Genomic DNA, 72,089 nt, shown 5'->3' with positions numbered 1-72,089 from the left:
GCTGCGTTGGCGAAGTGTTGCGGCGGCGACGGTGTGAAGCTCCTGGGACGGTGTTGCCCAATTCCTGGTGGTGTGTTGAGGTGCGACGCGCGGATGAAAATCTTGCTCGGCTTCCATCGGGCCGGCGGCGATGGCACCCGAGGTTTTCATCCCCCTCATTGGAGGCGTTGTCGAGGCGTGTTCGTCATGTCCCTCGCTCACTCGGAGTTGTGGCTGTCTCCGGGCGAAAGCCTCGATTCGGTTTTGGATCGGCATAAGGGCGGCGTCTTCGACGTCGTTTCTCTGTTGGGAGCTTTGTGTTGGAGACATGGCTAGTTCCTTGACACTCTCCTCCGGTGTTCGTCGTTGTCCTCTCTGTCCCACGACAGCGCTATGTACGCCCATCGCCTGCGTGTCCAAGACGGCGTCTTTCTCGGTTTGGATCAAGTCCTGCCACCCACTTGCCACTTCCTCTTAGGCGATAAGAGTGGATGGTGCGTCGACAAGTGAAGCTCTGCGGAAGTTGGTGGTCTTTGGAGGTGTCCGGCGTCGGTCGAGACGCGGTGTTGCGTTTCAGTTTGGATAGGCTCTTTGTATTGTAGTTTGCTTGCAGTGTTGTTCGTCCTTGGTGTGGTGTTGTGCTACTCTCGTTGTTCGCAGCGAGTGTAGTTTCTTGTAACTGAATTTCTGCCTTCTATAAAGCTATGGTACGCCTAGGCGTACTCGAAAAAAAAGTCATTCATAAATTTAGTACAGTAAGTTTATCACATGCATATCATTTTATTACATAGAACAACAGATCATCAACCCACATCGACAATGAAGATACATTATCTATACCTACTAATAAAAGAAATAGGTATTCTTAGTCCGTCAAGCTATTTTATAGAAAGCCCCCTGATGTTTTTGACATTAAACCCGCAGTACATATCGAATGTTTTTTAAAACACTCATATCTTCTAAACTGTAACTCCAAATTTAACATGTTATATATGGAATTTGATTAGAAAAATATATAAAATCTGAATATAATGTTATTTTATCTGTTAACCATAAAAAAAATACTATTTAGGGCATAATCTCAATCAATAGTGCACTATCCGTCTTTCTTCCATATCACAGGATTGGAGACAAAATTAAAGAACACTTGCCCGTTTCTTTGTACGTATTAAATCTACATGCAAGCCGTGTGAAATAAAAGACATGTGGAATCTTGAACTTGGGCTTTTGTAGGTAAAGACCATCTTTGTTTGGGCCGTAGCTACAAATACTCCGATTATAGACTTTTTTGTAAATTAAGAGTGTGTGGTATTCTTTACTCCCGTTGCAACGCACGGACCGTTTTGCTAGTAAATACTAAAGTTTTCACCACACAACAAATAACAAGCCATGAAATGAACTTCAACTCAACCATTCCGCGGCGTTGGAAACACTTGCTTTGTACCACAAGTGATTCTCTGGGACGGGCCATCCGTTGTCGATCTAGAGACCAATGCGGGACTGATCATCCAGGCTGAAGTGGCCTACCATATCAGTACCAGGGTAGGGAACCACCCAAATGTCCGAGGTATAGACACAGTTGCTTCTCATAAATGTGTCAACAACAGTTGGATCACCTTTCACCATCATCAGATAGTTTTGTCCAAGGAAGAGCGAGTTTTCTCCAAGACTATCAATTCTGTGCCAGGGAGAAGGAGTTGGCGCTAGCACCCTAGTATCCATCCCGAATACCATGCAACGGGTGTTGGAATAGGTCCGGAGAGTGCGACCATGGGAGACTACACCTGCTTCCTTAGTAGTAACATCAATAGTGGGCTGTATACACACAAGAAGAGGTGATCCATCGGAATTAGTTGCCAGGCGCCACAGAGTATATCGGCGCTGCTCGTGATCATCACCATCGTCATATCCCCCTTGGTTATAAAAATCTTCAAGTATAGGTGGTGGGATGTTCACAGGACCTTGGAAACACAAGAAGAAGGTTAATTAGTAAAGGGAAACTTGCTAACCCGCATGCATGTGGATGAAACAATTATAATTACGGTGGAAGACAAACGTACCGAAACAACGAGGATGCCATGCAAAAACAGTGCCACGAGTGGTGGCAGCAAACACAAGGCCCTTGTATTCAATTGCATCACAGTACTCATCCATGTACAGAAACTGATTTTTGAGCAATATCCATCGAGTGAAACCATCAAGGACGGCAACAAGCTTGTCGAAGATAGCAACAACATCATAGTTTTTGTAATTCCAAGAGCGGTTGGGAACTCGACAAATTGCTATCTTCCATAGACGACAGTCACGATGATCATATTTGAACATGCGTACATTATCGGTGTGCTCAACCTCTGGGCAGTGTGCTGAGATTTTTGGAAGTGGAACCCGGTGACGAGTGTACACATTCACAAGTTCCCACTCGCAGTTGGACCCAATGTAAACAACCCAATCTCCATTTGCGCCCGCCCAAGCCTTGCCCTCAAGCGATGGCATCTTAACATCACGCGTATCATTATCAAGCGACATCAACTTGCACAGGGCGAGGCCTCCGTCGTGCCGGCGCCAGTCATCAGGGTCACGGCGAAGAAGATAGGGGAGATCAAACCGCTCCTTGACCCTTGAGTTCCTTGCAATGATGTTATTAGTTGAGTCGAGAATGGGCTGGAACGAACCTGCCATGCTAGCCGAGGTGATGACGTCGCACCGATCAATGAGTTCCTCCACCACATCATCTTTCAGATCGGGGCAAGAATAACGAGGTTGTTTCCAGCCTGTTCCCTCCATGGAGAAGACGATCGAACAATGGCAGAAGAAAGGGTGAAGGGCTGAAGGAAAATGGAGGAGGGAGAGGAAGAGCGTGCGAAAGCAGTTCCAAATCGAGAGGGAAAGGCGAAGAGTCGGTGGAAGGTTGCGAGTTTAACACGGTTCACGAAGAGGCGTCCCGGCCTACACGTCCGTTCGGAAATACTCCTACAACTCGCCGTCGTCTCACTGATATGTTGGAACAGGACCACATGTCAACGAAACATGGTGAGTAATTTCTCGTGCAAAATGCGATCTGGCCGCGTTGGCCCGAGGTGCCACATTAGTTATCAACCTTTATTTTTTTAATGGCGTGTCGATCAGTTTTGAAGCACGACTAATTGGTATTGTACGCAGAGAAAATATAAACTACTCTACCACTACCCCACCTCCAGTACTAGTAGTATAAAAAAGATATATATAGGTTGGAGCTTCAGCGCTTTCTTGCTAAGGGTTGCCCACTTGCTTCTCACACTACCACCCTCTCTCCAGATGTAAAAAAGATAGCCCCTCTCTCCCTCCTCACCGGTGGTCACAAATCGGCCAGGGAAGAAAAGGACGTGCAGCGTTGACGCACTCGTCGTCGGCGAGCGAGGTCACGCACTAACGACAAGGCCGTCCTCTCAGACCTAGCGCCCGCGTGCGATGGCCTCCGTCCCCAAGCTCGCTGCCGTAGTGTGTGCGGAGGACGACAACCACGAGCGAAGCCACTTCCCGCCGACCCTCAGGTATGCTACCTCTTTTCGAGCCATAACCTTGTTCTATTGCCCCATCTGCTACGTCGTTGCACGTGGATCTTTTTCCACTCCACCATCTTCCCAATTTGCTATCCTCTACTCTGCTGGCCACGCAGACGAAAACCATAATTTGCACTATTAAAGTAAACCCTACTTCATGCAGACTAATCCATGTCTGGGTTGAATAAGGAAAGGAAGGGAGACTGTACTGTCCAAGAGAGTAGGCATCGAACCTGCATCTAGGTTGAAAAGGGGAAAATCAGTAGCTAATGAACGAGTCTCGTGTCTCTTGGTTGAAGAAGGGTAGAAAGGCATGACAACGCAATAGAGAATGACCAGGTTGATCGGTTTGTTGTCCTCGCATAGGAAAAAGGTGGCTAAAGAGAACAAAAATGGGACCGTAATTCACATATGCTGCCTGGATATTTGTTGCTCTGGGCAACCATACCTCCCTCACCACTCTGCGTCCGTGGAGGTACATCGTACTGGTGCCTCCCATGCTCTTATTGCCACTTTTTTTGCTGTTAGTATAATGCCAGCAGTCAAGTCAAGCAATGCTACTGCTAAAGTGATGCCACATTTAACTAATGCCGCTCTCAGTCTAATGCCACCCATAAATTTAAGCAATGCCATTTAATGTCACTGGATTATTTCAGGGTTAGCTGTTGATTGTGGATGTATTAAAGATTTTTCAGCTATAAGGCATTCTAATGCTGTTGCACAGCCAGTATACCAACGATGAAACTTGTTACTCCCGTCAGATTTTTGCACTGTTAATGCTTATAGATTACATACCTCACTTTCATGAGATAAGTTAATTTTTTTGTACAGTGTCACCAAAATGCCAAGGCGCTGATGTCATTTTATTTTGGTTAAACTGCACAGACAATTATGAAGACAAGAGGAAAGGTCAAGAGTGGGCACCTCCTCCTCCGGCTGTTCTCTTGAGGAGGTCTGTATGTTTGTCTCTAATGCCTGTCGACTACATACCTGACATCATGATGTAATGTTAAGTCATTTCCTTTTGTACAGTGTCACTGAATTGTCAAGGCGGTGATGGCATTTTATTTTAGTAGAACTGCACAAAATTTGCTTAAAAGAAGAGGAAAGGTCAGGAATGGCTCACTTTTCCAGAAAAAACTATGTATGCCTTCCTCACATCAGCCGCTGTTGCTTTATTTATTCCTTCAAACAGGTGGTTAGAAACAGTCTTGCTACCTTTTCCCATTAAGAAATTGGAATGCTTATATTTGTGAGTCTATGCTTCAACTAGTGCCACTTTTAGAGTAATCACACTTTCAATATCTATGCAAACAGGGATGCTCGATTTTAGTGGAACTGCACAAAAAGTCCAACTGGTTCAACATTAGGAGCATGTTTTTTCCCAACCTTTATATCCAATTGGTGGCACTATGAGCTGTTCATTACGAAGGTACATGGTTTGCTACTATCTTGCTACTCTTTTTGTACTGTCATTAGATAGTAATACTAGTGGTTTGCATGTGAATTTATTGGCAGGGTGGACCTACATTGGAGGTGCAGGACAGGATTCAATGATTGGATGCTCAATTTCGGTTGTATCGATTTCACCTCTTCCATCACTGCGAACATGGATATCCTTGGTCTGATGAAGAATAGGCGCTATATTTCTGCTCTGAACCAGCAAATCAATTCAGTATGAAATTGTCCAGGGCAAAACATAACTGTATCAGATTGTCCAGTGCAGAACATGACAGATGCTAAGCGGAAGAGACATGTTTAAACCGAAAATACAAGGTGTGGTATATGTTTACTAGCTGCTTGATATTTGTGCAGACAGAGATGTCTGCCCGTTGCTATTTGGCAAACCAACAAAGTGCCCGCAATTTTGGTTGAACTGCACAAGAGAATAGTATAGTCACTGCATGCAGTGCCATTTGAAAATAGACACAGAAAGATTGGATAGTCACTTCATGGACTGCAGAAAAGTAGTACTGTACTATTTATTGGCCAACACTAGGTGCTTCATTGCTTTGGTCTGATTATACAATGGACATCATTTTGCCTAAGTTAAAGTTTGTATTCCGAAAATAGTCTCGCAGTGTGATCGAGGGAAGACCAAATCATATTGCAGTGCATGTTCCTCCATCATGTCTGGTTCATTCTCATGGTTCCAGCTGTTGGTGAAACCACTTATGTTTGCAAGAGGAATTGTAGACTTCACAAACAAATTTGTCTTTCAGTCTGTACTGAATGTTGGCCAATAGAAGCATCCATGTTAGTAGGAAGAACAGATGTTTTTTCTAGATCTTTGCTTTTGGAGCTACATATTTGTATATGATCTGTGAGTCATTGAGATGCATTAACATGTTGATCTTATGTATGGGAATCGTACTAGTTAGTTTTAGTTGCGACGCAAGATCCGAAGTGGCTGATCTTTGCTTTTGGAGCTACATATTTGTATATGATCTGTGAATCATTGAGATGCATTAACAGTTACTTATTTCTGTTCGCTCAGTGTTTACAAGTTACTGATCGATCACTAGCTAGCCTACAAATGCGCTCCTGGCAGTTTTATTTGCGACGCAAGATGCGAAGTGGCAGTTTTTTGAATAAAAATGCCTACCTCTGAAGAAACTGACAAGCTCGTACGCAAGCAAGTGCCTCCTTATTTCAAGCCAATAGAAAAAATGGCTCCTCCTAGTGGATTTCTGACATCTGGGTCCCATGCCATTGTCAACGTAGTCAATAAACGAGAGAATTGCACAACGAGCCGCTGACACCAGGGACCCAGCAGCTCGCCCAGTTATTTTTGTTTTGGGTTAATTTGATAAATGCCACTCCAAATCTGGTGTATCCGAGAAATGCCACTGCAATTTCCAAACTTTGAAAAATGCCATTTCATGCCATTTCTAGTGGCATTTTTCGAAGTCTGGAGTGGCGTTTTTCAAAGTTTGCAAACTGTAGTGGCGTTTTTCAAAGTTTGCAAAAATTGCAGTGGCATTTTTCAAAGTTTGGAAATTGCAGTGGCATTTTTATGAATCGCCATAATTGGAGTGGCATTTATCTAATTTGTTTTTGAGACGGAAGCAGGGTGTCAACTGGGCTGTGTGGGACACTCTGGCCTGTCTAGACAGCCTTTTCTTTTATGTTTACCACATACCAGCCCAGTAGTTTTTTTTCTTTCTGAAAATGGCTAGCCCAGTTTTTTTGTGATTTGTCAAGTAAGTCGCTTTATCAGGCCTGTTCGGATGCAAATCTTTCCAGACGAGGAGAGCTTCATTCGGCTGGCCGAGAAAATGGCCTATCAGTAATGAGAAATGGGCTATACATTTTCAAAACACATCAAACCGGCAATTATTTTCAAATATCTTTTTTTCATTTCGAGATTTTAAATTGCATTGATTTTTATGCGTGGACAATTTATTGGATTTTATATTGATATACATTTATTTTTAAGATCAGTCTGAATGTGACTCGAAATTTCAGGATTAAAAACTGTTCAGACCACACCGACGTATGCAAAATTTCGTATAATTTTTTAACTGTGGCCACAATATGGGTTGTAATGCTAACATAAAGAATATGGGCTCCAAAAAACCCGTAAGAATTAGCAAATGGGCTGTAAATTATTTGAAATAATGGCAGATGGGTTGTATGTTGTTTTCCACATATTTGAGGCTTTCCACAGATGGCCTGTATACTGTTGGATGTCCATCCAACGGCCGTCGTGCTTCTTCAATCTCTGCTCTTCCTGCTCCAGCTGCTCAAACAAGCACTGGCGGGACTGCCTGCTCCCTCCTCCCCGCGGCCGACTGTGCTGCCGTGCACGCCCCACCGCCCCACCGTACTCCCATCGCTGGCCTAGCCATCCCTCTACTCACCCACACCTGTTGTTATTCTCCGGCGACGGCAGACAAACCAGTAAACCCTCGTATAGTCGTACTCCCCTCCGCATGGGAAACAAAAACAACGGTCGAGTCTTCCCTGCCTCCGTGTCGTTCCCTTCCTAGGCCTCGCCGTCGTCCACCGCCCTGGTGCTCTCGGCGTGGCGTGGTCAGCGTGGTCAACGACCGACATGCATCTGAAGTGGACTGTACGTGGAGAGGCTGACAGTTGGGTCCATGGCCGCACGCAAGGAAATGCCTCCTTATTACGCGCAAAATAATGATTTCCTCCACCTGACATCTGGGACCCACCGAAACGGCCTCTGTATTTCGCGAAAAAAACATTACCGCCGCTGACAGCTCGGACCCACCAGCTATATCTTCGCACGCAAGGAAGTGCCTCCTTATTACGCACAAAAAAATGAATACTCCCCTGCTAGCTGGGACCCAGTATAGTGGGCCTACTAAGTTGACGGGGACGAAGGGCTTTGTCAACTTAGTCAATATGCACGATTCTAGCTCGACTGACCATACGATGTCCATCCAACGGCCGTAGTGCTTCTTCAACCTCTGGTCTTCTTGCTCCAGCCGCCCAAACCAGCGCCGATCGTGCTGCCTGCTCCTGCCTCCCATGGCCGGCTATGAGCCGCGGAGGCCTCACCGCCCCCATACCACTCCCACCGTTGGCCAGGCCATCCCTCCACTCCACTCACCCACACCCCCTGTTATTCTGCGGCGACGGTAGCGCAGCCGAACCAGCGAACCCTCGTACTCCACTCCGCATGGGCATCCACTATCGCGTCTTCCCCGGCTCCACGTCGTCCCCTTCCTAGGCCTCGCCGTCGTCCATCGCCGTGGTGCTGTCAGCGTACTGTGGTCAATGTGGTCAACGACCAAATTCCATCGGAAGAATACTGTACGTGGAGAGGCTGACAGCTGGGTCCAGGGCAGCCGCAAGGAAGTGCCTCCTTATTACGCGAAAAATAATTATTCCTCCACCTGACAGCAGGGACCCACCGAACGGGCCACCAGTATTTTGTGAAAAAATCATTTCCCCCTGACTGCTGGGACCCATCGGACGGGCCACCGTATTTTGCGAAAAAACGTTCCCCTCGCTGTCAGCTCGGACCCACCGGAAGTGCCTCCTTATTACGCACAAAAAAATGAATACTCCCCCGGCTAGCTGGGACCCACCTTGCTGGGAGGCTGACTTGTGGGCCTACTAAGTTGACGAGGACGGAGGGCTTTGTCAACTTAGTCAATATGCACGATTCTAGCTCCAGTGACCGTACGATGTCCATCCAACAGCCATAGTGCTTCTTCAACCTCTGGTCTTCTTGCTCTAGCCGCCCAAACCAGCGCTGGTCGTGCCTCGTGCTCCTGCCTCCCGTGGCCGGCTGCGATGCGGCGGAGGCCTCACCGCCCCCTACTACTCCCACTGCTGGCCAGGCCGTCCCTCTACTCACCCACACCCCCTGTTATTCTGTGGCGACGGCAGCCTCACACCGCAGCGAACCAGTGAACCCTCATACTCCTCTACGCGTAGGCATCCACTGCCGCATCTTCCCCGGCTCCGCGTTGTCCCCTTCCTAGGCCTCGCTGTCGTCCACCGCCCTGGTGCTCTCGGGGCGGCGTGATCAATGTGGTCAAGGAACGACTTCCATCGGACGTGGACTGTACGTGGAGAGGCTGACAGCTGGGTCCACGGCCACAGCAAGGAAGTGCCTCCTTATTACGTGCAAAATAAGTATTCCTCCACCTGACAGCGGGGACCCACTGGACGGGCCACTGTATTTCGCCCCCTAACTGCTGGGACCCACCAGCTACATCTTCGCAGGCAAGGAAGTGCCTGACAGTCAGGACCCACCTGGTCGAAGCGTATGTAGCGTTGTCATTCTGGTCGCGAACGTGTACGTACATATATACTGGTGGATGTAGAGGCGCGCACGTGTCGTAGTAGAGGCGCGCACGTAGCATGTACATGTACGTACAGCGGCCAGGGTGCAAGAAAGAAAATACGTCCACGTATGTGTACATACGGGCGGGGTCTCCAACGCATACTCGTGCATACGTACGGCGAGGGCTCGTGTACATGGCTGGGTCGGAAGGGAGAAACATCATCGTCGTCATGTTCATGGGTCGGAACAGAATGCGTGGTCATGTTCATCGGGAGGGCTTGGACGGAAGAGGCGATGGAAACGAGGCCTGGCGTACCGCAAAACGGAGGAAAGGACCTCCTACGGTCGAAACGGGGGTCCTGTTGATCAGGAGGGGTGTGGCGTACTGCAAAACGGAGGAAACGGACCTCCTACGGTGGAAACGGGGGTCCTGTTGATCGGGAGGGGTGTGGCGTACCGCAAAACGGAGGAAACGGACTTGTGTTGGAGCGCTACGGTCGAAAAAGGGTCCTGTTCATCGGGAGGGGTGTGGCGTACCGCAAAACGGGACTCCACGGGATACTGTTCATCTCCACCGTTGACCCCCTCCAGCGTCCACGAGCTACTGTTCATCCACCGTCGACCTCCTCCAGCCTCCACGGGCTCCTGTTCATCCAGCCTCCACCGCGCGCTACTCCACCGGCTACTGTTCAACCACCCCTCCACCGTCTACTGTTCATCCAGCCCTCCACACCATGGGGTCCTGTTCAAACACCCCTCCACGGGCACCCCTCCACCGTCTACTGTTCATCCTGCCCTCCACGGGGTGGTCCTGTTCATCCAGCCCTCCACGGGGTCCTGTTCATCCAGCCCCAACCGGCTCGATCGATCGGGGTCCAGTTCATCCAGAGGCAACACCACGGGGTCCTGTTCATCCACCCCCACCGGGAACTATTCATCCAACCCCCCCCCCCCGCAACACTCACTGTTCATCCAGAGACAGCATCGATCGGCTTCAGTTAGCAGCAGTAGCCAAGGAATCGCTCGATCGGGTTCAGTTAACAGCCATCGATCGATCGCTCGGGTTCAGTAACGCGTAGCCTGCAGTGCAATCGCTCGGGTTCAGTTAGAGCCCAACGCCTCGCTCGGGTTCAGTTAGAGCCAACGCCTCGCACACACACGCGTACGTGTACGAGAGAAACGCGCATCGCTCGGCCCCCGACCTCCCACCGTAACCGGGAACTCCCCGAAATTTTCCTCCCCCTCGCTTCTACCACGGTTTTTCCGTCATGGACGGCCGAAAGAATATCATGCAGCTGCGTCTCCGCCCCGCCCAGGACGAAAAGCCCATTTTCTGTCATGATTTTTTGTCATAGAAGTAGGAGCCCACCACATCTACGATGATACTGGGTTTTGTCACAATTATCGTCATAGAAGTGTCATATGTATGACAGAAAAAAATTTCATTCGGCCCAAAATGTCACGGATGTGTCTTTTTTTGTAGTGTAGCTCCGTGATATGAGGATTATCCTCATTGCTGCATAGAAGAATTATGTCCTTAATGCACCGCTAGGTGACAGAACTATTGCAGGAGCAGATACAGACGTTATGAACATTTTGACAAAAGCTCGGTATGATGACTACTTGATAGTTTAGTGCACCATGCTTTACGGCTTAGAACAGGGACTTCAAAAATGTTTTGAACGCCACGGAGCATATAAGATGTTCCAAGAGTTGAAATTGGTATTTCATACTCATGTCCGTGTCGAGAGGTATGAGACCTCTAAAAGTACTTTGCCTACAAGATGGAGGAGAATAGCTCAACCAGTTAGCATGTGCTCAGATTGTCTGAGTACTACAATTGCTTGAATCAAGTGGGAGTTAATCTTCCAGATAAGATAGTAATTGACAAAGTTCTCTAGTCACTATCACCAAGTTACTAGAACTTCATGAAGAACTATAACATGCAAGGGATGATGAAAACAATTCCCAAGCTCTTCGCGATGCTAAAATCGGCGAAGGTAGAAATCAAAGAAAAACATCAAGTGTTGATGGTTGACAAGATCACTAATTTCAAGAAAAAGAGCAAAGGGAAGATTGGGAACTTCAAGAAGAACGGCAAGCAACTTGTTGCTCAAGTGAAAAAGCCCAAGTCTAGACCTAAGCCTAAAATTGAGTGCTTCTACTGCAAAGGGACTGGTCACTGGAAATGGAACTTCCCCAAGTATTTGGCAGATAAGAAGGATGGCAAAGTGAACAAAGGTATATTTGATATGCATGTTATTGATGTGTACTTTACTAGTGTTCATAGCAACCCCTCAATATTTGATACTGGTTCAGTTGCTAAGAGTAGTAACTCAAGACGGGAGTTGCATAATGAACATAGACTAGTTAAGGGTGAAGTGACGATGTGTGTTGGAAGTAGTTCCAAGATTGATATGATCATCATCGCACACTCCCTATACTTTCGGGATTAGTGTTGAACCTAAATAAATGTTATTGGGTGTTTGCGTTGAGCATGAATATGATTTGATCATGTTTATTACAATACGGTTATTCATTTAAGTTAGAGAATAATTGTTGTTCTGTTTACATGAATAAAACCTTCTATGGTCATACACCCAATGAAAATGGTTTGTTGGATCTCGATCGTAGTGATACACATATTCATAATATTGAAGCCAAAGTTAATAATGATAGTGCAACTTATTTGTGGCACTGCCGTTTAGGTCATATTGGTGTAAAGCGCATGAAGAAACTCCATGTTGATGGGCTTTTGGAATCACTTTATTATGAATTAGTTGATGCTTGCGAACCATGCCTCATGGGCAAGATGACTAAGACTCCGTTCTCCGGAACAATGGAGCGAGCAACAGACTTGTTGGAAATAATACATACTGATGTATGAAATCCGATGAGTGTTGAGGCTCGCGGCGGGCATCATTGAAGGTCTGACCTTCACAGATGATTTGAGCAGATATGGGTATATCTACTTGATGAAACACAAGTCTGAAACATTTGAAAAGTTCAAAGAATTTCAAAGTTAAGTGGAGAATCATCGTAACAAGAAAATAAAAGTTTCTACGATATGATTGAATAGGTAAAATATTTGAGTTAACGAATTTTGGCCTTCTGTAAAAACAATGTGAAATAGTTTCACTATTCACGCCACCTGGAACACCACAGTGTAATGGTGTGTCCGAACGTCGTAACCGTACTTTATTAGATATGGTGCGATCTATGATGTCTCTTACCGATCTACCACTATCGTTTTGGGGTTATGCATTAGAGACAGCTACATTCACGTTAAATAGGGCACCATCTAAATCCGTGGAGATGACACCGTATGAACTGTGGTTTGGCGAGAAACCTAAGTTGTCGTTTCTTAAAGTTTGGGACTGCAATGCTTATGTGAAAAGTTTCAACATGATAAGCTCGAACCCAAATCGGAGAAGTAAATCTTCATAGGATACCCAAAAGGAACTGTTGGGTACACCTTCTATCACAGATCCGAAGGCAAGATATTCGTTGGTGAGAACGGATCCTTTCTAGAGAAGGAGTTTCTCTCGAAAGAAGTGAGTGGGAGGAAGGTAGAACTTGATGAGGTAACCGTACCTTCTCCCTTATTGGAAAGTAGTTCGTCACAGAAATCTGTTCCTATGACTCCTACACCAATTAGTGAGGAAGCTAATGATGATGATAATGTAACTTCAGATCAATTTACTACCAAACCTCGTAGATAAACCAGAGTAAGATCCGCACCAGAGTGGTACGGTAATCCTGTTCTGGAAGTCATGTTACTAGACCATGATGAACCTGCGAACTATGAGGAAGCGATGATGAGCCCAGATTCCGCGAAATGGCTTAAGGCCATGAAATCTGAGATGGGATCCATGTATGAGAACAAAGTTTGGACTTTGGTTGACTTGCCCGATGATCGGCAAGCCATAGAAAATAAATGGATTTTCAAGAGGAAGACGGACGCTGATAGTAGTGTTACTATCTACAAATCTCGAATTGTCGCAATAATGTTTTTCGACAAGTTCAAGATGTTGAATACAATGAGATTTCTCACTTGTATCGATGCTTAAAAGTCTGTTTGAATCATGTTAGCAATTGCCGCATTTTATGAAATTTGGCAAATGGATGTCAAACCTGCATTCCTTAATGGATTTCTTAAAAGAAGAGTTGTATATGATGCAACCAGAAGGTTTTGTTGATCCTAAAGGTGCTAACAAAATGTGCAAGCTCCAGTGATCCATCTATGGACTGGTGCAAGCATCTCAGAGTTGGAATATACGCTTTGATGAGTAGATCAAAGCATATAGTTTTATACAGACATGCGGTGAAGCCTGTATTTACAGGAGTGAGTGGGAGCACTACAGCCTTTCTGATAAGTATATGTGAATGACATATTGTTGATCGGAAATAATGTAGAATTTTCTGGAAAGCATAAAGGAGTATTTGAAAGGAGTTTTTCAAAGAAAGACCTCGGTGAAGCTGCTTACATATTGAGCATAAAGATCTATAGAGATAGATCAAGATGCTTGATAAGATTTTTCAATGAGTACATACCTTTACAAAGATTTTGAAGTAGTTCAAAATGGAACAGTCAAAGAAGGAGTTCTTGCCTATGTTTTAAAGTATGAAGTTGAGTGAAGACTCAAAACCCGACCACAACAGAAAATAGAAAGAGAATGAAAAGTCATTCCCTATGCCTCAGTCATAGGTTCTATAAAATATGCTATGCTGTGTACCAGATCTATTGTATACCCTACATTGAGATTGGCAAGGGAGTACAATAGTGATCTAGGATTAGATCACTAGACAACGGTCAAAATTATCCTTAGTGGAATAAGGATATGTTTCTCGATTATGGAGGTGCCAAAAGGTTCATCGTAAAAGGTTACGTCGATGCAAGTTTTCACACTGGTCTATTGTATACCCTACATTGAGATTGCCAAGGGAGTACAATAGTGATCTACTGCAAGGGGGAGACTGAAGGAAATATGCCCTAGAGGCAATAATAAAGTTATTATTTATTTCCTTATATCATGATAAATGTTTATTATTCATGCTAGAATTGTATTAACCGGAAACATGATACATGTGTGAATACATAGACAAACAGAGTGTCACTAGTTTGCCTCTACTTGACTAGCTCATTGATCAAAGATGGTTATGTTTCCTAGCCATGGACAAAGAGTTGTCATTTGATTAACGGGATCACATCATTAGGATAATGATGTGATTGACTTGACCCATTTCGTTAGCTTAGCACTTGGTCATTCAGTATGTTGCTATTGCTTTCTTCATGACTTATACATGTTCCTATGACTATGAGATTATGCAACTCCCGTTTACCGGAGGAACACTTTGTGTGCTACCAAATGTCACAACGTAACTGGGTGATTATAAAGGTGCTCTATAGGTGTCTCCGAAGGTATTTGTTGGGTTGGCGTATTTCGAGATTAGGATTTGTCACTCTGATTGTCGGAGAGGTATCTCTGGGCCCACTCGGTAATGCACATCACTATAAGCCTTGCAAGCATTGCATCTAATGAGTTAGTTGCGGGATGATGTATTACAGAATGAGTAAAGAGACTTGCCGGTAACGAGATTGAACTAGGTATTGAGATACCGACGATCGAATCTCGAGCAAGTAACATACCGATGACAAAGGGAACAACGTATGTTGTTATGCGGTTTGACCGATAAAGATCTTCGTAGAATATGTGGGAGCCAATATGAGCATCCAGGTTCCGCTATTGGTTATTGACCGGAGACGTGTCTTGGTCATGTCTACATAGTTCTCGAACCCGTAGGGTCCGCACACTTAAAGTTCAATGATGGTTATATTATGAGTTTATGTGTTTTGATGTACCAAAGGTAGTTTGGAGCCCCGGATGATATCGAGGACATGACGAGGAGTCTCGAAATGGTCGAGACGTAAAGATCGATATATTGGACGACTATATTCGGACATCGGAAAGGTTCCGAGTGGTTCGGGTATTTATCGGAGTACGAGAGAGTTACGGGAATTCGCCGGGGAGTATATGGGCCTTATTGGGATTTAGGGGAAAGAGAGAAGGGAGGCTGCGCGCCCCCCAAGGCCTAGTCCGAATTGGACTAGGAGGAAGGGCTGCGCCCCCTCCTTCCTTCTCTTCTCTCTTCCCTTTCCTTGACTCCTACTCCTACTACATGGAAGGGGGGAAATCCTACTCCGCGGTGGGAGTAGGACTCCTCCAGGGCGCGCCATAGCTAGGCCGGCCCTCCCCCTCCTCCACTCCTTTATATACGTGGCCAGGGGGCACCCCATAGACACAACAATTGATCCCTTGGATCTCTTAGCCATGTGCGGTGTCCCCCTGCACCATAATCCACCTTGATAATATCGTAGTGGTGCTTAGGCGAAGCCCTGCGTCGGTAGAACATCATCATCGTCACCACGCCGTCATGCTGACAGAACCCTCCCTCAAAGCTCGGCTGGATCGGAGTTCGAGGGACGTCATCGAGTTGAACGTGTGCTGAACTCGGAGGTGCTGTGCGTTTGGTACTTGATCGGTCGGATCGTGAAGACGTACGACTACATCAACCGCGCTGTGCTAACGCTTTCGCTTTCGGTCTACGAGGGTACGTGGACACACTCTCCCCTCTCGTTGCTATGCATCACCATGATCTTGCGTGTGCGTAGGAAAATTTTGAAATTACTACGTTCCCCATCAAAATATTCCCTCAAGTTCTATCGACCACCGACACAACTCTACGCACGCTTGACGTTCGCTTTACCTAGAACAAATATAAAACTAGAAGTACTTTGTAGGTGTTGTTGGATAGATTTGCAAGAATATAAAGAGCACATAAATATAAACTAGGGGCTGTTTAGGTAAAGAAGCAATAAAGTTAGTATAGCGAGTGTGGAAAAGTGGTGGTAGGAGTTGCAAAATTTTCCCTAAGCAATTGACTACTTTACTAGACCGATAGCAAGTTTTATGTGGGAGAGGCCACTGCTAGCATGTCATCCCTGACTTGGAATTCTATGCACTTATGATTGGAACTATTAGCAAGCATCCGCAACTACTAACGTTCATTAAGGTAAAACCCAACCATAGCATTAAGATATATTGGTCCCCCTTCAATCCCATATGCATCAATTTCTATGCTAGGTTGAAGCTTCTGTCACTCTTTCCCTCCAATACATAGTCCTATCAACATACAACTAACCCTATGGTGTGATCCACACGCGCACTCATATGATGGGCACCAAAGGACAGCAACATAACCACAAGCAAATTAAACCAATCATAGCAATTCACCAATTACCGATAGGACAACGAAAATCTACTCAGACATCATAGGATGACAACACATCATTGGATAATAATATGAAGCATAAAGCACCATGTTCAAGTAGAGGTTACAGCGGGTTGCGGGAGAGTGGCCCGCTGAATATAGATGGGGTAAGGTGATGAAGATGTTGGTGAAGATGACGGAGGTGTTGGTGTAGATCATGGTCACACGATGATGGCCCCGGCGGCGTTCCGGCGCCACCGGGAGAGAGTGGGAGAGAGCCCCCCTTCTTCTTCTTCTTACTTGACCTTCTCCCTAGATGGATGAAGGGTTTCCCCTCTGGTCCTTGGCTTCCATGGCATGGGAGGGGCGAGAGTCCCTCCGAGATTGGATCTGTCTCTCTGTCTCTCTCTGTTTCTGCGTTCATAGATTCTAGCCTTTCACCATTTCTTATATTCCCGGAGATCCATAACTCCGGTTGGTCAGAATTTTGGACACGATCTCTATCTGGATATTAGCTTTCTTGCGGTGAAAGAAGGGCACCAACCGCCTTACGGGGTCTCCACGAGGGCCCAGGGCACGCCTAACCATCCGTGGCGCGCCTCCCTGCCTCGTGCCCTCCTCGGGCATCGTCTCACGTTGATTCTTCTTCCCAAAAATCATAAATATTCCAAAAGAATCTCTGGCGGTTTTTATCCCGTTTGGACTCCGTTTGATATGGATTTTCTCTGAAACAAAAAACATGCAACAAACAGGAACTAGCACTGGGCACTGGATCAATATGTTAGTCCCAAAAATAGTATAAAAAGTTGCCAAAAGTATATGAAAGTTTTATAATATTGGCAAGGACCAATCAAAAATTATAGATACGACGGAGACGTATCAGCATCCCCAAGCTTAATTCCCGCTCGTCCTCGAGTAGGTAAATGATAAAAAGAATTTTTTTGATGTGGAATGCTACCTAGCATAATCTTGATCATGTAATCTAATCATGGCATGAATATTAAGACACGAGTGATTCAAAGCAATAGTCTATCATTTGACGTTAAGACAATAATACTTCAAGCATACTAATAAAGCAATCATGTCTTTTCAAAACAACATGGCCAAAGAAAGTTATCCCTACAAAATCATATAGTCTGGCTATGCTCCATCTTCACCACACAAATTATTCAAATCATGCACAACCCCGGTTTTAGCCAAGCAATTGTTTCAAACTTTAGTATTCTCAAACCTTTTCAACTTTCACACAATACATGAGCGTGAGCCATGGATATAGCACTATGGGTGGAATAGAATATGATAATGGGGGTTGTGTGGAGAAGATAAAAAAGGAGAAAGTCTCTCATTGACGCGGATAATCAACGGGCTAGGGAGATGCCCATCAATTGATGTCAATGTAAGGAGTAGGGATTTCCATGCAACAGATGCACTAAGAGTTATAAGTGCATGAAAGCTCAAACTAGAAACTAAGTGGGTGTGCATCCAACTTGCTTGCTCATGAAGACGTCGGGCATTTGAGGAAGCCCATCATCAGAATATACAAGCCAAGTTCTATAATGAAAATTCCCACTGGTATATGAAAGTGACAAAATAAGAGACTCTCTATCATAAAGATCATGGTGCTACTTTGAAGCACAAGTGTGGAAAAAGGATAGTAACATTGTCCCTTTTATTCTTTTTTTTATTTTTTTGCGGGCTTCTTTGGCCCCCCTTTTTTTATTTAGGCTTCTTTGGCCTCTTTTTTTTTCCGGGACAATGCTCTAATAATGATGATCATCACACTTCTATTTACTTACAACTCAATATTACAACTCGATACTAGAACAAATATATGACTCTATATGAATGCCTCCGGCGGTGTACCGGGATGTGCAATGATCTAGCGTAGCAATGACGTCAAAAAACAGACAAGCCATGAAAACATCATGCTAGCTATATTACGATCATGCAAAGAAATATGACAATGAATGCTCAAGTCGTGTATATGATGATGATGGAAGTTGCATGGCAATATATCTCGGAATGGCTATGGAAATGCCATAATAGGTAGGTATGGTGGCTGTTTTGAGGAAGATATAAGGAGGCTTATGTGTGATAGAGCATATCATATCATGGGGTTTGGATGCACCGGCGAAGTTTGCACCAACTCTCGAGGTGAGAAAGGGCAATGCACGGTACCGAAGAGGCTAGCAATGATGGAAGGGTGAGAGTGCGTATAATCCATGGACTCAACATTATTCATAAAGAACTCACATACTTATTGCAAAAATTTATTAGCCATCGAAACAAAGTACTACATGCATACTCCTAGGGGGAGGTTGGTAGGAGTTAACCATCGCGCGCCCCCGACCTCCACACAAAGGATGGCAATCAAAAAATATCTCATGCTCCAACTTCGTTACATAACGGTTCACCATACGTGCATGCTACGGGAATCACAAACCTCAACACAAGTATTTCTACTAATCCACAATTACTCACTAGAATTACTCTAATATCACCACCTTTATATCGCAAAACTATTGCAAGGAATCAAACATATCATATTCAATGATCTACAAGTTTTATGTAGGATTTTATGACTAACCATGTGAATGACCAACTCCTGTCATCTCTCTAAATAGATATAAGTGAAGCAAGAGAGTTTAATTCTTTCTACAAAAGATATGCCCACACTATAACAAATATAAGTGAAGCAAAAGAGCATTCTACAAATGGTGGTTTTCTATGTGAGGAGAAACAGGCAATCCAAACTTCAAATGATATAAGTGAAGCACACGAAGCATTCTATAAGGCCATACTCAAAAGATATAAGTGATGTGCAATGAGCATTCTATAAATCAACCATGGAATATCTCATACCAGCATGGTGCATAAAAGAAAAGTGAAAACTAAATGCAAAAGATGCTCCAAGATTTGCACATATCGCATGAACGAAACGAATCCGAAAACATACCGATACTTGTTGAAGAAAGATGGGATGCCTTCCGGGGCATCCCCAAGCTTAGATGCTTGAGTATCCTTGAATATTTACTTGGGGTGCCTTGGGCATCCCCAAGATTGAGTTCTTGCCTCTCCTCCTTCTCCTCATATCGAGACCTCCTCGATCTTCGAACACTTCATCCAGACAAAACTCAACAGAAAGCTCGGTAAGATCTGTTAGTATAATAAAGCAAATCACTACTCTAAGTACTGTTGCAAACCAATTAATATTTTGTTATTGCATTTTAGCTACTGTAATATAACTTTTCCATGGCTTAATCCACTGATATAAATCGATAGTTTCATCAAAACAAGTAAACAATGCATCAGAAACATAATATGTCTTAAACAGGGCAGTCTGTAGTAATCTGAACATTCACCATACCTATGGTACTCCAAAAGTTCTGAAAAAATAATAAAAATAAACAATTTGTATAGAAAGACAGTGCAAAAAGTTTCAGAACCGTTTGGTGTTCCAGTAAAAAATGTAAAATCGCGCACTACAACCAAAGTTTCTGTCCTGCACCGCACAAACCAACAAGCATTGTAAACATCCTAAAGGAAAACCTTGGCACATTATTTTTATAATACAATAGAATTGTACAAGGGGATAATTTTTTTTTGAAAAGTTTCTGTAATTAAGATTCACAAAGTTTCCGTGAGCATGAACAAAGTTCAAGGAGCTCCCCCACTTCAACAATGCTTGTCTCTTTCACTTTCACTTTCCTTTTTGAAAAGTTTTGGGTTCCCCTCTTTATTTTTTTTGTTTTTAAACTTTATAAAAGCACTCAACAGAAATAAATGACTCTCTAAAACTTTCGGGTTGTCTCCCTGGCAGCGCTTTCTTTAAAGACATTAAGCTAGGCATATAGTGCTCAAGTAATGGATCCACCCGGATCCCAAGGTATATCAAAGCCAATTTTAATTAACAATGATTTGTAATTTAGTAGTGAGCACAAAGCAACATATATTAAGCAATGACGAAGTATAACTCTCTTCCTATGCATCGGCATGTCATAAAAGAACAATTCATGCACACATAGTAAATGCCAATGTATAGTATAAACAGTTTGTTGTAATTTTATCGTGTTGGAAACATGGAGATGCGAAGATGTAGTCCCTCTCTCATAATAATTGCAAGTAGGAGCAGAAAGCACATGCATATTATATCTGTCAAAATCATCATGTGTAGTAGTAAAATGCAACCCATCAATATAATCCTTAATAAGGGCAAACTTCTCCGATATAGTGTAGTCGGGAGAATTCAAAAATTTAATAGTACTATCATGTGTGGGTGCAATAGCAACAATTTCATGTTTAACATAAGGAACTATAGCAAGTTCATCTCCATAAGCATAATTCATATTGGCATCTTTGCCATAAGCATAGCAAGCATCATCAAAAAGGGATATTTCAAAAGAACCAACGGGATCATAACGATTATCATAGCAATCATCCTTCAGTAAGCACGAAGGGAAATTAAACAATGTATGAGTTGAAGAGTTACTCTCATTAGAAGGTGGGATCAATCCGCTCCTCCTCCTTTTGTTCTTCGCTCTCCTCCTCATCTTTTTCATCTAATGCGCTCACAGTTTCAGTAATTTCTTCTTCCATAATTTCCTGCAAAATATTAGTCTCTTCTTGGACAGCGGAGACTTTCTCAACAAATGCATCAATATCGGAATTGTATTCATAATTCTCATAACAATATTTAAGTATAGCAAAATTTCCAGGTCTGTAAACAGCATCATAAAGATTTTCACACTCTTTAAACAAAGATTCAATTTCATAAGCACCCATAAAAGCAACGAATTCTTCTATTCGTTCCACATCATAATAATCATATATACCATTAGCATAAGAAGCTAAGGTTTCATTATCACTAAATTTGCATGAAAAGGGAAGATGTGGAGCATTCATCCTAGAGCAACAAGTATAATCATATCTCAAACATAGTTGCCGAGCATACCAACGCAACATATAAATTTGATCCCATAATAGTTTCCCTTTTTGTGTCAAGCGATAATCCCTAAAGTATTCACGTTGATCCAACGTGTCTCCCATTATAAAGTTGAATGGGGTTTTCTTAGGATTATCAAAGTAGTACATAATATCTTTCACATAATGAGCATCGAGGGTTTTAGGAGGTTCCCCATCTCCATGAGTAGCAAGTACACCTAATTTTTTTTGGTATTTCGTGTTCCATATCCATAACTAAAGATAGAGAACAACTTAGAACAGAAAATAAAAAGTACTTAGTGATAAAGCAAACAAGCACACACACGAGAATATTCACCCCACGCTAAAACTCCCCGGCAACGGCGCCAGAGAAAGGTCTTGATAACTGTCGGTGTCAAAACCGGCGGATCTCGGGTAGGGGGTCCCGAACTGTGCATCTAGGCGGATGGTAACATGAGACAAGGGACACGATGTTTTTACCCAGGTTCGGGCCCTCTCGACGGAGGTAAAACCCTACTCCTGCTTGATTAATATTGATGATATGGGTAGTACAAGAGTTGATCTACCACGAGATCAGAGAGGCTAAACCCTAGAAGCTAGCCTATGGTATGATTGTTGTTGGTCCTACGGACTAAACCCTCTGGTTTATATAGACACCGGAGGGGGCTTGGGTTACACAGAGTCGGTTACAAGGAAGGAGATCTACATATCCGTACTGCCAAGCTTGCTTTCCACGCCAAGGAGAGTCCCATCCAGACACGGGACGAAGTCTTCAATCTTGTATCTTCATAGTCTAAGAGTCCGGCCAAAGGTTATAATCCGGCTGTCCGGATACCCCCTAATTCAGGACTCCCTCAGTAGCCCCTGAACCAGGCTTCAATGACGATGAGTCCGGCGCGCAGATTGTCTTCGGCATTGCAAGGCGGGTTCCTCCTCCGAATACTTCATAAAAGATTTTGAACACGAGGATCGTGTTTGGCTCTGCAAAACAAGTTCCACGTACCATCGTAGAGAGAATAATATTTTCACAAATCTAATCTGCTGACGTATCCCGTAATGTGACATCACACCATAGCCAAGCCCTTATGCGAATCGTTTTTTTTACAGCCAACCTCAGCACATTTTGCAAGGCGGTTTCCTTGGCACGTCTTGTCGAAGCAGAGATCGTGTCCCCTCATTGCGGGATTCTCATCAATACGGACATGGGTAACCCAACAACGCCATCAATTACGGCGCTTGGGGGATAAGAGAGTTTTACCAGGCTGGTGGGGATGCATAGTTTCGTCCGCCCATATAAAGGGATAAGGATTCACCTTTTTCCATCCATGCCTTCATCCTCCTTTGCTCATCCATTCTCGCACACTCGAGCTCCAGCGCCCAAGTCCACATTTTCTTCCTCAACCTTCTCCAACCATGTCTGGAGCGGGAGGCAAGTGGATGGTTTCCTTCGTTACGGAGGGACACATCAAGAGGCTGAGGGGAGCCGGATATGTGTCCGATGATATCGCACACCGGCTCCTAGATGCGGGGCAGCTCATCCCCACCCCTAGGCCCCACGAGAGGGTAGTGTTCCTTACCCATTTCCTCTGCGGACTGGGATTCCCTCTCCACTCATTCGTCTGAGACTCATGTTCTACTACGGCCTGGACTTCCACGATCTGGCCCCGAACTTCATCCTCAACATCTCGGCGTTTATCCTCGTGTGTGAGGCCTTCCTCCGCATCAAGCCCCACTTCGGCATATGGCTGAAGACCTTCAATGTTAAACCGAAGGTGGTGGGCGGCCAGCAGGCGGAGTGCGGAGACGCCATGGTGGGCAAGATGCCCAACGTCACATGGCTCGAGGGCTCCTACGTGGAGACCATAAAGGGGTGGCAATCGGGGTGGTTCTACATCACCGAACCGCGTGACCCCAAATGGGCAGCGGCCCCCGAGTTCCGATCCGGAATCCCCACGCGGCTCACCTCCTGGAAAGAGAAGGGCCTGCCCTGGGGTAGTCCGGGAGAGCTAACCGGACTCCAAATCTGTATCCAGAACATGGTGAACAAGAAGCTCAAGCTTGTCAACATAGTCCAGGTCATGCTCATCCGCTAGATCCTCCCGTGTCAACAACAGGCGTTCAACTTGTGGGAGTTCGACCCGGCCCAGCACCAAACTCTGAGCGAGCTCTTCGACACAACACACGAGGATGCTTGGAAGGTGCTATTTAAGGGCGTCGAGGTTCCCCCTCCCCTTACCGAGCATCGCGGATTCAGCGCGAAGCGCCAAGCTAGCACGGTAAGCTATTTTATCTCTTTATAGGGTATTCATTTTTCATAGTTTAACTATGTGCGGGATCTGAGCTTCCATGCCTTTAACAGGAATGGGTGGAGACATCGGGGCAGATTGATAGTCCAGCCCCCTGCCCGAAGACCTTGCGGACGCTCTCCTGATGGAGATGCTTACTTCGACTCCTTATGAGGTGCTGGAGAAAAAGGTCAAGAAGAAGGCTACGGGAACCCGAAAGAGTTCCTGGCGCCAGGTGTTATCAGACTCATCGTCCGATGACTCCGAGACACACTCCTCCCGTGCAAACGAGGAGGAGGCAGATAAAGGTTCTTCCCCTCCAGCCGGGGAAGATAAGAAGAGGAAGGCCACCCCAACTGGGGAGGCCGGAGGGTCGAAGAGGGGAAGGACTCTCCCTCCGGACTACTCCGCCACCGCCGCCGACAGCGAAGACGAGTGGCCACCCAGGGCCAAGCCCCTGGCGAGATCGTAAGTATTCGGACACCAGAGTAACTCGTGGCACCGTTTAATTGCACAACTTCTTCTAACGCCGGACACGGTTATGCAGTCCGTCCTGGGCCCGTATCAACGTATCCTCGTCGAGCGGTTCTTTGGACCCGTCGGCCATGAGCAGCGGAGGATCACTTCCGACCGCCTCCACCCCTCGCCCTACGGACAATGCCGAGGTGTTGTCTCAAAGTGCACCAAGCCGAGGGGAGGTAGTTCTGGAGGCGCCACAAGGCAACCTTCCGGACTACAGGCGCAAAGGGAGCAAGGCTCCCAAGGGCTCCAAGTTTGGACCTGGGTCGAATACCGCACCGGAACCTCCAGTGGTTCCGGACTCCGGCAGGCGGCCCCAACTAAGAGGGGCAAGCCTACCGTGCCGGTGACCTCCGTCTAACTGGAGGCACCGGATAATTTCCTGGAGGTGCTTAACGGCGCCTCCATCGACGAGGAGCACCGCACTATTATGAGTGCGGTGATCCAGAAGGTTCAGTCCGCCAAGAGCGGACTGACTGAAGCATGTGCCAGCCTTCTAACAGGCTTTGAGGTACGTATTTAAAATATATGAAAATCTTACCGCATAGACAGTAGCCCCAGATGCTCTGTTTAGCGTCCGTAAAGAAAAGCCGAATAGAGGATCAAAATAATATTCACAGGAGTCTAATATCAGTATGTCGATATGCGTATGCAGGCTTCTCTGCTGACCTCTGCCGCACTAATTGCGGAGGATGATCCGCTGAAGCAGAACCTCGAGCGGTCCGAGAAAGAGCTCGGCCTTGCCAAGAAGCAGCTCGAGGAGAACCAAGGTAAGTAATGCCTTGTCTATATGTGTGTGTATGTATATATATATATATATATATATAAAAAAGATGCAGTTGCAAAAATGATAGGATTGTTATTAATGTGCCAGGGGCCACGATCGAGGTGGCGACCCTGAAGCAAGCACTGTCCGAGGCCGAACACAAAGTGGCCACGGAGCGCACCGAGCGGGGGAAGCAAGAGGCGTGGGTTGCTGAGGTGCAGCAAGAGCTCCAGGCTCTCGTGAAAAAGCATGAGAGTTTGGAGCTCGACTCGAAGACGTGAGAGTCCGAGCTTGCCTCGGCCCTTGAGAGCGCCAAGCATGCTAAGGCCGAAGCCCAGAAGGCCCTCCAGGAAATTGAGGCGATGACGAAGATAGCGGCGGGTAAGGCATTCATTATGCAAAGCAAGCATGTGAAAGTAAATTACTTGTTACTTACCCGAGTCCGGAGCTCTCCAGGAGCTCCAGGAGCATTCGCAGATTTGGCCCGCAATGTGTCGGATGCTGCAAAGCACTACCGAGCCGAGGAGGGGAGCTCGACGGAGAAGGTGTTCTGGTCTCAGTATACTGAGGCCGAACACCCAGTGCCCTTAAGCGACCAGCTGAAGCAATTGGTCAAGCTCCATAAGGCGGCCGAACAGGCCATGAAGGGTGAGGGAGTCCTGGATTAGGGGGTGTCCAGATAGCCGGACTATAACCTTTGGCCGGACTCTTGGACTATGAAGACACAAGATTGAAGACTTCGTCCCATGTCCGGATGGGACTTTCCTTGGCGTGGAAGGCAAGCTTGGCAATACGGATATGTAGATCTCCTCCCATTGTAACCGACTCTGTATAACCCTAGCCCCCTCCGGTGTCTATATAAACTGGAGGGTTTAGTCCGTAGAAGAACAACAATCATACCATAGGCTAGCTTCTAGGGTTTAGCCTCTCTAATCTCGTGGTAGATCTACTCTTGTACTACCCATATCATCAATATTAATCAAGCAGGAGTAGGGTTTTACCTCCATCAAGAGGGCCCGAACCTGGGTAAAAACATTGTGTCCCTTGTCTCCTGTTACCATCTGCCTAGACGCACAGTTCGGGACCCCCTACCCGAGATCCGCCGGTTTTGACACCGACATTGGTGCTTTCATTGAGAGTTCCTCTGTGTCGTCATCTTTAGGCCCGATGGCTCCTCCGGTCATCAACAACGACGCGGTCCAGGGTGAGACTTTTCTCCCCGGACAGATCTTCGTATTCGACGGCTTTGCACTACGGGCTAATTCGCTTGGCCATCTGGAGCAGATTGAAAGCTACGCCCCTGGCCATCAGGTCAGATTTGGAAGTTTAAATTACACGGCCGACATCCGCGGAGACTTGATCTTCGACGGATTCGAGCCACAGCCGAGCGCGCCGCAGTGTCACGATGGGCATGACTTAACTCTGCCGCCGAATAGTGCCCTGGAGGCCGCACCCTTATCCGCTCTGACCCTTAGCTCGGAGCCAACTACTTGTATCGTCCTGCTTTAATGCACCTTTTCGAATAAACAATGCATAACTTCAGTCTATAATTGCATTCTCTATTCCTTCCCTTTTTATGTATATATGTTCATTCATGACATTTAGCACCCATACACTTTGGTACGGCCAATACGCCAGGGGCTTAAGCACCCCATAATACGGCGTGAGAAGTCCGAACACTTTCACAAGTGCGGCACCCCGAACTTATAGCATTATATGCATCAGCTCCGAATCATGTCTTGGGTCAATAGTTGGGTTTGCCCGGCTCCCATGTTTTGGTACCTTACGTTCCGTTATATCGGCTAAGGTAGCGCTGGGAGAACTATTGCGATTGTGCCCCGGTTCAGCTGGGCTAAGCACCTCAGTAGAGAAAGCTAAAACTGACTGTCATGATAGGGCGAGAGCTGGTCGCTGTTCGAGAGGTTTCGAGTCCTTAAAGACTTATGCCTCTTAGAGCGAGGAGTCGGCTTTGTCCGGCCTAAGGCATGTATAGCGCCCCGAACTCGGTCTTCCAAACACTAGGGGCTTCGCCGAAATTTAAAATTATAGAATTCTCTGGCTAAGTGAGAGTGATAACACACAATAGTCCGATTGCCTTGTTCGCCGTGCTGAGCACCTCCCTCGAAGGACCCAAGAATGGGAAAAAGAGTGCTCAGGTTTATCCCCGAACACCCCAGCACTAGTGGCATGGGGGTAGAAGCCGACGACTCTCCATCTCTCGGATTTAATAAACGGCCGCATAGAAGGTAATATTTTAAATTAAAACAAGCGTTGCATAGCGCATATGAACAAGTTTTTAGCGCACAGGATAAAACAAACAAGTTTACTGAAATATTACATCCTTGGAACATTCATCTGCCACAAGGCGGGCACCCTTCAGGATGCCCTCATAATACATCTCGGGGTGGCGATGCTCCTTGCCCTGCGGTGGCCTTCACAAGCTTCTCAACATCCATCTTGCCCCAGTGCACTTTAGCACGGGCAAGCGCCCTACGGGCACCCTCGATGCAGATGGAGCGCTTGATGACTTCAAGTCGTGGACATGCATCCACCAGCCGCCTCACCAGCCCGAAGTAGCTCCCAGGCATGGCCTCTCCAGGCCACGGCCGCACTATGAGACCCTTCATGGCCTGCTCGGACACCTTATGGAGCTTGACCAGCTGCTTCAGCTGGTCGCTCAAGGGCACAGGGTGTCCGGCCTCAGCATACTAAGACCAGAACACCTTCTCCGTCGAACTCCCCTCTTCGGCCCGATAGAAGGCGGCGGCATCTGACACACTATGGGGCAAATCTACGAATGCTCCTGGAGAGCTCCGGACTCGGGTAAGTAACAAGTAATTCACTTTCACGTGCTTGCTTTGCATAAATAATGCCTTGCCCGCCGCTATCTTCTTCATCGTCTCAACTTCCTGGAGGGCTTTCTGGGCTTCGGCCTTGGCAGACTTGGCGCTTTCGAGGGCCGTTGCGAGCTCGGACTCTCGCATATTTGAGTCAAGCTCCAAACTCTCGTGTTTTTTCACGAGAGCCTGGAGCTCTTGCTGTACCTCGCCAACTCGCGCCTCATGTTTCTCCCGCTCAGTGCGCTCCGTGGCCGCCTTCTTTTCGGCCTCGGAAAGCGCTTGCTTTAGGGTCGCCACCTCAGTCGTGGCCCCTAAGATACCAATAACGATCCTGTCATTTTTTGCAACTGCATCTTTTATATACTTACACAAGGCATTACGTACCTTGGCTCTCCTCGAGCTGCTTCTTGGCAAGGCCGAGCTCTTGCTCGGACCACTCGAGGTTCTACTTCAGCGTGTCCACCTCCGCAGTCAGTGCGGCAGAGGCCAGCAGCGAAGCTTGCATACGCATATCGACATAATTATGTTAGACTCTTGCGAATACTATTAGATCCTCTATTCGGCTTTTCCTTGTGAACGCCAAACAGAGCATCAGGGGCTACTGTCTATGCGGTAATATTTTCATATATTATCTACATACCTCAAAGCCTGTTAACAGGCTGGCACAGGCTTCAGTCAGCCCGCTCTTGGTGGACTAAACCTTCTGGATCACCGCACTCATAATAGTGCGGTGCTCCTCGTCGATGGAGGCGTCGTTAAGCACCTCCATCAAGTTATCAGGTGCCTCCGGTTGGGCGGAGGCCACCGGCGCAGTAGGCTTGCCCTTCTTAGTAGGGGGCCGCCTGCCGGAGTACGGAATCGCTGAAGGTTCCGGCGCGGTGTCCGGCCCAAGTCCGGACTCAGAGCCCGTGGGGGCTTTGCTCCCTTTGAGCCTGCAGTCCGGGAGGTCGCCTTGGGGCGCCTCCAGAACCACCTCCCCTTGGCTTGGAACCTTTTGGGACACCACCTCGGCGTCGTCCGTAGTACGAGGGGAGGTAGCGGTCGGAAGTGAAAAACTATTCACATCGGACGAATCCAGGGATCTGCTCGACGATATGTCGACTCGGGCCCAGGGCGGACTGCATAATTATATTCGGCGTCAGGGGAAGTTGTGCAATAAAGGAACGCCACGAGTCACTCTGGTGTTCGGATACTTACGGTTTCGCCAGGGGCTTGGCCCTGAGCGGCCACTCCTCTTCGCCGTCGTCGGCGTTGGTGGTGTAGTCCGGAGGAAGGGTCCTCCCCTTCTTGGACCCTCCGGCCTCCATAGTTGGGGCGGCCTTCCTTTTCTTTTCTCCCCCTGCTGGGGAATAAACCTCTCTTTCCTCCTCCTCATCTTCATGGGAGGAGTGTGCCTCGGAGTCATCGGACGATGAGTACGACTCCACCGGGCGCCGGGAACTCTTCCGGGTTCCCGCGGCCTTCTTCTTGGCCTTCTTCTCCGGCACCACGTAAGGTGCCAGAGCCAGCAGCCCCGCCAAGCGGGCATCTGCTGGGTCTTCGGGCAAAGGAGCCAGACAGTTGATTTGTCCGGCCGTCCTCTGCCAGTCCTGTCAAAGGCATGGGGGCTTAGACCCCGCATAGAGTCAAACTATGAAAGACAAATATCCTGTAAGAGGTAAACAGCTTACCGCGTTGGCTTGACGCTGCGTGCAGAATCCGCGATCCTCGGTGGCGGAAGCGGGAGCCTCGGCGCCCTTGAATAGCACCTTCCAGGCATCTTCGTATGTTGTGTCGAAGAGCCTGCTCAGAGTTCAGTGTTGGGTCGGGTCGAACTCCCACACGCTGAAAGCCCGTTGTTGGCACGGGAGGATCCGGCGGATGAGCATGACCTGGACTACGTTGACGAGTTTGAGCTTCTTGCTCACCAGGTTTTGGACGCATGTTTGGAGTCCGGTCAGCTCCTCCGAACTACCCCACGGCAGGCCTTTCTCTTTCCAGGAGGTAAGCCGCGTAGGGATTCCGGATCGGAACTCGGGAGCGGCGACCCATTTAGGGTCACGCAGCTTGGTGATGTAGAACCACCCCGATTGCCACCCCTTTATGGTCTCCATGAAGGAGCCCTCAAGCCATAGGACGTTGGGCATCTTGCCCACCATGGCGCCTCTGCACTCCGCCTGGCGACCGCCCACTACATTCGGCTTGACATTAAAGGTCTTCAGCCATAAGCTGAAGTGGGGCTGGATGCAGAGGAAGGCCTCGCACACGACGATAAACGCCGAGATATTGAGGATGAAGTTCGGGGCCAGATCGTGGAAGTCCAGGCCGTATAGAACATGAGCCCCCGGACGAATGGGTGGAGAGGTAAGCCTAGTCCGCAGAGGAAATGGGCGAGGAACACCACCCTCTCATGGGGCCTGGGGGTGGGGATGAGCTGCCCCTCGTCTGGGAGATGGTGCGCGATGTCGTCAGACAAGTATCCGGCTCTCCTCATCTTCTTGATGTGTCCCTCCGTGACGGAGGAGACCATCCACTTGCCTCCCGCTCCGGACATGGTTGGAGAAGGTTGAGGTGGGGAATGCGTACTTGGGCGCTGGAGCTCGACTGTGCGAAAATGGATGGGCAAAGGAGGAAGAATGCGTGGATGAAAAGGTGGATCCTTATCCCCTTATATGGGCGGACGGAACTATGCGTCCCCACCAGCCTGGTAAAACTCGCTTATCCCCCGAGCGCCGTAATCAATGGCACGGTTGGGTTACCCACGCCGTATTGATGAGAATCCCGAAATAAGGGGACACGATCTCTGCTTCGACAAGATGTGCCAAGGAAACCGCCTCGCAAAACGCGCTAAGGTGGGACAGTAAAAATGATTTGAATAAAGGCTTGGTTGTGGTGTGATGTCACGCTACGGAATACGTCAGCAAATTAGATTTGTGTAAATGCTATTCTCTCTACGGTGGTATGTGGAACTTGTTTTGCAGAGCCGGACACTATCCTTGTGTTCAAAATCTTCTATGAAGTATTCGGAGGAGGAACCCGCCTTGGAATGTCGAAGACAACTTGCGCGCCGGACTCGTCGTCATTGAAGCCTGGTGTGCATCGAGGGCGCCTGCAGGGCGCTTGCCCGTGTTAAAGTACACTGGGGCAAGATGGACGCTGAGAAGCTGGTGAAGGATGGGCCACCGAAGGGCAAGGAGTGTCGCCACCCTGAAATGTACTATGAGGGCATCCTGAAGGGTGCCCGCCTTGTGGCGGATGAATGTTCCAAAGATGTAATATTTGAGTAAGCACGCTCGTGTGATCCTGTGCGCTAAAAACTTGTTCATATGCGCTATGCAACGCTTGTTTTAATTTAAAATATTACCTTCTATGCGGCCGTTTATTAAATCCGAGAGATGGAGAGTCGTCGGCTTCTGCCCCCATGCCACGAGTGCTGGGGTGTTCGGGGATAAACCTGAGCACTCTTTTTCCCATTCTTGGGTCCTTCGAGGGAGGTGCTCAGCACGGCGAACAAGGCAATCGGACTATTGTGTGTTATCACTCTCACTTAGCCAGAGAATTCTATAATTTTAAATTTCGGCGAAGCCCCTAGTGTTTGGAAGACCGAGTTCGGGGCGCTATACACGCCTTAGGCCGGACAAAGCCGACTCCTCGCTCTAAGAGGCATAAGTCTTTAAGGACTCGAAACCTCTCGAACAGCGACCAGCTCTCGCCCTATCATGACAGTCAGTTTTAGCTTTCTCTACTGAGGTGCTTAGCCCAGCTGAACCGGGGCACAATCGCAATAGTTCTCACAGCGCTACCTTAGCCGATATAACGGAACGTAAGGTACCAAAACATGGGAGCCGGGCAAACCCAACTATTGACCCAAGACATGATTCAGAGCTGATGCATATAATGCTATAAGTTCGGGGTGCCGCACTTGTGAAAGTGTTCGGACTTCTCACGCCGTATTATGGGGTGCTTAAGCCCCTGGCGTATTGGCCGTACCAAAGTGTATGGGTGCTAAATGTCATGAATGAACATATATACATAAAAAGGGAAGGAATAGAGAATGAAATTATAGACTGAAGCTATGCATTGTTTATTCGAAAAGGTGCATTAAAGCAGGACGATACAAGTAGTGTGATAAGAAAAAAAATGTGACTATTTGACATGTCCCCTCCGGGGGCAAGCTGCAGAATGGTATTTAAAGCAGGTATTTTGCTCGTTATAGAGACCACCTAGGAGTTCCATGGTGTGACGTAGCTTTTCTGCCTCCCGGGTTGTTGTATCGTGTGTTCGGCGATTATACTGCCGAACAGGGCTTCCGGAGAGTAAGGTCCTGAAAGAGAGAAAAAATAAGAAAGTGGGAAGTCCCTAGTGCGGTTGAGCCGCGTTTTGGGGCGTTCCGTGGTCGTGCCCCTCCCCCTATGCCCATGGTATTTTCAGAGCGTAATTATGTACACGTGGCACGGATTTCGCCGTTTGGCTGGGGCTGGGGTTGGGGCCGTATTGCTACGCTTGCTCGAAACGTGCCAGGCGGTCTTGTTGCAGATTACTCCGAGCGCGCTTAACGGCGTCCAGACGTTTGATCGCCGGACTGGAGAATTGCCTTGAGAGGCTGCTTTGTGCTTCTGCTGCGAGGGCCGCAGTGTGCTCCTCCATTCGGAGGGAGCGTTCTGTGTTTCCATTGACTGTGATGACCCCCCGAGGTCCTGGCATCTTGAGCTTGAGGTATGCGTAGTGCGGCACCGCATTGAATTTTGTGAATGCGGTTCTCCCAAGCAGTGCATGATAGCCACTGCGGAACTGGACTATGTCAAAGATTAATTCCTCGCTTCAGAAATTATCCGGGGATCCGAAGACCACTTCTAGTGTGACTGAGCCTGTGTAATGGGCCTCTACACCTGGTATGACGCCTTTAAAGGTCGTTTTTGTGGGTTTAATCCTTGAGGGATCCATACCCATTTTGCGCATTGTGTCCTGATAAAGCAGGTTCAGGCTGCTGCCGCCGTCCATAAGGACTCGAGTGAGGTGAAATCCATCGATGATTGGGTCTAAGACCAATGCGGCAAATCCGCCATGACGGATGCTAGTGGGATGGTCCCTGTGATCGAAAGTAATTGGACAGGAGGACCATGGGTTGAACTTTGGGGCGACTGGCTCCAACGCGTATACGTCTCTTAGCGCACACTTCCGCTTCCTCTTGGGGATGTGGGTTGCGTATATCATGTTCACTGTCCGCACTTGTGGGGGGAACCTCTTCTGTCCTCCGGTGTTTGGCGGTCTCGGCTCCTCCTCGTCATCGCTATGTAGCCCCTTGTCTTTGTTTTCAGCATTTAACTTGCCGGCCTGCTTGAACACCCAACAATCCCTGTTGGTGTGGTTGGCTGGCTTGTCGGGGGTGCCATGTATTTGGCACAAGCGATCGAGTATACGGTCCAAACTGGACGGGCCCGGAGTGCTTCTTTTGAATGGCTTTTTCAGCTGACCGGGCTTAGAGCCTCTGAATCCGGCATTAACCGTCGTATCCTCAGTATTGTCGCTGTTAATGCGGCGCTTGTGTTTGTTGCGACGTGACCTGCCATTGCTGTCCTTGGTATCCGAAGTATCAGGGCTCTTTGATATGTTATTGTTGCGAGCCAGCCAGCTGTCTTCTCCCGCGCAAAAGCGGGTCATGAGTGTCGTGAGGGCTGCCATAGATTTCGGCTTTTCCTGGCCAAGGTGCCGGGCAAGCCACTCATCGCGGATGTTATGCTTGAAAGCTGCTAGGGCCTCTGCATCCGGACAGTCGACGATTTGATTTTTCTTGGTTAGGAACCGTGTCCAGAATTGCCTGGCCGATTCCTCTGGCTGTTGAATTATGTGGCTCAAGTCATCAGCATCCGGTGGTCGCACATAAGTGCCCTGGAAGTTGTCGAGGAATGGGGCTTCCAGATCTTCCCAACAACCAATGGATTCTACTGGCAAGATGTTGAGCCAATGCCGAGCTAGTCCTTTAAGCTTGAGTGGGAGGTATTTGATGGCGAGTAGATCATCGCCACGGGCCATGTGGATATGAAGGAGATAGTCCTCAATCCATACCGCGGGATTTGTCGTACCATCGTATGATTCGATATTCATGGGTTTGAAACCTTCTGGGATTTGACGATCCATTACTTCATCTGTGAAGCATAGCGGGTGTGCGGCGCCTCTGTACTGGGCTATATCACGACGCAACTCGAATGAGTTTTGTCTGCTGTGTTCGGCCCGGCCGGATTTACTTTTACTGTATCCGGCGTGACGGTTATCGTCTCGTGTGGTGGGGCGCCCTCGCGATCCGTAGATCGATCTTGCTTGCTTTTCTTTGTCCTCCAATATATCTCGCAGATCTAGCGCATTTCCCTGTGCCTTGGTATTTTTTGAGTGACGCCAAGGTGCGGCTTGAGCTGTGGGCCGAGAAGCCTCTCTGTCGCGGCCACGAGGTGGCCGATCAGCCGCGTCATACGCTGAAGATGTAGGTTTTAATGTTTCCTCCTCTAATCGGGGTAGCAACCTGCGCTTTGGGTAGCTCTTGGAGGGGCGTTCGAGTTCATATTCCTCGGCCGCAAGGACTTCAGTCCATCTGTCAGCTAGCAGGTCTTGATCAACTCTAAGCTGCTGCTGCTTTTTCTTAAGGCTATTCGCCATGGCCATAAGCCGGCGCTTGAAGCGCTCTTGCTCGACGGGATCCTCAGGCACGACAAATTCGTCGTCGTCGAGGCTTGCTTCGTCTTTGAAGGGAGGCATGTAATTATCATCCTCTGCCTCTCTATCTGCCGCTCTCTCAGGAGAGCTAGCTTCTCCATCCTCCTGCGCTGAATCTTGCTGGAGGGAGTTGTCTTCGGCACTGTTCGGGGTGTTATTATCTCCTGTGCCGGTATCACCGTTTTTGCTTTGGCGAGACTTAGAGCGGCGCCGCTGACGCCGGCGCTTGGGTTGCTTCTTGGAGGGGTCATCCCCTGCTGTTCCGTTGCCATTGCCCTCTTTGGGTGTGTCCACCATATATATATATATATATATATATATATATCATATGATGAGGTGGTTGTCCAGTGCCCTGTAGGCGATGGTTCCTGTTCGTCTCCTACATCGTCGTCCATACCATCGATGTCTCCGGAGTCGAAGTCGAGCATGTCGGTCAAATCATCGACAGTGGCTACGAAGTGGGTGGTGGGCGGGCGTCGAATTTCTTCGTCATCCGCATCCCAATCCTGCCGGTCATAATCCGGCCAGGACTCTCCTGACAAGGAGAGAGACCTTAGTGAATTCAGTATGTCGCCAAAGGGCGAGTGCTGAAAGATATCCGCGGCGGTGAACTCCATGATCGACGCCCAATTGAATTCAATTGGCAGGGGCGCGGGCGGTTCGGAGTCCAGAGGAGAGTTCGGTAATTTGGAGTCACGGGCCTCGCGAAGGGTAAGGCTGGTGTTCGGCTCGATCGCCATTGAGGCTGCAGCCTCCGTGGCGGGGTCTAACCACCCGCCCACGGAAGGCGCAATTGACTCCGAATTGAAGGTCGGAGCGGTTGCGGGTGCGGTCTCCTGAACACTGTTTGGCGGCAGAACTAAATCATGCCCATCATGACAGTGCGACGCACTCGGCTGGGGCTCGAATCCGTCGAAGATCAAGTCTCCGCATATGTCGGCTGTGTAGTTTAAGCTTCCAAACCTGACCTGATGGCCAGGGGCGTAACTCTCGATCTGCTCCAGATGGCCAAGCGAGTTGGCCCGCAGTGCAAAGCCGCCGAATACGAAGATCTGTCCGGGGAGAAAATTCTCACCCTGGACTGCATCGCTATCGATGATCGAAGGAGCCATCGAGCCTAACGACGACGACACAGAGGAACTCTCAATGAAAGCACCAGTGTCGGTGTCAAAACCGGCGGATCTCGGGTAGGGGGTCCCGAACTGTGCGTCTAGGCGGATGGTAACAGGAGACAAGGGACACGATGTTTTTACCCAGGTTCGGGCCCTCTCGATGGAGGTAAAACCCTACTCCTGCTTGATTAATATTGATGATATGGGTAGTACAAGAGTTGATCTACCACGAGATCAGAGAGGCTAAACCCTAGAAGCTAGCCTATGGTATGATTGTTGTTGGTCCTACGGACTAAACCCTTCGGTTTATATAGACATTGGAGGGGGCTAGGGTTACACAGAGTCGGTTACAAGGAAGGAGATCTACATATCCGTACTGCCAAGCTTGCCTTCCACGCCAAGGAGAGTCCCATCCGGACACGGGATGAAGTCTTCAATCTTGTATCTTCATAGTCTAAGAGTCCGGCCAAAGGTTATAATCCGGCTGTCCGGATACCCCCTAATCCAGGACTCCCTTAATAACCCACAAGTATAGGGGATCAATTGTAGCCTCTTTTGATAAGTAAGAGTGTCGAACCCAACGTGGAGCTAAAGGTAGAACAAATATTCCCTCAAGTTCTATCAACCACCGATACAACTCTACGCACACTTGATGTTCGCTTTACCTAGAATAAGTATAAAACTAGAAGTACTTTGTGGGTGTTGTTGGATACGTTTGCAAGAATATAAAGAGCACGTAAATATAAACTAGGGGCTGTTTAGATAAAGAAGCAATAAAGTTAGTATAGTGAGTGTGGAAAATTGGTGGTAGGAGTTGCGAAATTGTCCCTAAGCAATTGACTACTTTACTAGACCGATAGCAAGTTTTATGTGGGAGAGGCCACTGTTAGCATGTCATCCCTGACTTGGAATTCTATGCACTTATGATTGGAACTATTAGCAAGCATCCGCAACTACTAACGTTCATTAAGGTAAAACCCAACCATAGCATTAAGATATATTGGTCCCACTTCAATCCCGTATGTATCAATTTCTATGCTAGGTTGAAGCTTCTGTCACTCTTTCCCTTCAATACATAGTCCTATCAACATACAACTAACCCTGTGGTGTGATCCACGCGCGCGCCCATATGATGGGCACCAAAGGACAACAACATAACCACAAGCAAATTAAACCAATATCATAGCAATTCACCAATTACCGATAGGACAACGAAAATCTACTCAGACATCATAGGATGGCAACACATCATTGGATAATAATATGAAGCATAAAGCACCATGTTCAAGTAGAGGGTACAGCGGGTTGCGGGAGAGTGGACCACTGAATAAGATGGGGGAAGGTGATGAAGATGTTGGTGAAGATGACGGAGGTGTTGGTGTAGATCGCCGTCACACGATGATGGCCCCGACGGCGTTCCGGCGCCATCGGGAGAGAGGGGTAGAGAGCCCCCTTCTTCTTCTTCTTCCTTGACCTTCTCCCTAGATGGGAGAAGGGTTTCCCCTCTGGTCCTTGGCTTCCATGGCATGGGAGGGGCGAGAGCCCCTCCGAGATTGGATCTGTCTCTCTGTCTCTCTCTGTTTCTGCGTTCACAGATTCTGGCCTTTCACTATTTCTTATATTCCCGGAGATCCGTAACTCCGATTGGGCTGAATTTTGGACACGATCTCTATCCGGATATTAGCTTTCTTGCGGTGAAAGAAGGGCACCAACCGCCTTACGGGGTATCCATGAGGGCCCAGGGAACGCCCCCTGCCTCGTGGCCCCCTCGGGCATCGTCTCGCGTTGATTCTTCTTCCCAAAAATCATAAATATTCCAAAAAAATCTCCATCAGTTTTTATCCCGTTTGGACTCTGTTTGATATGGATTTTCTGCGAAACAAAAAACGTGCAACAAACAGGAACTGGCACTGGGCACTGGATCAATATGTTAGTCCCAAAAATAGTATAAAAAGTTGCCAAAAGTATATGAAAGTTGTATAATATTAGCATGAACAATCAAAAATTATAGATACGACGGAGACGTATCAGCGGCCTGACAAGATCAAGCACGGCATTCGCCGGCGCCCCACCCACCAACCCGAGAGAGCATCACTTCACAGAAAACCACACCCGATGCAACTTGACTAAAGAATATCGCTGGCAGCCTGCTCGTATGACACCGATCCGAGCAACCCCTGGTCCTGGGATGACCTCGCACACCAAGCCGACTGCCGTCTAAAATAGGCCAAGGTCGCATCAGGGTAAATTGCCGGCGACGAGAAGCCCCTAGGGGAACCTTGGTACCGAATTCAGATGAGCACCATCGGAGAAGATGCCATGGCCGGAGGACGCCGCCGCGCCGAGGATGACGGATGGACAGGGAAGGACGGACGAAAAGCAACGCCTCCGTGAAGGAGAATGCCGTCCATAGACGTCATTGTTGCCAGCAACTACCGAGGCCTTGCATAGCTTTCGCTAAGCTGTCCTCCCCAAGGCCCTGCAACGAGACCACCATGTCGAGGAAGAATGAATGCACCGTGTGGCGGCCCGAGAGGACCACCGGTCCCTGTCCAACCACCCAGCTAAAGTCGACCTGGGCCCCAAATCAGCGACGGGACCACGACCGGCCGAGCGGCAGACTCTAGCCCGGCGCGTCCCACGGGTGAGGAGGGGCAAGACACCAACCCTCCCAGCCACGACTACCCCACTGGACGACCCCCCACCGACGGGACCCCCACCAGCAAACCAGCGCCGCCGCATCACAGACCGAGATCCAGATCAGGATCGAGACGCCCCTGACCGAATCCCCGCCACCAGCGCCGCCGCGACGCACCACCGCCTCCCAGCCAAGCGGTCGGCGAATCCAGCCGCCGCCGAGAGCCCTGTTGGACGTTGCGCCCCTCGCCGCCGCGCAGCTAACTCGCGCCACCGCCACCACGAACAGGGAAAGGAGGGAGAGACCCCGCCGCTGCACGGGCTTCGCCCAGCGGACTCCCTCTGGCGACGGCGAGGAGGAGGAAGCGCCGGGGGAAGAGAGAGACGTCGGCGGACGCGCGCGCGGGGGCATCGCGGGAGAGGGGGGCGAAACAGGGCGTCGAGGACAGCGATATCCCTTTGGTGACTTCGTTAATCTCAAGATGATATGTCGGCTCAGTCTCTCGGAGGTGCTCATAGGGATAGGGTTCGCGTGTGTGTTCATGGGGAGTGTATGCGCGTCTGCTTCTGCAAAGCCTGAAAAGGAGGGACCTCGCGAGGATCTGAACTTGCCACCACACACTATTGAGGTGAGCTGCTTGGCACCGAAGCCGACGGCTGCTACTAACTGCAGAAAGTGGAAAATATACAAATATCCATAGCAGTGTTCATTTTTTAGTGCATTTTTTAAATAATATTTGAACCATTTCTTGAAAAAATGTTAACAAATTGAAATGCCGTATATTTTTGAATAACTCAAATATTATTAAATTAAAATACTTTTTAGAAACGTGAACAACTTTTGGTCATCCAAACATTTTATGACAAAACACGAACAATTTTGAAATCTCAAACAGTGCAAAATATGCGGACAATTTTTGACAATCCAAAACAGTTTTTCAAAAACATGAAATGTTTATCAAAAACACAAACAAATTTTCAAAACTATGAACAACTTCTAAAATTCTGCCCATTTTTTGACAAAACACAACCAATTTTGATATATCAAACAGTTTAAAAAATATGAGCCATTTTTTTAAGTTCTGAACATATTTTGTAAAGAAATAATAACATTCTTTGAAAAACATGAACATTTTTTATAAAATGCGGACATTTTGAATCTCTGAATAAATTTTGGAAAAGGTGAACATTTAGTTTATCTGAATTTATTTTGAAAGATGGAACGATTTTTGAAATCCCAAATGTCTTTTGAATTTTTGAAAATATTAAAATAAGCAACAAATTTTGAACTTCTGAACAATTTTAGAAAATCATAATTTTTCAAAATTCATGAACAAACAAGCAATTTTTTTTGAATTTGTGTTTTTTTAATGGGAACACTTTTCAAAGTCTGAACAATTTATTAAAATAAATAGACATTTCTTGAATTTTTTAGAAGTCACTAACAAATTCTGGAAAACATGAAAACAAAAGGGAAATAGAAAATGCGAAAGTAAAAAAAGAAACAAAAGGAGAAAAAGAGGGAAAAGAAAAAATAAAAAGGAAAAAAAGAAAAAGAAAAAAGAAACATGAATAAGGAAAAAAGAGAAAAAGAAACAACCTGAAAAAGCAGTAATTATCGCTTCAGGAACCTTCTGGAATCTTCCATGAGGTTGCCAAAACCGGATTTTGTCGATCGCTCACTCACGGCTAAAGTGGGTCGGCCCAGTTACTCGTCCGTTCCTTCTCTCATGTCCGTTTCCATGACAAGTTGAAGCAAAATGCATCATATAGGAAAACACGTACGTTCACCTATGTTATATTTTTTTAAGAATTTTTTCTATTAGTGGTGGTACTAATTTTTTAAGAGAAAGGCTCCAAGCTTGGCCCAAAAATGTGTGGTTGCCAAGTCATAAGAACAGGCATTCTGGGCCAAAAAAATGTAGTTGTGTAGGGACTCAATCTTGAGATTAGCCATGTAGAGTACAAAGGACATGGCTAATTAGATAATCCCACCTAGCCTCTCCATACAAATTATCGCCAATTTAAATGCGTCTGTGAGTTGCCTGCAAAAACAAGGAGCCTGCTTGAGAATCAATAAACAAAGATGCCGATAATTAAATTGGATGAAGAAAAGTTCCTATTAATCAAATGAGATTGCTCGCTAGGAATTCTATGATTAGATGGGCAGATGGGAGAGAGAGAGGACCTTGATTAAATAAATAGGCTTGGAAAGGAGTTGAAATTAAAAGAAGGAATAAATAGGCGTGGTAATTAACCTACATGTGTGGGTGTTTGAAGAGTGATTTGAGGGCGCGACGTGTGACGTGCATGGACATATTGGCGCTGAATTGTTGGCAACATAACATGCATGGTGGAGGAGCTTGGCAACTGGCCAAACTCACCGCCTTGAGACTGATCTTCGTTTCTTTTAAACCTCATGTTATAAATTTGGCTTAGCCATGTTTATATTGTACAATTTGTCCATGCTAAAATGTGATGACCAAACTCACCGTCTTGAGACTTATCATGTTTGTCGTAAATAGATGGACAAGTGACCACCATCTACGATAGAGGAAAAGTAGCAACTCATTGGGGGTGCATGAGAGTTTATTTCTCCCATTGCAACGCATATACATGTTTGCTAGTCTATGATAAAAGATGCTCAACGGGTAAAATCTTGTAATCTTTCGCTCTTTTGGTTTCTTTGTTATTCATCTAACACATGTCTTCTAACTATAGGCTCTATGAAAATGCAACTGACCCCAATTGATCAAAAAAATGCAACTGACCCCACTACCCGGGACTGATTTCTCGGATGCTTCACAAATTCAAATGCTAGGACATTCTAAAGGACACTTTAAAGCGTCAACAGATTCTTGGTCATCTTCATTGGATTATTGTAAAAGTAACAATGCTTAATTTTGTTTAATCAATTTAAATTAAAATAGGGACACATGGCAGCTCCAAATAGGCCGGTACTGATTCAGGGTTGAATTAAGTCGTGGTCGTTGGATTTTAAGATCAATGGACGTCAAAGATCTACATATTTTGTTTCACTTATTAAGTGAATGCCCGTGCGTCGTCAGATCTAAGATGGACGAGTGAGATTACATCTGGAGCTCACCAGCAGCGCTAGGTCGTCGGAACACAGGCACAACGGCGACGTTCTCGGGGTTGACAGATCGGGCGCCATGGTCAGCAGAGTCGATGTACTATACGGTTTGGTTTGTCTTGATGTTGTAAAGCTCCTGGTGCTCTAGTCGGTCGTCGGGGACAACGGACGCAACTTCTGGAGTTCGCTGGAGTTGGCACTGGTGGCGGTTCTCCTCGGGTGAAGACATGGGCATCGATTTGGTGCGTCTATGGGCAGGCAATGCAACGAGGTCAGGGGGGCGTGTGTGGTCACCGCAAAGATGATGAAAAAGGTGTGCGGCTCGGGCATGAGCTTACCTGGCCGAAGTTGACGAAGTCACAGCGGCAAGGCCCGGGTGTGGACGAAGTCAGGCTTCCAGGGGTTCCGGTGGTGCAGGGGATGTCTAGGAGCAGCGCACGACGATGTTGAGGCTACTGGTGGTATATGTTGGTCCAGAGGGGTTCAAGTTTGGCCGGAATTGAGCCGCGGTGGTCGGAACAGAGGCGGGTGATGGGGGTTCATGGTGGAGCATCCCGGCAGCAATGTCCGACGGGTTTTGGCGCAAAAGAGAGAGGGGTTTGAGGTGGATTTATAGGACAAGCTCGCAGGGGCTGGTGTGCATGGGAGTGTGGAGACATGGAGATCGTGGGCACGCGTCCGGCGTGCTCGGATCATGGGCGCGTTGTGCGGGATGGAGGTTGAAAAAGACGCAACTAACAGGTGGGTCCCGCATGGAAGCAACAGAGAGAGAGAGAGAGGGACGAGAGAGAGTGGTGTGATGTCAGTCGTCGGATCTGGAGTGTGCGGCTCAGATTTGAAAGACGCATACCCCTTCGACCCTTAAGTTTGTTTCTTAGACAACCTTCGGCCCTTAAGTGACTTATTAGGCAGGTTGAGCTGGCTGCTGCTGCTGGCCCAGTTGGGCTGGCTGGCTCGCCTAGCTCTTTTCTTTATGTTTATTTTCCCTTTTGTCTTCTATTTCTTTCTAAAATCATTTCTGATTTGAATTTGAATTTTATTCAAAAGGAAAACTTATTCTAAATTCAATCTGAAATATTTATAAATTGTTAGACATTTATTTAGGGCCTATTGATCATTAATTCTGCCATTTTATTTTCAAAGCCTTGTTTAAAATGTTTCTTTTGAATTATTTTTGTTTCCAATTAAGTTCTTTTTCTATTATTCAAATTTGACTTTCTGTCAATTTCTTTATTATTTGTATTGTCAACTTGTTTTGAGAATTTTATTTTATTTCCAACGGTTGCCCCATTAGGGTTCCATTTTGGATTTGAGATGGCTTTAGGGTTTCTTTCGGAAAGCTAGGATTTTACTATTTAGTGTTTTATTGAATTTCTTCCAACTCTAAATAACACATACAAGGTCCTACTTTCAAACAAGTCAAGAATTCCTAGACAATTTCTAGATAAATAGCAAGCAATCCCAAGTATTTATAGAAAAGTTTTACTTCCTTGTGGATTTTTAAACATTCCATATTTGGGAAAAATCTGGGATGTGACAGGCAGTCAAGTGTGCGAAAGCCGCCGAGGCACAGGAATGGCCTCGGCGTTCGAAGGGCATCGACGGTGTGGATCTTCTCGTCCCGCTGAAAAGGGTAAAAGGCAAAAGGTTGAAGTTGTCTTGGTTGCACAGCCTAAGGCTCACAAGTTGCCTTGACTGTGCCGCCCAAAAGCACCAAAGGGATTTGGTAGCGCCCCTGAATAGTCCTGGCCATGGGCCGCTCGGCCCGAAAAAGCCCGGCCCGACCCGGTCTGACGCTGCTCCCGTGCCAGGCCCGGGCCTAGGTTTTGAGCCTGAAGACTAGGTTGGGCCGGGCCTGGGCCCGCTGTTTCTGCCATTTACTAAAGATGCCCGAAGCCCGATGTGTTTTTTGTTGTGACGGGCCAGGCTTGAGCATGAAAAGTAGGCCCGACAGCCGGGCCAGGCTTGGGCCTAAGTTTTCTACCTCGGGCTTGGTCAGGCCCGGCCCGGAGGATGGCCAGGTCTACCCCTGAGTAATCTCATTACTACACTCTATGGGGTCATCAGTTAGTTGCACTAGTGGGGAGCAGGGCCGGCCCTGGAGTATGGCCGCTGGGGCGACGACCCAGGGCCCAAGCGGGAGGGGGGCCCATGATGTAGTATATATACATACTATTACCCAGCAAAAACTAGGTAAAAAAACGAGATGGGCTAGGGCGCAAGGCCCATGCGATCGATTACGAAGCGTTACTCGGCACCTCTTTTTTCCTTCGTCTGGATTCTGGACAGTTCGTCTCTAATCTCTTCGTCCTGCCTGCCGCCCGTTGCTCGGCGCCTCCCCGTCTCGTCCGTCGCCGGCTCGCCGCTGCGCGCGCCGCACAGCAGTCCGGTAGCCCAAAGTCTGCAACGAGTCAACAAAGTAATCCATGATCCATTCCATCCGCCAGTTTCTTCAGCCCGTGAGCACACCACAATCCACAGAGTTAGTAATGGTACATATACGTATCCATGATCCATCCATGTTCCTGATGACCTGATCCATCCCCCCAAATCCCAATTTGACAATTTCAGCAGTATATTTTATTTTTTATTTAGTATGTACGTATTCAACTATCCATCTATGTATGTCTAGGGTTCCAATCATCCGATGTATAAATTCTTAATTCTTTTTACCCTCTTTTCTTCATGATTTTAGGACATTATCCTGCCATGTTGCTTAAGAAGAAGCAATTGTTGGGTGCTGAAAAAAGGAGAAAAGGGAAAGAAAGTGATTTGAAACTTCAACCACTGATTGGTTCTTTGAATAAGTACTTTACATCGTTGACAATGCAATTCTTTCATTGACCAGTCGCTTTGATCTGTTAGTTTCATTTTGCTATCCTTTTAGTATTATTGTTGTCTATGGAGTCAGTTTGAATTTAGTTATTATTGTTATCGATGGAGTCAGTTGAATTATTATAGTCAAATTTTAAAGGTTGAAAGTTACATAGGGGCCCATGTCGCCAAGTTCGCCTTGGGCCTCCCAAAACACAGGGCCGGCCCTGGTGGAGAGTGGATGTTCACATACTTATATTATTACGATTTTGTCAACATACTTCTATTATTATGATTTTGTCCTTTTCGTTGCTGATAACAACGACAGGGTCATAGATCCGAAAGTCCTGGGTTGGCCATCATAGTTGCGATTTTTCTTACAATATAATACTCCCTTCGTCTGAAAATAAGTGTCGGGATTTTCGTTCAAATTTGGTTTAGGACGAGGGAATAAGAAATATATTTTTTAACTTTTTATTACAAAGAAGACCCTTGATAAAACTACGAGATACATAGGCTCTATTTCCCAACCACCAATTAACCAAACAAGGAGATATGAATTTGCCAATCCAAAACTTGATCCACAGTTCAATACATGGAACGGAAGAAGGTAAGACTCTTGCTGTGTCAGTGTCAGTGTCAGTGTCACTGTACCAAGTGACCTGTATGATACATTCTACTACACAGGATAAATTCCCAGCAGCACAGGATACGTGAATAACAGGATAAATTCCCAGCAAGCCATCTTTGTGTTGACAAAAAGCATCTCACATAACACCGTGGACAGAGTACCTCATCACGGTGTTGTATCGAGAACACACACACCGTGGACTTAATAAGGTCAAAACGCACCTAACATTGTCCCATTCATAACCTTATACTCCCTCCGTCCGAAAATACTTGTCATCAAAATGGATAAAATGGGATGTATCTCTGATACATCCCATTTTATCCATTTTGATGACAAGTATATAATACTAATACCAAGTCAACAACAGAAGTAGGGGATTACAAACCATGGACATCAGGTTGCACCAGAACATGATACTAGCAAAATAGAGGAAGCTCTAAATATTAATAATCGTCTCCTAGCCTCAACCTCCCATCATACAGGCTTACCAAGTCTTATATAACCTAAATAATAAATAAAATTCTGATCCTGACTAGTTAACCAAGCAAGAAAACAGGCGCGCATATACATGTTGACAGCCAAGAAACCATAACGCTGGTGGGCACACTCATACCTCAACAAACCACCTACTGTGTGTCCATCGCATTCCCCTCATCATCCTCTCCTTCTTCCGCTGGGTTAGTAGTGATGGCAAGCTGATGCTGTGGCTTCTTGCGAGAGGATCACTGAGGCACTGTCGCTCGTCGTTTCAAATTCTCCTTTGAAACTGCACAAAAAAGAACAGATTTTTGGTGTGAAAAAGAAACCCTTGTCCTTCTCCTTTAAAACCACAACTAACAAAGCCTGGCAACACAATAAGACTATACGACAACAAATCCTAGTTCTAGAATGTACTAGGAACATCCATGTTAAGAAAAGGAACTTTGTTAATAGGAAATCTTGTAGTCACCAAGTTAAAGCGTCGGTTTTGAAGTCATATATGAACCTGTATTTAATTAACCACCAGATGGAACTGAGATGATACAACTACAATTCATGTCATGGTCTACATCTTGAATGAATTTGAGCAAGGCATATTGACGCATATTTATCATTAACAGGGAGGCGATGGTAAGGTACCTGGGGGCATGAGATGGCTGGAGATGGCGGTGCGCATGTAGGTGTTGGGTCTCTGCATATCGAAGTCCTGCACATCCAGCAGCTTCCCATGCTTGATGTCAACAGTGATCACTCTCGAGTTGCTGCTGGTTCTGCTACTGACATTGGTCCTGAGGTACAAGAAGCCATCTTCATGGGCGCTGAGAATGGGGTTGGTAACAAATAGAGACTGGGGCAAGTTGTAGTTGGAGATATCACTAGAACGGAGTTCGTGCTCCTGCCGGAAGCTCAAACCACCCCGGGTTTCCAAACCCTCATTGAGCCCCTCCAGGATCCATGTGACCACCGTCCAGCCACTAGGGGTTTCTGAGTAAGGGATGTTGGGGTCGGTGTGGATCTGCAGGTCAACGAACCTGATGATGCCAGAGTCTTTGACAAAGACAATGTCCCGAAAGCGGCATCCAATGTCCAGGGGAATAGGGAGGCAATTTTGCGGCTGCCTTGGCTTCGGAAGGGAGACATAGCGAAGCGGGCTGTAGGGTGTGTGGTCTGCAAGCACGTCAGAGAATAGTATGCCATTCCAGAGGTCGACCCAGCCCATGATGCCACGGCTGGAGCCACCGATGGTGATGACCATGTCGATGTCGCAGATATAGTCGAATGGCAGCAGCGGCTGTGGAATAGCAGCTGGCTTGCGGGTCCAAACCTGGGTTTTGGAGTCGTAGATGCACAGGTAGTATGGGCCATGTGGGCTATTGCCAGAGTCGTGGAAATAGTCGTAGGCAAGCGCTACGATTCTGTGGGCATCGAAGTCCTCATCCTCCTTGGGGAGGGCGGCGACGGAGGGGCTGAGGACGGAGGTTGGGGGCGTGGAAGGGAAACTTTTGGGGCGGGCAAGTGCAACGGCAGGGCTGAGGATGGGGGCAGGGGGCGCGAGGGGGATTTTGTGGGGGTGAGCATGGGTGAAAATGTTGCTGTTGTAACGCACGACACCAATCGAGCTGGAAGGGATGCAGTCGACTCCCGTGCTTGGCAACATGCTGGCGGGGATGTGCGGGACCCAGATGAGCTCCGGCTTCCCCGCCGGTGAGGATGGTGCCTGGTACACCAAGTATTCGTAGTTGTTCTTCTTGGACCCGAAGGCGGAGGGGCGGCTGCGCCCGTGGCAGAGGGTGATGACGGCGAGGTTACCCTCCGTGGCGAACACGAAAGGCTCGCGGAAGAACAAGCGGGTGTCTTCTTCTTTGTCGTTGGGGCAGGAGGCGTGGCAGCAGAAATAGGAGAGACGAGGCGGCCGGGCGAAGCACAGAGTGACCCACAGATCCACCTCCTTGCCGTCCAGATCCCTCTTGAATTGAAGGTTGACGGAAGTATGGTTTTTCTTGTCGACCATGTAAGCGACGCGGTCGAGGAGGACTTCCCCCCAGTCCTTCGCCGCCGGCGCATCATCCAAGGCCGGCGGACGCAAAGAGGCTTCGTAATAGCCTTCGTGCGGCATGGTGGGTCTTGTGCGATCTCACACAGGCGTACTCCTATCTAGGACTGGTGGTGGTACTTATTGAGAGGAGGGGTGAGGTCTAAGAATCACAATCAGATTGTAGTCGGAACCGGATTCATGGACAAACACGAGAGGGAGACGGAGTGCCCTCCGGCAAGAAGATGGCGGAAGAAGATGGAGTGGGAGTGGGGAGTGGGGAGAAGGAAGAAGGGGAATGGACTGGCTCGGCGGCGGCGGAGGGAACATCTACTGATGCCTCTCCAACAAACAACACACGGTGGCCGCCCGTCCGCTGCAAACCCTAGCGCCCAAACCTGGCCACATATGGGCCGGCCCTTTTATAAAAGGTTTGCTAGCGCTCCACTGCTCCTTCCCTCTTTATTATGTTTTTTTTTGGAAACTCGTTATTTTTCCTTATCTTTGCATACCCATGTGTATTCATATTTATATAATATACTCCTTCAATACCAATTTTTTTTAAAATTTGTTTAGATACTGATGTTTTAGTGTTAGTGTTAGATACATTTATATCTAGATAAATCTGCGATGAGTGTTTTTGGGACGGAGGTAATACTATAACTAACTAATTGCTCGTGTGTCGCAACCAGGGCATACATATTCTACTGATTAAACAATAATCGTGTTCAACATATAAGGCATCCTTAGACATTCATTGTCACACATGATTGCAGTTCTTGATTTCTGACTAATACAAGATTATTCTTTCACAAAGAAAGTAAAAACAAAGCTACCAACATTGGCAAAAAAAAGCAGAATCGAGTGGTTCCGGTTCAAAAGAAAACATCCATGGCAAGAGCAACTAATCAGGAGTACTCTTTCGGGAGCCACGCAAGGGTCACTTTTGATGGCTGGGAGCGTGTCACTTGGCGGCTCTCAGTCGCCGTCACGTGTCGCGCTCCGTGCTCCCTTCTTTTTTTTACATGCTTACGGCTTTTACATGACTTTTTTTTCGGATTTTTGGTTTTCCTCAGTTTTTCTTAGGTTTTGGACAAAAAATCTAAAAAAGATTGCATCAAAAAACATGATTTTTTTTCCAGGTTTGCTTTTTCATGTCTAGATGTGAAATAGTTATCTACATCTAACTCTTAAACCGTTTGATAAAAAAGAACATCAAGATTTGTGTTCCCGGCTGTCCTGCTTACGGCTGTTCCCGGCTCGTAACGAGCGGTTCCGGAGCACTCCGCGCGTGACAAGTGTTGCGCGCGGAGCGCTCCCACAAGGGAAAACCACCTGACGCGGTTGGTTCCCGATTTTCCCTTTCTGGTTTGTGGTTTCATGCGTTTTGCAGTTTGACCCTCGAACTACTAGAATTTTTTGTTTTCCCTTTCCGCGCAATCACACAAAGAAAATACCAGTTCGCGCACTTGGTTCCATGTTTCCCTTTCTCGTTTCCCTTTTTGTTCCCATTATATTTCCGGGGAATGGAGATTTATGGGGTAGTTACGGGCGGGGACTACCAACACTATCAAATGTGAAATTTCAAGTAAGGAAAAAACAACAACTTTTTAATGTAAAACGGCAGTCTTCAGAATCGTTCAATCGTGTGAATTCTGTATAGGCACAGGTGTACACTAGTAGAGGCACGGGTGTATAACTTTACTAAATTGAAGAACAGCGCCTCCGGCGCGAGGGAACCTCCTGCTTGCCTTTAGCTCGTTTAATTTTCATAAACATCTTGAAGGGGGGGCATAGGTCGAAGTGTGTGCTGGTCGTGCAGCGTGCTGATTCGTGCGGCGCATTGTCCGTCGTGGTGTGACACGGCGCCTCTGGCACGAGGGAACCTCCTGCTCGCTTTCATCTCGTTTAATTTTCATAAACATCTTGAAGGGGGGCATATGTCGACGTGTGTGTTGGTTGTGCAGCGTGCTGGTTCGTGCGGCATGCTGGTTCGTGCGGCGCATTGTCCGTCGTGGTGTGACACGGCGCCTCCAGCGCAAGGGAACCTCCTGCTCGCCTTCGGCTCGTTTAATTTTCATAAACATCTTGAAGGGGGGCATAGGTCGAAGTGTGTGTTGGTCGTGCAGCGTGCTGGTTCGTGCGGTGTGCAGGTTCGTGCGGCGTGATACGTCTCCAACGTATCTATAATTTTTTATTGCTCCATGCTATATTATCTACTGTTTTGGACCATATTGGGCTTTATTTTCCACTTTTATATTACTTTTGGGACTAACCTATTAACCGGAGGCCCAGTCCAGAATTGCTGTTTTTTGCCTATTTTAGTGTTTTGAAGAAACAGAATATCAAACGGAGTCCAAACGGAATAAAACCTTCGGGAACGTGATTTTCTCACCAGATATGATCCAGGAGACTTGGACCTCCCGTCAAGAAAGAAAGGAGGCAGCCACGAGGGTGGAGGGCGCCCCCCCTAGGGCGCTCCCCCTGCCTCGTGGGCCCCCTGAGGGAGTCCTGGATTAGGGGGTGTTCGGATAGCCGGACTATACCTTCGGCCGGACTCCTGGACTATGAAGATACAAGATTGAAGACTTCGTCCCGTGTCCGAAAGGGACTTTCCTTGGCGTGGATGTCACATCCCTAGCTTCTGGCATTGCTCTAGGCTAGCTCATGTGTGCATCATATTTAAATTCTGAAACCTGAACTGAGGAATTTTGGAAACCTCAAAATCTAATTAAAAGAAGGGCAAGCAACCCTTAAATTGCATTCTGTGAATCCAAAATGCCCTAAAAATAGTTTTGTGAATTTTGGCAAGGGTTATACATCAAACCAAAATTCTGGAATATTTTTAAGGAATTATTTGGTCTCTGAATTTAAATCAATAATCTATTTGAATTTGGGGATATATTCATAATATATAATGAATATATTTTCAAATGTTTTGAAATATTTTATGTACTTTTGGAATAGTCCAGAGAGGTAACATAAAATATTTCAGAATGTTTTGGCACTGTTTGAAATTATTTTGAATTTGAAAACAGTGGCAAAATAAAATAAAAAGGGAAACAGAACAGAAAAAAATAAAAGGAGCAAAGCTTACCTGTGCAGCCCACCAGAGCCGGCCCAGCTCCTGTGCTGGTCCAGCACTGTGCGGCCCAGCCCACCGCGGTCGCCACCGTCTTCAACCTCCTGCCAGTAGGCAGGAGGGCGTGTGCCCGACGCGCGCGCGCACGCTCCGGCCACCTCCTGCTTACCCGCTCGCCGCTGGAGGCACCCGAGGGCGCCACGCACTCCCCCTCGCCCCTGCACCTCCCCTCTCTTCCCCTGGACCCCGTTCCCTCCTCTGCTCTCTCCCTGCACGCGCCCGAGCGGAGCTCGTCGTCGCCGACGCCGTTCGCCGTAGCCACCGTGCTCCCCACTGCCACCCGAAGTACCCAGGAGATCCGCCCCGACCCCCTCTTCCTCCTCGCCGAGAAGCACACCGCGGGAGCCCCTGCATCACCGCCATCGCCGTCGTCTTCTACCTCGGACCCGCCGGCCATCTTCGTCAAATTCGTCGGCTCCGGTGCCTCCCCGAGCTCCCCGAGGCCACCGTCGCAACCCCTGTGAGCTTGCCTTCGTTTCCCCTCATCTCTCTCCCTCGCGTGCACCCTGTAGCCGCCGCCCCACGAGCACCCGAAGCTGCCGTCCGCCATGGCCGGTGAGCTCCGTGCTCCCGAGCTCCTCCGCCTGCGCTCGTTGTCTCCGGGTGTTCCTGGTGACCCCAGCATCCCGTAGAGCCCATCAGCTGACCTCGCCGTGCCGTGTAACGCCGAACCCGAGCACGCCCGAGCTCCGGCCGCCGCTGCCGAGCTCGGGGCCATCGTCCCCGGCCGCCCTAGCTGCTGCTGCTTGCTGAAACGGGTGCGGGTGAGCTCCAGCTCCCCGTAGCCGCTCTCCTCCGTCCATTTGGACGCCGGAGGAGCGATCCCGAAGCCCTCCGCCGTGCCTGTTGCCGCCGGCGTTGAGCCGCCGGCCTGTTTGGGTCATTTGACCGAGGTTTGACCCCCCTGGGTCGATGACAGGTGGGGCCAGCCCCCTGTTAATTAGTTAGTTTAATTTAATTAAACAACCCCCCCTGCGGACACTGACAGTGGGCCCGACCCCCCCCCTAACCTTTAATTAAACTAAATAAACCCCTGTTAACCCCTGTCACTGACGTGTGGGTCCCACACGTCAGGTTTGACCCGGGGCAGCCCTGTTGACTTGCTGATGCAAGCATGACGCAGTGCTGATGTCATAACTCATTCTCTGGATTTAATTTAATTCTGAAATTCCAGAAAATGCCTAAAACTTCAATAAATCATAGAAAATTAACCGTAACTCCAAATTAAATAATTTATATATGAAAAATTATCAGAAAAATTCAAGGAATCCATCTGTACCATTTTCATGCATGTTAGAACAACTTATCACTACTGTTTAGGGCAAATCAATTAAAGGGCATTTAAATAATCACATATGGAGTTTGAATTTGAATCTTGTATTCAAACCAACTTCATTTAATCTGGTGCTAGTTGCATTAGCCCAAAACACATTCATTTTGCCATGTCATGATCATGCATCATATTGTGCATTGCATTGATTGTGTTCCTTTCTGTGTTGCCGGTATTTGTCCCCTCTCGATAGACGTGATACCGATGATGTGATCGTTGACACTGATGAAGACTCAATGTTATCTTCAGAAGTGCCAGGCAAGCAAAACCCCCTTGTTCATTCCGATACAATCCTACTCTCTCGCTCCTGCTCTCTTTTACTGCATTAGGACAACACCGATTCATCTGTTACTTGCTGCGGTAGCTGAACCCCTTTATCCTCTGCATGACCTGTCATTGCCACAGTAAATAGATGAAACCCACTAGCATGAGTAGGAGTTGTTTGAGCCCTGTTGTGCCTACTCATTCATGCTTGTTTGTCATGCCTGCTACTGCTTAGAGTTGAGTCAGGTCTGATTCATCGGGGATGAATCAGAGGTGTGTGAACATGTCCTACTGTGTGTGAGCTAAGTGTGTGAACACGATTTGGTAAAGGTAGCGGTGAGAGGCCATGTAGGAGTACATGGTGGGTTGTCTCATTGCAGCCGTCCTCAGGAACTGAGTTCTGTGTTTGTGATCCATGATTCAGCTACTACCATACATTGGGCCCGAAACCAATGGACCCTCTCGGCTTCTTATCACCCTTGTCCTCTGTCCAGGAGTTGCAAGTAGTTTCTGGTGTTTGTAGTATGCTGGAGGCCGTGGACAGCGCTGACCGTAGGGGTGGGCTGTGATGCGGTAGGCACGTGGCACGGTGTAACCGGGCGCCCGTTTGGTGTCTCGGGAACCCTGTTCACATCGTTTGGGGCTGTGAGCGAAACTCCGGCCGGATCTCCTCATGGATGGAACCCGAATAGGCGATAAACCTGGACTAGAGACTTGAGTGTTTAGGTAGGTCGTGGTCTACACCCACGTCGGCTTTCGCTTGAAGTCTGCCGAGCACATGTCGTGTGCAGACGCTAAGTGGTGGAAACATGTATGAAGAAGTACACCCCTGCAGGGTTATCATCATCTATTCGAATAGCCGTGTCCGCGGAAAAGGACTTCTGGGTTGCTTATATCAGTTCATAGACAAGTGAAAGTGGATACCCTAAAATACGCAAGATAAGCGTGAGTGCTATGGATGGCGTTCTCGTAGGGAGACGGGAGCGGATCCATAGTGGTGTATTGATATGGTGAATATGTGGACTCGTGTGCGCCACCTCAAAAGAGTTACTTGCAGTCGTAGTTTAGGATAGCCACCGAGTCAAAGCTGGCTTGCTGCAGTTAAACCCCACCATCCCCTTTGTTGATAATGATGCATATGTAGATAGTTCTGATGTAAGTCTTGCTGGGTACATTTGTACTCACGTTTGCCTATTTTATGTTTTGCAGAGAGACTTCAGTCTCACTAGTAGTTCCGCGTGGACTTCGACGTTTAGCTTGTTACCTCAGCTACGATCTTGTGCCCTCGGCAGGATCTGATAGATAGTCAGGCTTCTCAGCCTTTTTCATTTATAGATGTCTGTACTCAGACATGATAGCTTCCGCTTGTGCTTTGACTTGTATGCTCTGAGTGTTGGGTCATGAGACCCATGTTTGTAATATCTCGCTCCTCGGAGCCTATTGAATAAACTACTTGAGTCGTAGAGTCATTTTGTGATGCCATGTTGTATTGCACATATCGAGCATATTGTGTGTATGTTATTGAAATGCTTGGTATGTGTGGGATCTGACCATCTAGTTGTTTATCTTTAGTAGCCTCTCTTACCGGGAAATGTCTCCTAGTGTTACCGCTGAGCCATGGTAGCTTGCTACTGCTCTGGAACACTTAGGCTGGCCGGCATGTGTCCTTCTTCGTTCCTGTGTCTGTCCCTTCGGGGAAATGTCACGCTTTGAGTACCGGAGTCCTGTTAGCCCGCTACAGCCCGGTTTACCGGAGTCCTGCTAGCCCAGTGCTACAGCCCGGACCCACTTGCTGATGACCGACACGTTCGAAGCTGGGTCATGGATGCCTGTCCCTGTAAGTCTGTGCCACTTTGGGTTTACGACTAGCCATGTCAGCCCGGGCTCCTTATCATATGGATGCTAGCGACACTATCATATACGTGAGCCAAAAGGCGCAAACGGTCCCGGGCAAAGGTAAGGCGACACCCGTGGGGATACCGTGCGTGAGGCCGCAAAGTGATATGAGGTGTTACCGGCTAGATCGATGTGACATCGAGTCGGGGTCCTGACAGCGTTGGTATCAGAGCTTGACTGCCTGTAGGATTACCAAGCCAAACTGGTCGAAGTTGAGTCTAGAAATTCTTTAGTTATATAAGGGAATTGATTGTGGGATGGAACGTAAGGCTCTTTTTACTCCTTATACCTCATGCCCTTCTGATCTGAGTCATCATCTTCTCTTCTACGGGGATTAAGAACTAGGCTATCTCTTCTTTCCATCAGGATCACGTGTTACTAATCCGTAGACTTATAGATTGTTGGACTTAAGCCTCGTTTCAGTTCCTACTACTTTCGTATGTTAATTGTTGATCTCGAGACCTTGATATTGTGCTTCTGAGTGGTTATGCCACCATTATTGTGAATGTCTCAAATCTTTTCTGAGCATTTACAGCCGTTATGCTGTCCGAGTCATCCCAGGTTTCTAAGTAGTCTGATGCATTTGCAAATCCTTTCTTCCCGTTTCAATGTTCCCATGGGCCGGATTAACCACACTAATCAGTGAGTTGAGGTACTCCGTTACCTTGACATATATGTTGGAGATATTATTATGACCCTAGGTGTCTTAGGGGATCATCTAGTAATTTAGCCATGATTTGTGTTCCCAGTGTGAGATTCTGGCCCTTATTCTCGAAAGCATTTCGTGATGCTACTTAGTAATAGGTATTCTGTTCCTGGGTTCTTGAACCCGAGATTCACTCTACCTACTTCATGTTGATAGTAATTGCTAGTGCCTTTAGGATATTAGTAACCTTTGCGATAGTCCTTGAAGTCCGTGGTATCTTCTTCTTCCAAATACCATGAACTACTTATGTCAGAAGTTCCTCGTTGAACTGAACGATCACAGCCAGAGTGCTCTTGATGAGTTCTCCATTATATGTTATGGCTTTGCCAGTTCTACTTTTCTGCATGGGTTATCCGGAAGAAATATGTTGAACTTGGATCGACATACTAATCTATGCATCCACAGCTCAGAAAGTTATATGTTCCTTTGAGTTGTCCCTCTTTAGTTGTCTACTGACCCTCGTCTATCAATTGATAGTCAAGAGTATGCGTGCATTCGTTCGTCAATGCCTATTACTCTTGAGGTCCGTTAAGCCATTCTATCGCGGAATGACTAGGAGAAACAAACTCCAGTACCTCTTCCATATCCAGGATTGGGTCAAAGAAGTTGTGCTCCGCAGATCAAATTGCTAATCCAGCTTTTGTTCTGTTCTACCTTGGAGTATTACCTTATTTTATATCGAGATTGTTATAGGAATTGCACACCATCCTATGAACTCTTGGTACAGTGATACTTCTTGCCATCATTAGTCATTCCTCGGTCTTCGTGTTGATGCAACCGGAATACCGACAAGTGAATCATGATGTGTGAACTCAATACTCCTAGCAACCCCATTGCTTGGTAGTTAATGGACAAAAATCTTATTCCTAGTATGTTGGTTTTTGAATCATCCTTCTAAGATTGATCGTGCTACCTAGTCCACTCTCCTGGTTCACTCCTCGATCGATGAGTTAGGATTATTTCAAATCCTTACTCTATTGATCATATCGTCCTGCCCTGAAAAGCAAGATTGTTCTCGAGCTTAGTAACAAACCGGTGGTTCGTGATTTTCTGAATATCTTCTCAGAAGTATTACCAGGTTGTCACCTGACCGCTATGTTGAGCTCGTGATCAAGTTGGTTTCTTGTGAACCACCTTTCTCCAAGAATCTGTGTTAGATATCCCTGAGCTAGTTGGTTAAGCTAGACAACAACTTGGAGAGTTGGAAGATAAAAGCTTGTCTGACTTAGTTCGTTCCAAAGGGATATTCTTGTGTAGTGTGTGTTGAAGAAAGATGATATCTTCAGCGATTGGTCCCTGTGATCAGTTGCTGGATCTATTGTCTTATCAATCCTTTGATTTGAGTGTGGGCTATCGTCAAATCAAATCAGAACCAACGATATTCGTAATGTTGTCTTACTCGTGGTTGATTCCTCGAGCATACACCATTATATCTTTGGTCTGACCAATGCTATCACCGTGTTCACTTAACTATGGAAATCCTTTTAAAAGGAAACCTAGATGAATTGTTGTTGAGCCCATTGACAACATCCTTATCTCCTCCATAATTTTGTTGAACATTAAGCTAGTGTTGGAAATTTTTGAAAGCATTTGTTCATGCTAGCTCATGAAGCATATGTTTGGATGAAGGTAGTGACTTCCTTTAATTCATGTGCATCTGGTGAAAGTTGCCGCCGTGAATTTGAGAAAGCTAGTTTTGTTTCCTTGGAATCATCCCAAATCAGTCATGCACACGTGCGAAGTATTCTGTGGTCTGGAGACTTGCAACCTTCATTCCATATGTGTCCCGAGCACACCAAGCCACTGATTGATTTGTTCAAGGAGAAGAAGTTCCTTCATAAGAGCTAATCATATGACTTATGCAAGGACTTCGTTATCCACGGTGATGGTTCCCAACCAGAACTCGGTAGTGTTTTATTATAAGACTACTTTGTGGTCATGCTTGTCTGGGACAGCGTGTTCACATGTTTGTAGCAGAACCAGCTCATGTTTTGGAGCTTGCTATCGTAGTTCATCTCCCGAGAATCCCGCAACGTCATCTCGTCGATTTGTGTTGCAAACTTTCTTTTTCTTCCTAGACTCGATGAGTCTGGAATATCCTGACACCAACCAGATCTGAATCTCAGGCAGATATGATGGTTTGGAACATTTCCCAAGAACTATAATATCGGTCCCTCGAAACCGGTAAAGTGGATGTCGTGGCCAACACACCCATCCGGAAGACCTGTTATTATAATATCTTGATTGAGGAAATTGGCCACCTCCCCATAAGGATTTCGTAGGATTTACCTCCGTAACTGTTCCTTATGGATTCTATTGCTCCTGAAGTCCGACCTTTACTTGATGTTCTAGTTAGCAAACCATCTCTATGAATGGGTTACACCAGCACGTCAAGGAGAACATTAGAAGCGGAGTGCTAAATGTCTCTCGGTCGATCATCCAGATTTTATTTCTTTGGCCTCGCCAAGGGTGAAATCTGAGAAGGTGTTATCTTCCTTTGCGTCTGCATCATCCATCATCCTTCATCATGGTAGCAAGTTGTGTTGCCAGGATCCTTGACACGGATATTGGTAAAACCTTGATGATTGTGGAATTGCTCAAGTTCTTGAGAGCACGCACAAGCGCTACGTGTTATCATCGGCACTAGCTGGGATTGCCCCAGATTTCCTCGGTTATGCTATAACCATTCCAATAGTGGAATAACTCTCTATTGTCGAGCCTCTCCCCAGTTACTAGAATCATTCCCAGCATTTGCATTTTGTTCCCAGCTTGCACCACCAATGTCCCTTCCATTTCCGGTGATAAGTAAATTCATCCATTGCGTTGTCTTCAACAAGATAATCCACATCATCCAAGTCCGAGTATGCCATTCTACAGACCCCCTCCAAACGATCGTGGTGAATTGCCTTATGCTGGTATAAAGAGTTTCAATGATCTCTGAATCAAAAGTAATTCTTTTTGCCACTTAAGATAATAATCTACGAATCACCCTCCTCCAGGATGTTTCGTCGTGGTATCATGGCAACTCAACTCCTCGCTACGTTGACAATCGTTTACCACCTTCCTAGGTGTGGAATTGTTGTCTACCTAGTGAACCTTCGTCATCCGTCTCTTTCCACCCCTCTTGATGTGTATCTCGTGTCTCAACCGAGAGATGGTTCTATGTCTCATTCCGTGAGTTAATCCTGAGTTGTTCGACCTTCGAGAAGACCGATCCTTCTAGAGTTTTCCTTTCCTCTTCTTTTCATGATTAGCTGGAGTTCTCAGAGCAAGACGACAAGACAAAGATGGTGTTCAAATCAACGTTTATTTGAAGTGCAACCGGGATCGTGAAGATTATACTAGCTTGCGCTTCCCCTTCAGCTACCCTACGCTTGAATCTCGAGACGAGATTCTTGTTTAGTGGGGGTGAGTTGTCACATCCCTAGCTTCTGGCATTGCTCTAGCTAGCTTGGTTGCTGCATCATGTTTAAATTCAATGAAATTTGAACTGAGGAATTCAGAAGCCTCAAAACCCTAATTAAAAGAAGGGCAAGCAACCCTTAAATTGCATTCTGTGAATCCAAAATGCCCTAAAAATAGTTTTGTGAATTTTGGCAAGGGTTATACATCAAACCAAAATTCTGGAATATTTTTAAGGAATTATTTGGTCTCTGAATTTAAATCAATAATCTATTTGAATTTGGGGATATATTCATAATATATAATGAATATATTTTCAAATGCTTTGAAATATTTTATGTACTTTTGGAATAGTCCAGAGAGGTAACATAAAATATTTCAGAATGTTTTGGCACTGTATGAAATTATTTTGAATTTGAAAACAGTGGCAAAATAAAATAAAAAGGGAAACAGAACAGAAAAAAATAAAAGGAGCAAAGCTTACCTGTGCAGCCCACCAGAGCCGGCCCAGCTCCTGTGCTGGTCCAGCACTGTGCGGCCCAGCCCACCGCGGTCGCCACCGTCTTCAACCTCCTGCCAGTAGGCAGGAGGGCGTGTGCCCGACGCGCGCGCGCACGCTCCGGCCACCTCCTGCTTACCCGCTCGCCGCTGGAGGCACCCGAGGGCGCCACGCACTCCCCCTCGCCCCTGCACCTCCCCTCTCTTTCCCTGGACCCCGTTCCCTCCTCTGCTCTCTCCCTGCACGCGCCCGAGCGGAGCTCGCCGACGCCGTTCGCCGTAGCCACCGTGCTCCTCACTGCCACCCGAAGTACCCAGGAGATCCGCCCCGACCCCCTCTTCCTCCTCGCCGAGAAGCACACCGCGGGAGCCCCTGCATCACCGCCATCGCCGTCGTCTTCTACCTCGGACCCGCCGGCCATCTTCGTCAAATTCGTCGGCTCCGGTGCCTCCCCGAGCTCCCCGAGGCCACCGTCGCAACCCCTGTGAGCTTGCCTTCGTTTCCCCTCATCTCTCTCCCTCGCGTGCACCCTGTAGCCGCCGCCCCACGAGCACCCGAAGCTGCCGTCCGCCATGGCCGGTGAGCTCCGTGCTCCCGAGCTCCTCCGCCTGCGCTCGTTGTCTCCGGGTGTTCCTGGTGACCCCAGCATCCCGTAGAGCCCATCAGCTGACCTCGCCGTGCCGTGTAACGCCGAACCCGAGCACGCCCGAGCTCCGGCCGCCGCTGCCGAGCTCGGGGCCATCGTCCCCGGCCGCCCTAGCTGCTGCTGCTTGCTGAAACGGGTGCGGGTGAGCTCCAGCTCCCCGTAGCCGCTCTCCTCCGTCCATTTGGACGCCGGAGGAGCGATCCCGAAGCCCTCCGCCGTGCCTGTTGCCGCCGGCGTTGAGCCGCCGGCCTGTTTGGGTCATTTGACCGAGGTTTGACCCCCCTGGGTCGATGACAGGTGGGGCCAGCCCCCTGTTAATTAGTTAGTTTAATTTAATTAAACAACCCCCCCTGCGGACACTGACAGTGGGCCCGACCCCCCCCCTAACCTTTTAATTAAACTAAATAAACCCCTGTTAACCCCCTGTCACTGACGTGTGGGTCCCACACGTCAGGTTTGACCCGGGGCAGCCCTGTTGACTTGCTGATGCAAGCATGACGCAGTGCTGATGTCATAACTCATTTTCTGGATTTAATTTAATTCTGAAATTTCAGAAAATGCCTAAAACTTCAATAAATCATAGAAAATTAACCGTAACTCCAAATTAAATAAATTATATATGAAAAATTATCAGAAAAATTCAAGGAATCCATCTGTACCATTTTCATGCATGTTAGAACAACTTATCACTGCTGTTTAGGCACAAATCAATTAAAGGGCATTTAAATAATCACATATGGAGTTTGAATTTGAATCTTGTATTCAAACCAACTTCATTTAATCTGTTGCTAGATGCATTAGCCCAAAACACATTCATTTTGCTATGTCATGATCATGCATCATATTGTGCATTGCATTGATTGTGTTTCCTTCTGTGATGCCGGTATTTGTCCCCTCTCGATAGACGTGTACCGATGATGTGATCGTTGACACTGATGAAGACTCAATGTTATCTTCAGAAGTGCCAGGCAAGCAAAACCCCCTTGTTCATTCCGATACAATCCTACTCTCTCGCTCCTGCTCTCTTTTAATGCATTAGGACAACACCGATTCATCTGTTACTTGCTGCGGTAGTTGAACCCCTTTATCCTCTGCATGACCTGTCATTGCCACAGTAAATAGATGAAACCCACTAGCATGAGTAGGAGTTGTTTGAGCCCTGTTGTGCCTACTCATTCATGCTTGTTTGTCATGCCTGCTACTGCTTAGAGTTGAGTCAGGTCTGATTCATCGGGATGAATCAGAGGTGTGTGAACATGTCCTACTGTGTGTGAGCTAAGTGTGTGAACACGATTTGGTAAAGGTAGCGGTGAGAGGCCATGTAGGAGTACATGGTGGGTTGTCTCATTGAAGCCGTCCTCAGGAACTGAGTTCTGTGTTTGTGATCCATGATTCAGCTACTACCATACATTGGGCCCTGAAATATGACCCCGCTCGACTTCTTATTCACCCTAGTCCTCTGTCCAGGAGTTGCAAGTAGTTTCTGGTGTTTGTAGCTTACTGGAGGCCGTGGACAGCGCTGACCGTAGGGGTGGGCTGTGATGCGGTAGGTACGTGGCACGGTGTACCGGATGCCCGTTTGGTATCTCGGGAACCCTGTTCACATTGTTTGGGGCTGTGAGCGAAACTCCGGCCGGATCTCCTCATGGATGGAACCCGAATAGGCGATAAACCTGGACTAGAGACTTGAGTGTTTAGGTAGGTCGTGGTCTACACCCACGTCGGCTTTCGCTTGAAGTCTGCCGAGCACATGTCGTGTGCAGACGCTAAGTGGTGGAAACATGTATGAAGAAGTACACCCCTGCAGGGTTATCATCATCTATTCGAATAGCCGTGTCCGCGGAAAAGGACTTCTGGGTTGCTTATATCAGTTCATAGACAAGTGAAAGTGGATACTCTAAAATACGCAAGATAAGCGTGAGTGCTATGGATGGCGTTCTCGTAGGGAGACGGGAGCGGATCCATAGTGGTGTATTGATATGGTGAATATGTGGACTCGTGTGCGCCACCTCAAAAGAGTTACTCGCAGTCGTAGTTTAGGATAGCCACCAAGTCATAGCTGGCTTGCTGCAGTTGAACCCCACCATCCCCTTGTTGAAAATGATGCATATGTAGTTAGTTCTGATGTAAGTCTTGCTGGGTACATTTGTACTCACGTTTGCCTATTTATGTTTTGCAGAGAGACTTCGGTCTCGCTAGTAGTTCCGCGTGGACTTCGACGTTTAGCTTGTTACCTCAGCTACGATCTTGTGCCCTCGGCAGGATCTGATAGATAGTCAGGCTTCTCAGCCTTTTTCATTTATAGATGTCTGTACTCAGACATGATAGCTTCCGCTTGTGCTTTGACTTGTATGCTCTGATTGTTGGGTCATGAGACCCATGTTTGTAATGTCTCGCTCCTCGGAGCCTATTGAATAAACTACTTGAGTCGTAGAGTCATTTTGTGATGCCATGTTGTATTGCACATATCGAGCATATTGTGTGTATGTTTTTGAAATGCTTGGTATGTGTGGGATCTGACTATCTAGTTGTTTATCTTTAGTAGCCTCTCTTACCGGGAAATGTCTCCTAGTGTTACCGCTGAGCCATGGTAGCTTGCTACTGCTCTGGAACACTTAGGCTGGCCGGCATGTGTCCTTCTTCGTTCCTGTGTCTGTCCCTTCGGGGAAATGTCACGCTTTGAGTACCGGAGTCCTGTTAGCCCGCTACAGCCCGGTTTACCGGAGTCCTGCTAGCCCAGTGCTACAGCCCGGACCCACTTGCTGATGACCGACACGTTCGAAGCTGGGTCATGAATGCCTGTCCCTGTAAGTCTGTGCCACTTTGGGTTTACGACTAGCCATGTCAGCCCGGGCTCCTTATCATATGGATGCTAGCGACACTATCATATACGTGAGCCAAAAGGCGCAAACGGTCCCGGGCAAAGGTAAGGCGACACCCGTGGGGATACCGTGCGTGAGGCCGCAAAGTGATATGAGGTGTTACCGGCTAGATCGATGTGACATCGAGTCGGGGTCCTGACAGTGGAAGGCAAGCTTGGCGATACGGATATGTAGATCTCCTAACATTGTAACCGACTCTGTGTAACCCTAGCCCTCTCCGGTGTCTATATAAACCGGAGGGTTTTAGTCCGTAGGACGCACAACAGAACAACAATCATACCATAGGCTAGCTTTTAGGGTTTAGCCTCCTTGATCTCGTGGTAGATCTACTCTTGTACTACCCATATCATCAATATTAATCAAGCAGGAGTAGGGTTTTACCTCCATCGAGAGGGCCCGAACCCGGGCAAAAACATCGTGTCCCTTGTCTCTTGTTACCATCCGCCTAGACGCACAGTTCGGGACCCCCTACCCGAGATCCACCGGTTTTGACACCGACATTGGTGCTTTCATTGAGAGTTCCTCTGTGTCATCACTTTTAGGCCCGATGTCTTCTCCGATCATCAGCAGCGATGTGGTCCAGGGTGAGACTTTTCTCCCCGGACAGATCTTCGTATTCGGCGGCTTTGCACTGCGGGCCAATTCACTTGGTCATTTGGAGCAGATCGAAAGCTACGCCCCTGGCCATCAGGTCAGATTTGGAAGTCTTAACTACACGGCTGACATCCGCGGAGACTTGATCTTCGACGGATTCGAACCACAGCCGAGCGCGCCACGCTGTCACGAAGGGCATGATTTAGCTCTGCCGCCGAACAGTGCTTTGGAGGTCGCGCCCGCATCGGCCCCGACCCCTAGTTCGGAACCGATCGCGCCGATCAAGGACGGTTGGTTGGACACCGCCTCGGAGGCCGAAATATCTGCGGCAATCGAGCCGAACACCAGCTTTGTCCTTTGCGAAGTCTGTGACTCCGAGGTGCCGGACTCCCCTCCGGACTCCGAGCCTTCCGCGCCCCTGCCGATCGAATCCGATTGGGCGCCGGTTATGGAGATCACCGCCGCGGACATCTTTCAGCACTCGCCCTTCGGTGACATCCTGAATTCACTCAGGTCTCTCTCCTTGTCAGGAGAGTCCTGGCCGGACTATGACCGGCAGGATTGGGATGTGGACGACGAAGAAATTCGATCCCCACCCACCACCCACTTTGTAGCCACTGTCGATAATTTAAACGACGTGCTTGAATTCGACTCCGAAGACATCGACGGTATGGACGACGATGTAGGAGACGAACATGAACCAACGCCTATAAGGCACTGGACTGCCACCTCATCTCATGATGTATACATGGTGGACACACCCAAAGGAAGCGACGACGAGGAACACAGGGATGCAACGAGGGATCGTTCACTCGAAAAGCAATCAAAGCAGCGACGTAAGCGCCGCTCCAAGCCCCGCCTCGATAGAGACAGCAGCCATACAGACCCAGCCATAGAGCAGGACGAGCCGGCGGACGACGAACATGCCTTCAAGCAACCGTCCGAACAGGGCAATTGGATAAACAAACCGAACAACCCATCCCCGACGAAAACAACAGTCCAGACAACCTTACGCCAGATACGCTCATGGAGCAGAAGAACCTACACAAAAGGCTCGTCGCCACTGCGCGCAGCCTGAAAAAGCAGAAGCGGAAGCTCAAAACTGCGGAAGATGCACTCAGAATCAGATGGAGCAAAGTACTCAACACCGCAGACAAACATGGCGGCAGTCGCCACACAAAAAGCTATCCAAAGCGAAAGCTACTGCCTGAATTTGACGAGGATGCCTTGGAGCCCCCACAGTCAAAAAATAAGAAAGCCACCCGGTCGAATAGACGACCCCATGGCCAGCATGGAGCGGCAAGCGGCGCCGCACACAAGCCGGCACGCGATCCACTCAATGATTCGCATCAAAAGGATGGCCCAGCCAGATCTATCTATGGGCCAATAAAGCAAGCTCTAGTAAGCAATGCAACACAACAAATATCCGAACATCACGGCACACCCAAATACAGGGGTGCCGCACACCCCCTATGTTTCACCGATGAGGTGCTGGACCATGAATTCCCAGCGGGATTCAAGCCCGTAAACATAGAGGCGTACGACGGAACAACAGACCCTGGAGTCTGGATTGAGGATTATATCCTCCATATACACATGGCCAGAGGAGATGACCTCCACGCCATAAAATACTTACCCCTCAAGCTCAAAGGGCCAGCACGACATTGGCTTAAAAGCCTTCCCGAAAACACCATTGGAAGTTGGGAGGAGCTCGAGGATGCTTTTCGGGCAAATTTTCAAGGGACCTATGTCCGACCTCCGGATGTGGACGATTTAAGCCATATAACTCAACAGCCCGGAGAGTCAGCCCAGAAACTCTAGAACAGATTTCTTACTAAAAAGAATCAGATAGTCGACTGTCCGGACGCCGAAGCCTTAGCAGCTTTCAAACACAGCGTTCGAGATGAATGGCTCGCCAGACACCTCGGCCAAGAAAAGCCAAGAACAATGGTTGCATTAACAAGCCTCATGACCTGCTTTTGTGCGGGAGAGGACAGCTGGTTGGCAAGATGCAGCACCAGCGACCCAAGTACATCCGAAGTCAGGGATGGAAATGGGAAACCGCGACGCAACAAGGACCAGCGTCGGACTAAGGGGAGCAGTCCAAAGAGCACGACAGTCAATGCCGGATTCAAAAGCTCTCGGTAGAATCAAAGAAAGCTTCCCCTTAAGGATAACAGGGACGAGTTATCTAACCTGAACAAAATCTTGGACAAGATATGTCAAATTCACAGTACTCCCGGGAAGCCTGCAAACCATACCCACAGAGATTGTTGGGTTTTCAAGCAATCCGGCAAACTCAACGCCGAACACAAGGGGCTCGACACACCAAGTGAGGACAATGACGAACCCCACAAGTAGAGCACCAGGAAACAAAAGGATTTCCCACAAGAAGTTAAAACAGTAAATTTACTTCACGTGATGAACAGAGTGGCGCCAACAGAGATACGCGCCATACGGCCTATCCCGAAGGAGCCTCGCCCATGGTTGTTAAAACTGATCACCTTCGACAACTAGGATTATTCTAGAGGTATACGGAACGCAGGCTGGACTGCCCTGGTATTAGATCCAATAATCGACGGACTCCACTTTACAAATGTCCTGATGGATGGCGACAGTGGTTTAAACCTGCTATATCAAGACACAATCCGCAAAATGGGAATGGACCCAACAAGAATTCGCCATAGCAATACTTCCTTTCAAGGAGTAACGCCAGGCCCGGAGGCCCATTGCATGGGTTCTCTTCGGCTAGAAGTTATGTTCGGCTCCCTCGATAACTTCCGCCGTGAAAAGCTAACCTTCCATATTGCCCCATTTTCAAGTAGCTATCAAGCACTACTGGGACGAGAGGCTTTCGCCCGCTTTAACGCAATACCGCATTATGCATCTCTTACGCTTAAAATGCCCGGTCCACGAGGCGTCATCTCACTAAAGGGCAATATTAAGTGTCCCTCGAGCGCGAAAGAACATGCGGCTGCCTTGACAGCCATGCATTAAAACAGCTTCACCAGCGAAAGCATCTACCAGGTCATCAAGACCACGGGCTCGGCTAGGCGAGTCCGGAGAAAAAAATTAAAGGTTTAGTAGCCATACACCCCTATACAAGGGGCTTCGCGTATGTAAAATACATGACAATAAGGCTCCATTTTACCCGTCTTAAAATTATACATTGTTTATCTAGTACAGCGTACGTTCCGCACTACTATTCTTTTTCTTGTTAGCTAAGTTCCTCTCTTTTACAGATGAACACCATGCTACGCCCGTCCAGGACACGGCACAACAGAGACACAAACACAGACGTGCAGCAGGGACCCGTCCCCAGGATTCTTTTTAGATTAAGACCCTGCGTAAACCTTTCTTACTGTCTCTTGTTGATACACATCCCCCGGATTCTCTGCATAGCCGAGGAGGAGGCTGGCGTTTTGGCATGTGGCCACGTCAGAGTTTTGCACGTACCTGGACATCAGAGGCTTATAACCAAGGGCGCTGTTCCGCCCGTTTTCATAAAAGACCGAATACCTTAGGGAGTGTTCGGCGTTGCGAGTTTGGCCTTATATGCATCAGCTCCGAATCATGTCTTTGGTCAAATGTTGGGTTTGCCCGGCTCCTGTGTTTTGCTGCCTTACGTTCCGCTCTATCGGCTAAGGCGGCACCAGGAGAACTACTGCGATTGTGCCCCGGTTCATCCAGGAGAGCACCTCAGTAGAGAAAGCCGAAAACTAACTGTCATGATATAGCGTGAGACTGGTCAACCACTCGATGACCCGCCGGAATCTTTAGGATTCCTCCGTATTAACGAAGGGCCGCTTCCCAGCCAGGCACACACGCGCTCTGAATTCGGGTGAGCGCGGTGCCACAAGGGGATGTATAGCAGCCCCACTGTCAAACTCCTATGGCTAAGTGAAAGTGATAAAGCATTATAGTCTGGTTGCCTAGTTCGCTGCACTATCACCTCCTTAAGAGGACCAAGACGTTGGATCAAGTGTGAAAATGCGCCTTCTGCGAACACCCCCGCATTATATGCGTGGGGGATGAAGCCAAAGACTGCCATCTTTCAGGTTATATACACATATACATTAACGGCCGCACAGGAGGTATCTCAATTCTTGAAGGAACAAGTATAAAAAGCTTTTATATATTACATCCAAACTTTGTTTTACAATAATGCATGTTATTCGAACATAATATCCTTCGAGCACTACGTCTCTATTAAACAAGCGCCCTGCAGAACTTCCTGAAAATAGTGCTCGGCAGGTACTCGGTTCTCATCCGAGTCCGGGGTTGCAACAGTGGTGGCCTTCATCTCCGCCCAGTATGTCTTGACACGGGCAAGAGCCATCCGCACACCCTCTATGTAGGCTGACTTCTTCACTGCATTGATATGCGGCACCGCACCAAGGAACTGCTGCACCAAGCTAAAATAGCTCTTCGGCTTAGGCCTTTCCAGCCACAGATGACTCACGACATACTTCATGGCGAGTCCGGATAACCTACTCAGCTCAGCCCATTTGGCCAAACGATCGGTTAATGGAAGCGGACGCTCTGGATTGTAGAACTGCGACCAAAAAAGCTTTTCCACTTCGTGATCCTCCTTATCTCGGAAGTGTTCGGCCGCATCCGCGGCACTCACTGCCAAATCCAGATAAGTGTCCGCCGTACTCCACAACCGGTCTAGCAAAACATATTTAGGATCCCCGAACTTCCTCCGCAACACAAAGGGCTTTCCAGCCGCGATATCTCCGGCCTGACGTAGCTCCTCCTTCATAGCTCTCATCACAGAGCGAGCATCCTTGGCCTCGGTAATGGCCTTTTCCAGGTCCGTCCGCTCCGCTTGGTCTTCTTTTTCCAGAAGCTTGCAACGGTCAGCAGCGCTCTTCAGCTTCACGGCCATCTCGGCCATTTCCTTCTTGGTTAGGCAGTGACAGTCTGTTCGGCTTTCAGCTCTCCAATTGCCTTTCCGGTAGCCGCATCACTTTTCCTGGCTTGCTCCTTGGCTCAGGCAAGTTCCGCCCGAAGATTCTCCATGGCAGCGGCACCATCTGCATCAAGCGCACACATTGTAAGATACTGGCATAAAGCTCCTCTTACCAGGTGCCGCTAGAGGAATCACATACCTTGTGCCTCGTCAAGCCGCTTGTTAACAAGCGTGATGTCGGCATCTGCCACGTCAAGTTGCCGCTTTAGCTCGGCAAATTCATCAGTCCGGCTGGCCACCGGACACTTCGCCACCTACGTATGAAGGCGGCATATTAGACCTGGGATTATGATCCTCTGCGCGCCGTCAATTTTGACAACGCACAGAGTCTCAGGGGCTACTATCTACACAGGGTGCATCTTATTTATGCGCAACTATCAAAAAGGGTACATTATTTCGCGTACCTCAAAACCTGTCAGTAAACTCCTGACGGCCTCGTGCAATCCGCTCTCCGCGGATGAAATCTTTTCAATCACCGTGCTCATTAATGCACGGTGCTCCTCTGAGATAGATGCTCGCCCCAGCAGATCCTTCAGCCCCTCTGACCGTGCACCGGACGGTGCCGGACTCGTCCAATGGTACTTCTCGAAGCCCGGACGCAGGGGGCTTTGGGGGCCCATATGACTACCTTCCGGCCCCGCCGGATTCGGAGAAACCCTTCGCGACGATACCTCAGGGTCGCCCGCCTCGCAAGGCGGTACGGCAGGGGGAGGCGTTTGTTGGGGAACGTAGCAGAAATTCAAAATTTTCCTACGTGCCACCAAGATCTATCTATGGAGAAACCAGCAACGAGGGGAAGGAGAGTGCATCTACATACCCTTGTAGATCGCTATGCGGAAGCGTTCAAGAGAACGGGGTTGAAGGATTCGTACTCGTCGTGATCCAAATCACCGAAGATCCTAGTGCCGAACGGATGGCACCTCCGCGTTCAACACACGTACAGCCCGGTGACGTCTCCCATGCCTTGATCCAGCAAGGAGAGAGGGAGAGGTTGAGGAAGACTCCATCCAGCAGCAGCACAACGGCGTGGTGGTGGTGGAGGAGCGTGGTGATCCAGCAGGGCTTCGCCAAGCACTACGAGAGACGAGGAGGGAGAGGGGTAGGGCTGCGCCAAGAAGAGATCAAATCGCGTGTGTTGGGCAGCCCAAAACCCCCACTATTTATAGGAGGAGGGGAGGAGGGTGCGCCCCCTCTAGGGTTCCCACCCCTAGGGGGGGCGGCAGCCCTAGATGGGAAAGGGGGGGCGGCCAAGAGGGGGAGAGAGGGGGAGGCGCACCAGGGTGGGCCTTAGGGCCCATCTGCCCTAGGGTTTGCCCCCCTTCCCACTCCCTTGCGCCTTGGGCCCTTGTGGGGGGGCGCACCAGCCCACCTGGGGCTGGTCCCCTCCCACACTTGGCCCATGCAGCCCTCCGGGGCTTGTGGCCCCACTTGGTGGACCCCCGGGACCCTCCCGGTGGTCCCGGTACGTTACCGATAAAACCCGAAACTTTTCCGGTGACCAAAACAGGACTTCCCATATATAAATCTTTACCTCCGGACCATTCCGGAACTCCTCGTGATGTCCGGGATCTCATTCGGGACTCCGAACAACATTCGGTAACCACATACAAACTTCCTTTATAACCCTAGCATCATCGAACCTTAAGTGTGTAGACCCTACGGGTTCGGGAACCACGCAGACATGACCGAGAGTTCTCCGGTCAATAACCAACAGCGGGATCTGGATACCCATGTTGGTTCCCACATGTTCCACGATGATCTCATCGGATGAACCACGATGTCGAGGATTCGATCAATCCCGTATACAATTCCCTTTGTCTAGTGGTACGATACTTGCCCGAGATTCGATCATCGGTATCCCTATACCTTGTTCAATCTCGTTACCGGCAAGTCTCTTTACTTGTTCCGTAACACATCATCCCGTGATCAACTCCTTGATCACATTGTGCACATTATGATGATGTCCTACCGAGTGGGCCCAGAGATACCTCTCCGTTTACACGGAGTGACAAATCCCAGTCTCGATTCGTGCCAACCCAATAGACACTTTTGGAGATACCTGTAGTGTACCTTTATAGCCACCCAGTTACGTTGTGACGTTTGGCACACCCAAAGTATTCCTACGGTATCCAGGAGTTGCACAATCTCATGGTCTAAGGAAATGATACTTGACATTAGAAAAGCTTTAGCATACGAACTACACGATCTTGTGCTATGCTTAGGATTGGGTCTTGTCCATCACATCATTCTCCTAATGATGTGATCCCGTTATCAACGACATCCAATGTCCATGGTCAGGAAACCGTAACCATCTATTGATCAACGAGCTAGTCAACTAGAGGCTTACTAGGGACATGGTGTTGTCTATGTATCCACACATGTATCTGAGTTTCCTATCAATACAATTCTAGCACGGATAATAAATGATTATTATGAACAAGGAAATATAATAATAACTAATTTATTATTGCCTCTAGGGCATATTTCCAATAGTCTCCCACTTGCACTAGAGTCAATAATCCAGTTCACATCAAAATGTGATTAACACTCAAGGTCACATCCCCATGTGACTAACACCCAAAGAGTTTACTAGAGTCAATAATCTAGTTCACATTACCATGTGATTAACACTCGATGAGTTCTGGGTTTGATCATGTTATGCTTGTGAGAGATGTTATAGTCAATGGGTCTGAATCTTTCAGATCCGTATGTACTTCGCAAATTTCTATGTCATCTTGTAGATGCAACTACTACGCTACATTTGGAGCTATTCCAAATAACTGTTCTACTATACGAATCCAGTTTACTACTCAGAATAATCTGGATTAGTGTCAAAGTTTGCATCGGCGTAACCCTTTACGACGAACTCTTTTACCACCTCCATAATCGAGAAAATTCCTTAGTCCACTAGTTACTAAGGATAACTTTGACCGCTGTCCTGTGATCCATTCTTGGATCACTCTTGTACCCCTTGACTGACTCATGGCAATGCACATTTTAGGTGCGGTACATAGCATAGCATACTGTAGAGCCTATGTCTTAAACATAGGGGACGACCTTCGTCCTTTCTCTCTATTCTGCCGTGGTCGAGCTTTAAGTCTTAACTTCATACCTTACAACTCAGGCAAGAACTCCTTCTTAGACTGATCCATCTTGAACACCTTTAAGATCATGTCAAGGTATGTGCTCATTTGAAAGTACCATTGAGCGTTTTGATCTATCCTTATAGATTTTGACGCTCAATGTTCAAGTAGCTTAATCCAGGCTTTCCATTGAAAAACACTTTTCCAATAACTCTGCATGCTTTCTAGAAATTCTACATCATTTCCGATCAACAACATGTTAACAACACATACTTATCGGAAATTCTATAGTGCTCCCACTCACTTCTTTGGAAATACAAGTTTCTCATAAACTTTGTATACACCCAAAATCTTTGATCATCTCATCAAAGCATACATTCCAACTCCGAGATGCTTACCCCAGTCCTTAGAAGGATTGCTGGAGCTTTGCATACTTATTAGCATCTTTCAGGATTGACAAAACCTTTTGGTTGTATCACATACAACCTTTCCTCAAGAAAATCGTGAGGAAACAATGTTTTGACATCCTATCTGCAAGATTTCACAAATAATGCAGTGACTGCTAATATAATTCCAACAGACTCTTAGAATCGCTACGAGCGAGAAAGTCTCATCGTAGTCAACTCCTTGAACTTGTCGGAAAACATCTTAACGACAAGTCGAGCTTTCTTAATGGTGATACTTACCATCATTGTCCGTCTTCCTTTTAAAATCCATCTGTACTCAACAGTCTTACGACCATCGAGCTGTTCCGCCAAAGTCTGCACTTTGTTTTCATACATGGATCCTCTCTCGGATTTTATGGCCTCGAGCCATTTATCGGAATCCAGGCCCACCATCGCTTCTTCATAGCTCGTAGGTTCATTGTTGTCTAGCAACATGACTTCCAAGACAGGATTACGTACCACTCTGAAGTAGTACGCATCCTTGTCATCCTACAAGGTTTGGTAGTGACTTGATCTGAAGTTTCATGATCACTATCATAAGCTTCCACTTCAATTGGTGTAGGTGCCACAGGAACAACTTCCTGTGCCCTGCCACACACTAGTTGAAGAGACGGTTCAATAACCTCATCAAGTCTCCACCATCCTCCCACTCAATTCTTTCGAGAGAAACTTTTCCTCGAGAAAGGACCCGATTCTAGAAACAATCCCTTATTGCTTTCGGATCTGAGACAGGAGGTATACCCACTTGTTTTGGGTGTCCTATGAAGATGCATTCATCTGCTTTGGGTTCGAGCTTATCAGCCTGAAACTTTTTCATATAAGTGTCGGAGCC

The 72,089-nt window shown here is 47.7% G+C and overlaps 1 protein-coding gene and 1 long non-coding RNA gene across 2 annotated transcripts; both read right to left on the bottom strand.

The window, feature by feature from the left end:
- Positions 1 to 40,034: 40,034 nt before the first annotated feature.
- On the bottom strand, positions 40,035 to 41,998 carry LOC123057999 (uncharacterized). The gene is made up of 3 exons (XR_006427028.1): positions 41,774 to 41,998; positions 41,448 to 41,683; positions 40,035 to 40,386 (listed from the first exon to the last, which is right to left on the bottom strand). It is a non-coding gene; the product is annotated as an uncharacterized lncRNA (long non-coding RNA).
- Positions 41,999 to 45,250: 3,252 nt separating this feature from the next.
- On the bottom strand, positions 45,251 to 47,770 carry LOC123060430 (uncharacterized). Its single transcript, XM_044483153.1, has 2 exons — positions 46,000 to 47,770; positions 45,251 to 45,646 (listed from the first exon to the last, which is right to left on the bottom strand). The coding sequence occupies exons 1-2, from the start codon at positions 47,474 to 47,476 to the stop codon at positions 45,603 to 45,605; spliced, it is 1,521 nt and encodes a 506-aa protein (XP_044339088.1). The 5' UTR covers positions 47,477 to 47,770; the 3' UTR covers positions 45,251 to 45,602.
- Positions 47,771 to 72,089: the final 24,319 nt, after the last annotated feature.

The sequence above is a fragment of the Triticum aestivum genome, chromosome 3A, assembly GCF_018294505.1.
Source record: "Triticum aestivum cultivar Chinese Spring chromosome 3A, IWGSC CS RefSeq v2.1, whole genome shotgun sequence".
In the NCBI taxonomy this organism is placed as follows: domain Eukaryota; kingdom Viridiplantae; phylum Streptophyta; class Magnoliopsida; order Poales; family Poaceae; genus Triticum; species Triticum aestivum.
Note: the sequence above shows the minus strand (reverse complement) of the source record. Positions and strands in the feature narration are given on the sequence as shown.

Coding starts and splice junctions, on each gene's coding strand:
- LOC123060430 (XM_044483153.1), bottom strand. CDS start 47,476: ATGCCGCACGAAGGCTATTACGAAGCCTCTTTGCGTCCGCCGGCCTTG. Junction 45,647..45,999: donor CAGCCATCTCATGCCCCCAG/GTACCTTACCAT, acceptor TTTTTTGTGCAG/TTTCAAAGGAGAATTTGAAA.